At 43.6% G+C, this 72,089-nt stretch overlaps 1 protein-coding gene across 2 annotated transcripts; it reads left to right on the top strand.

Moving 5' to 3' along the window:
* The first annotated feature begins 15,194 nt into the window (after positions 1–15,194).
* Positions 15,195–71,739, top strand: etnk2 (ethanolamine kinase 2). Of its 2 annotated transcripts, none has more exons than XM_052034837.1 (8): positions 15,195–15,569; positions 31,732–31,991; positions 46,724–46,864; positions 47,447–47,589; positions 56,312–56,395; positions 58,485–58,612; positions 67,828–67,901; positions 68,302–71,739. In XM_052034837.1, exons 1-8 carry the CDS (start codon positions 15,423–15,425, stop codon positions 68,372–68,374), a joined length of 1,050 nt encoding a protein of 349 aa, XP_051890797.1. In that variant the 5' UTR covers positions 15,195–15,422; the 3' UTR covers positions 68,375–71,739. The 2 variants fall into 2 exon arrangements, with proteins under 2 accessions (XP_051890797.1, XP_051890796.1); XM_052034836.1 differs by having other exon boundaries at positions 58,452–58,612.
* Positions 71,740–72,089: the final 350 nt, after the last annotated feature.

Below are 72,089 nucleotides of genomic sequence, written 5' to 3'. Positions count from 1 at the left end.
CCGTGAAACTAATTCCATAATGTCCCTTCAGGGAAAGAAATCTGCCCTCCTTACCTCATCTGATCTGTATGTGACTCCAGTCACAGTGGAGAGATTGACCTTTAATAGCCAAGTAAGCAGAAGTAATCAGAGTAGGCAATAAACATCTCATAAATGAATAAATACGAAATTAAAAACCTGATACTGGGTCACTGAGGCCATTATTTCCTCACAGGGGGAATGGAATAACACATTGGTTCCCTGAGCACTGACAGTCAGGAACACTCAGTGACTGATGTCTCCTGGTCTCCTGTCCACTGAGCTCCTTAATTTCCAATTCTACATTCTCTTATCTCTTGCATTGGGCACAGGGCGACTATTCCTAAGGGAGGGTTGTGGAGTCAGCCAGCATGCTGCTGGACACCAGACTGTGCCTTGGGCTTGGAAATTTGGATTTAGCATCCCTGAATATACAGTATTTTGGCTTTTTTCTGACATTGCCTGGAGACATTTTGTTCATTGTTTGATGAATCATATAGAGAAAGAGAAATTATTTCAAGATTTATTGCTGCATGGACATAATTAGGTGGTGTTATGAATCAAACCTTTTGAACAGTCAATGAACAAAAGCCCTGAAACATTATTCTCAGGAACTTTATCGTGGAAAAAAAATGACTGTAAAAAGACAGGATCTACTGAACCAATGCAAATATTCCACAGTCACTGAACTGACCTGTTTGAGCCCATTCAAATCATGGTTTCTCTTCTCTCTTCCTTAATCTTTAATTTCTCTCTCTCTTACTTCCTTTTTTATGTCTGCATCTCTTCTTTGTCCCTCTTTCTACCTCATTCTTACATTATCCCTGTCACTGCCTTTCCCATTTTCTCTGTCTTTCTTTTGCTCTCTCTCTCTCTCTCTCTCTCACTGTCTTGTCCTTTCTCTTTCTCTCTCCCCCTCTCTCTTACTTTCTCCCTCTCTCCCTGCTCTCCCCTCTTTTTCTCACACAACCTCTCTTCCCCTCAATAACTCACTCTCTCTTCATTTCTATCCTTCACTTTCTCTTTCCTGCTCTAAATTTCTATTACTGCGTCCCCATGTCTCTAACACTCTTCCTTTCTCGTTCTGGTGGATCATGTTAGGGTGTTAACCTGGGTTTAGTGGTGGCAATTTCTCCTCAAGGCCAGAAGGAACATAACAGTAAGTGAGAGAGCTGAGCACATAATCCTAAACTAACACTTCACTGCTGTGCTGAGAGGCACCTGCACTGCCAGAGGTGCAGAAAATCTGCTGAGATGTTAAACCAAGACCTGCCTGCCCCCTTGGGATGATGCAGAATTTCCCACGCGCTGATTCGAAGAAAGGCAGGGGAATTCATGTAATATCTGAGCTACGATGCGTCCCTAAACCAACATCACTGAATTGCATTACTAGCCCAAGAAAACGCTGCTGTTTGTGAGATCTTGCTGTGCAAAAAAAATCACTACTGCTTTTCTTTACATTGCAATACTTCAAAATAATTTGTTGACCTTAATGTGTTTTGAGACATTCTGGAGCCTAGTTAAATGATAATTGTTTCCTTCTTTCTGGATTCATTGTCAATAGTTTGGTTGAGCTAAAGTAGAGCTTGGACCTTGAATAAAGCATCTAGTGACATGTGATGAGTTGTCCTTTCTTCGGTCTCTGGGCTATGATTAGCTTGTGTTTTCACACCAGCAGAAGGCTCACGAGTCAGTCATAACCTAAGGCATTAAACAACCAAACAGTTGTTCACAAAAACAAAAGGAGCCCCTTTGTATGACCACTGCCCTTCCTCATTTCTGTATTTGATAGACTGGGTGGGCTCTCCAGCAACTGACTACAGATTTGATCAGTGCTGGTTTTAATCCTGGCTGATTTCCTCCCGTTCACTTTACCCCTTCTCTACAAATTAAATCACCTGTCTTCTTACTTTTCCAGTTCTAATGAAGGGTCCATGACCCAAAGTAGTGACTCTCTTTCACTTCCCAGTGATGCTGCCTGACCTTGCTGAGAACTTCCAGCATTCTCAGCTCATGTTGGATTTCCATCATCTGGAGCTTTTCTGCCCAACATACTGCAGATTTGACTGGTTGACACATCATAAGAACATAAGAAATAGGAGCAGGAGTAGGCCAACTGGCCCATCGAGCCTGCTCTGCCATTCATTGAGATCATGGCTAATCCAGCCGTGGACTCAGCTCCACCCACCTGCCTCTTCCCCATGACCTTTAATTCCTCTACTGCGCAAAACTCTATCTAGCTGTGTCTTAAATATATTTAATGAGGTAGCCTTTACTGCTTCCCTGGGCAGAGAATTCCACAGATTCACTACATAAAACATAGAACAGTACAGGCCCTTCAGCCCACGATGTTGTGCCAACATTTCATCCTGCTCTAAGATCTATCTACCCTTCCCTCCCACGTAGCCCTCCATTTCTCTATCATTCACGTGGCTATCTAAGAATCTCTTAAATGTTCATAATATATCTGCCCCCACAACCTCTGCAGGCAGTGTGTTCCACACACCCACCATTCTCTGTGTAAAAAACTTATCCCTGACATCCTCTTATACCTTCCTCCAATCACCTTAAAATTATGCCCCCTCGTGTGAGCCATTTTTGCCCTGTGGAAAAGTCTCTAACTATCCACTTGATCTATGCCTCTTATCATCTTGTACACCTCTATTAAGTCACCTCTCATCCTCCTTCTCTCCAAAAAGTAAAGGTCAAGCTCATAAGACATGCTCTCCAATCCAGGCAGCATTCTGGTAAATCTCCTCTGCACCCTCTCTAAAGCTTCCACATCCTTCCTGTAATGAGGTGACTAGAATTGAACACAATACTCCAAGTGTGTCTAACCAGAGTTCTATAGAGCTGCAACATTACCTGGCGGCTCTTGAACTCAATACCCTGACTAATGAGGGCCAACACTCCATACGCCTTCTTAACAACCCTATCAACCTGCATGGCAACCTTGAGGGATCTATGGACGTGGATCCCAAGATTCCTCTGTTCCTCCACACTGCTAAGAGTCCTGCCATTAACCTAGTATTCTGCCTTCAAATTCGATCTTCCAAAGTGTATCACTTCACACTTTTCTGGGTTGAACTCCATCTGCCACTTCTCAGCCCAGCTCTGTATCCTATCAATCTACAGCAACCTTCTACACTATCCACAACACCACCAACCTTCGTGTCATCTGCAAAGTTACTAACCCACCCTTCCACATCCTCATCCAAGTCACTTATAAAAATCACAAAGAGCAGGGGTCCCAGAACAGATCCCTGCGGAACACCACTGGTCACCGACCTCCAGGCAGAATACGCTCCATCTACCACCACCCTCTGTCTTCTATGGGTGAGCTAATTCTGAATCCACACAGCCAAGTTTCTCTGGATCCCATGCCTCCTTACCCTCTGGGAAAAGCAGTTTTTCCTCTTCTCCATCCCAAGTCTATTCCCCCAAACCTTGAAGCTATGTCCCCTAGTTCTGGTCTTACCTACCAGTAGAAGCAACTTTCCTGCCTCTATCTTATCTATCCCTCTCATAATTTTATATGTTTCTATAAAATCGTCTCTCATTCTTCTATTGCTTCCTGCCCTGCTCTTTCCCCAACTAATGAAGCACAAGTAGACAATCTATGTAGAACCACTGGGCAGCGAAGGGGGCTACAAGACACTTTTCACAGGAAATAATTCAATGCGTACAAGAGCCAAAAGTCTTAACATTCATCATAGTGTGCTGGCCTGAGGAAATAGATGAGCTTCTACGCGACTGCTTTGAATTGGTAGACTGGTCCACATTCAAAGACTCAGCAGCTAACCTAGATGAGCATGTTACCACTGTCAAGGACTTTATCAGCAAGTGTGTAGCACACTGTGTACCAAAGATGTCAATCCGGGTGTTAGCAAACCAGGAATCGTGGATGAACTGAGAGATCCACTCCCTGTTTGAAATCCAGGACTGCGGCGTTCAAATCGGGTAACACTAATCTAGACAAGAGACCAAGATACGACCTTCATAAAGCTATCAGGGATGCCAAGAGAAAATACCAGTCTAAAATTGAGTCCCAGACCAGCCGTCAGTTGTGGCAGGGCTTACCTGCTATAGTGGGCTACAGAACGAAGTCGGGCAGCATTGCCAACAACAGTGCATCCCTTCCTGATGAGCTTAACGCATTCCATGCATGCTTTCAACAGAAGGGGAGTGGATTGGCATCACGCCCTGATAGCCTCCAATGCATCTGTAACTACAGTCAGCGTTGCAGATCAGTCTTCTGGAGAGTGAAACCGTGGAAAGTATCTGGCCTGGATGGTGTCCCTGGCCATGTCCTTAGATCCTGCACAGATCAGCTGGTGGGGTTATTTTCAGAGATTTTTAACCTCTCCCTGCTTCAATCTGAGGTTCCCACCTGCTTTAAGAAGACCACTATCATCCTGGTACCTAAGAAAAATTTGTCTTAAACAACAACTGCCCGGTGGCTCTGACATCCACCATCATGAAGTGCTTCGAGAGGCTGGTCATGGCACGCATTTAACTCCAGCCTCCCAGACAACCTCGGCCCACTGCAATTTGCCTCCTGCTGAAACAGGTCCCTGGCAGATGCCATCTCCCTGGCCCTACACTCATATCTGGAGCATCTGGACAGTAAAGACACCTATGTAAGGCTATTGTTTATTGACTACAGCTCCTCCTTCAATACTATAATTCCAAGCAAACTCATCTCCAAACACCTAGACTTCAGACTCAACACCTCCCTTTGCAACTAGATCCTTGACTTCCTAACCAACAGGCTGCAACACCTCCGCCATGATTATCCTCAACATTGGTGCCCCACAAGACTGCGTCCTCAGCCCCTTACTCTACTCCCTATACACTCATGACTGCGTGGCTAGGTTCTGCTTTAACTCTATCTATAAGTTTGGACATGACACCACCGTAGTGGGCTGGATCTCAAATAATGATGAGTCAGAGTAATGGAAGGAGATAGAAAGCCTAGTGACAACCCTTCCTACAATGTCAGCAAAACCAGAGAGCTGGTCATTGACTTCAGGAATGGGGGCAGTACACACGCTCCTGTTTACATCAACAGTGCTGAGGTCAAGATGGTTGAGAGCTTCAAGTTCCTAGGAGTGAACATCACCAATAGCCTGTCCTGGCCCAAACATGTAGATGCCATGGCCAAGAAAGTGCACCAGAGCCTCTGCTTTCTCAGGAGGCTAAAGAAATTTGGCGTGTCCCCTTTAACCCTCGGCAATTTTTATAGATGCACCATAGAAAGTGTCCTATCTGGGTGCATCACGGCTTGGTATGGCAACTGCTCTGCCCAGGACCGCAAGAAACTACAGGGAATCGTGGAGACAGCTCAGCGCACCATGGAAACCAGCCTCCCCTCCATGGACTCTGTCTACACTTCTCACTGGTAAAGCAGCCAACATAATCAAAGACCCCACCCACCCCAGACATTCTCTCCTCTCGCCCCTCCCATCAGGTAGAAGATACAAAAGTCTGAAAGCACATACCACCAGGATCAAGGACAGCTTCTATCCCACTGTTATAAGACTATTGAATGGTCCCCTAGTACGATGGGTGGACTCTTGACCTCACAATCTATCTTGTTATGGCCTTGCACCTTACTCTCTGCCTGCACTGCACTTTCTCTGCAAATGTAACACTTTATTCTGCATTTTTTTATTGCTCTACCTGAATACACTGATGTGATGAAATGATCTGTATGGATGGCATGCAAAAACGTTTTTCACTGTACCTCGGTACATGTGACAATAGTAAACCAATTTACCAATTTATAAGTGGATCGGTTTTCTTGTGAATCACATGTTAAAATTATCTTGTTAGATTTTTTGGATGAATTCCCCAACCCTGCATTCACCTCACACAAGTGTGGATCAGAGATAGGTACATCAGCATACTTGCTGAATATTCAATTCCCGGGAACATTATGTGTACCTCATAAACACTTTAAATGTTTGTTTACCATTGTGTTGGGGTTCTGAAATCTGCCCTCCTATTTTCATCTCTCCAGTTTCAGAATTATGATTTTTTCTGGTAGAAGCACTTCTTTAATATATGTGACATTATCAACAAATCCACATGGTCCCATCTGCCATTCACTGCCATGACATTGCTCTGTGGTGATTGTACGTAATATGGGTCCCACCTCTGCAGAGATACTGTTTATTTTTAAGAGGAAAGCAAACATTCACTTGATTATGAGCACTCAGCTCTCTGCATGTGGATTTCAAGCTTGGTATCTCTGGTCTGGTCTTGTTAGGGATTTCTCCACACTTCTGTGGCTTGCTTCTGGACTGAGTTTCAGTAGCAATTTGTACTGACCTTTCCCATGCACCAAAACAAGCTCAACGGATGCTGCATTATGTTGGAGTCCATTAATGCATCAGGTCTTACTCTTTTACATTTCCCTATGCACTAACTTTTTCCACCTTCCCTCCCCAAGCACAGCCTACAGATGTGTTCACTGAACATCAGAGAACAGCAGGGAATGGAGGATATAGACCATGTGCAAGCAAATGGGATTAGTTTGGATTGGCATCAAAGTCGGCACAGATATCGTGGGCCAAATTCGGTACAGATACATTGGGCCAAAGGGCCTGTTCCTGTGCTGTACTATTCTATGTTCAAACTGCCTAGAATCTCAAAAACTATAAATGGAGGCCTATACACGTAGTCTGAAATCTATCACTCCCTATCCTGCTTTATAATTGTTGGCTACAGCTAGCTGGAAGCAAACATTTGAGCAATTTTGCTGACACAGTGACAATGTTAAGGTTGGTCGCCAACACCAGCATAGGTGACATCCTATCAGGTGACATCCTTCTGTCTTTCCAGCACCTGTTTTGAAACAGATGGCATTCAAGACTGAAGAGAAAGAAAGTAACTACATGGCATTTCCTGTCAAAAGTACTTAACAATGTGCACAAGATGATTGTGTGGTGCAACCTTTGAATTCGGTCAGTTATAATAACCACAAGCTATTTCCGAACGCTTTTTAGCATTTCATGTTGGTAACTGAAACTTTGATTATCACATGAAGCAGATAGGGTGAGTGGACGTGATGGGAGGGTATTGAGCATGGAGCAGTTAAATTGAATGGTTTCTTTCTGTGCTGTAAACTCAACCATACATCATGTTGTAAAGTTGTAACACAAGCATAAAGGGAATTGACATGTTTACTTTAACTCTCCAACATTATGTGTTCCAAAATTGAACCAAGAATGCCACAAACACTCAGCAGGTCAGGCAGCATCTATGAAATGAGAAGCAGAGTTGACATTTCAGGTTGAAGACCCTTCATCAGAACTGAGAAAGAGAGAAAGCAAGTCAGTTTTGACTTGTAGAGATGGCGGGAGAGTGGAGAGTAGGACAAAGGGAATATCTCTGACAGAGTGAGATCAATGTAGAGGAGATCACATTGTGAGCACTGAATTCAGTCCATTAGATTGATGGACTATGACCTCACGATCTACCTTGTTGTGACCTTGCACATTATTGCACTGCACTTTCTCTGTAGCTGTGACACTTTACTCTGTACTGTTATTGTTTTTACCTGTACTATATCAATGGACTCTGTACTAACTCAATGTAAATGTACTGTGTAATGAATTGACCTGTACGATTGGTATGCAAGACAAGTTTTTCACTGTACCTCAGTACAAGTCACAATAATAAACCAATATCAATACCAATAAGTGCAAGTAAATCACAACTTCAACTGCAAGGATTGTTTGGGTCCCTGGATGATGCATCTATCGTTTGCTGATTTTCAATATATGTTCCAAATTTGCCAGCCACACATGATCCACTGTTTGTATTGATGACATCGGTCTCTCAACCTTGTTGCATTGATTTATTTCCAGGCATTTCATGTAGTCAGAGAAGATGGAAGATCTTCAGTATTCCAGTGTCCATTTAGGAATTGTGGACATCTGGAGATAGGCTCGGAACATTTTCATTATTGACCATTCGTTTTTTTAAATTGTAATGAAAGACCAGAGTTAATAACATTCTTTTCCATGGTCAATAGTAAGAAACTATTCACCGAATCCTCAACAATGTAGGAAAGTATCAGCTACAGACATACTGAATCACCAGCGATTGAAGCCTATCAGTGGCTGAATTTGTGGCTCTCATTTCTAGCCATACTTTCTGAGAAATTATTGATGGCAGGGGCCAGGATGTGAGTGTCAAATTCAAGACTCACCTTTTCAACCACGTTCAGTTAGCTGCGCCCAATGGATGATCCATCTTGGCTTCCTGCTGAGATTCCCACCATTCTGTTCATTTCAATGGTATCAAGAAACAGCTGGGAGCACTGGATACAACAAAGACCATGGGACTAGACACAACTCAGCTGTAATACTGAAGACTTGTGCTCCAGAACTAGCTGCACCTGTAGCCAAGGGGGTTCAGTGTAGTCACATCACTGTCTGCTACCTGACCGTGGAGGAAATTTTGACTGATATGAAAAATAGCACAAAATCAACCTGACTACTTACTGTCCATTCAGTCCCTGAATCATCATCAAAGTAATGGGCAATACCCTCAGGTAGCACGTTCCCATCAATAATTTTCTTATTGGTGTTTCCCTCCAAAAATGGTCAAAAGAGCAGAATTCCAAAGGAGAGTTCCAAGTGATTGCCCTTGACATAAAGGTAGCACTTGACCAAGTGCAACATTAAGGACCCCTGGTCAATGGCGTCATGGAAAACTCTCCAGTTATTAGAGTCCTATCTCGCATGAAGGAAGATGGTTGTGGTTGTTGGAGGTCAATATTTCCAGGCCCAGGGCTTCACTGCACCTTAGGGCAGTATCCTAGGCCCCATCATTTTCAGTTGTTTCCTCAATGACCTTCCTTCTCTGATAAGATCGGTAGAAGGGATGATTGTTCATGATTACATGACATTCAATTCCTCCTGAGCAAATAACTGGGGTGCAGCGAGACTCAGGCAACATTCAGGAATAGGATGATAAGTATCAAGTAACATGCATGTTACAAAAGTGCCAGGCAATGACTATCTGTAACAGGAGAGAGTCTAACCACCTGTCCTTGACGTTCAATGACATGACCATCGCCAAGTCTTCACAAGTAATATCCTTGGGGTCACCAATTACCAGAAACTCATTTAGGATAGAGTAGAATGATGCAGAAAACAGCAAGAATGTTGTAGTTGGTTTACAATAGTGACATTATACTTTCTACTTAGTTTATCAACACATTTTGATATGTGCAACTAACACTGTTAGAAACCACTGGTGTCGTAGTGGTTAATGTGTTAAACAGGTTAATTAAAGCATGTACGCTACAGCAATTTGTCATGTGGCAGGAAAAACTTGTCACATGACAGGAAGTTATTTGATCATGCGTATAAAATAATGAGCTTTTGTCATTGATAGAGAGAATTTCGATGGGCTGGAATTTTGTTTATTTGCTTTGCCAGGGCCGTGGAACAACAGGAGGGATAGGACTGCTTTGTTTTCTCTTGAGAACTGTTTGTTTCCTCGATTGACTGAGCAGACTTTGCTTCAAACTGTAGTGTTGGCTGAGTGGTATCAAGAACTTTTGTAGACTTGCACACTTGCTTTTTGCCAGGATCAGCAGAATGTAACTGGGGACTGTGTTTAGTTAAAGTGTAAACTGCTTGTTCTTGTTACCAATTGTGCAGTAAAATGATTTTCTTGAACATATTGAATCAGCGCTATATTGTAGGAAACCAGTGTTTTTGCAACAAAAAGCAATGTAAGGACCGTGGATAAAGGAGCAGTTCAGAGGCTGGGCATTCTGCAGTGAGTGACTGATGTCCTGAGACCTCTGTGCCTTTCACAGAACATAGAACATAGAACACTGTAGCACAGTACAGGCCCTTCGTCCCACAATGTTGTTCCGACATTTTATCCTGCTCTAAGATCTATCTAACCCTTTCCTCCCACATAGCTCCGCATTTCTCTGACATCATATGTCTATCTCAGAGTCTCTTAACTGTCCCTGCTGGCAATGCGTTCCAGGCACCCACCACTCTCTGGGTAAAAAACTTACCCCTGACATCCCTCTTATATCTTCCTCCAACCACCTTAAAATTATGTCCCCTTGTGTTAGCCATTTTTGTCCTGGGAAAAAGTCTCTGACTGTCCACTCGATCTATGCCGCTTATCATCCTCTACAACTCTCTCAAGTCACCTCTCATCCTCCTTCTCTCCAAAGAGAAAAGCCCTAGTTCACTCAACCTATCGTCATAAGACATGCTCTCCAATCCAGGCAACGTCCTGGTAAATCTCCTCTGCACCCTCTCTAAAGCTTCCACATCCTTCCTATAATGAGGCGACCAGAACTGAACACAATTCCATCACCTACAAGGCACAAATTAGGAGTGTGATGGACTACTGTACATTTGCTTAGATAAGTGCAGCTTCCTCAATAGTTAAGATCCTTGACACCATCTAGGTCAAAGCAGGCTGCTTGACTGACTACCACGTCCATATTCCAAGCATCTATTCCACCTCCACCATTACCACCCCCATTGCACGGTAGCTGTGGTGTTTTCTATGCACAAAGTGGACTGTAGTTACACACATGGGCTACTCCAACAGCACCTCTCAAACCTACATCAACCAGAAAGATGTCAGGAGGTGCAGGGGAACACCAGGGGAAGGTTCCCTTCCATGTCACACACTATCCTGATTTTGGAAATGCATTATTGTTCCTTTGTCATTGCTGAATCTATATCATGGAAAACTCTCCCTCCAATACTTTCAGCAGAGGACCTTTGAAAGGTGGCTCACCACCACCATCTCAAGGGCAGCCAGGCATGCCAGCAAAGTATATATCTCAAAACCTGAACAAAAAGAGTATAGATATAAACATAGAAGTTTGACCTCTTCGGAAATGACAGGCTAGGAACATGGGGATGGGACTGATTGGATAGGTTATTAGAAACCCAGAATAGGGATTATGGGCCAAATGGCCTTCTTAGCTGTATGATACGAGGGTTTCCACTGCAAGGATAGACTGGAGAAGCTGGGGTTGTTCTCCTTGGAACAAAGAAGGTTGAGAGGAGATTTGATAGAGGTGGATTGGTTTAGATAGGATAGATAAAGAGAAGTTGTTTCCATGAGAGATAGTTTAAGTAACAAGAAATATAAATTTAAACTGATGAGTAAAATTACAGGGCGGCTGTAACATAAAGGTTTCAGTGCAGTGTGTTCTGATCTGGAACCCGCTGCTTGCGAGGCTGGTAAAAATAGTCAATCGGGACCTGTGAAAGGGAATTGAATAAGCACTTGAGAGAAAATAATCTGCAGGAGTGTGGGGAACGGGACTGATGAGACACAAACAACCTGCTGGAGGAACTCACAAGTCGAGCAGCACCTGTGGGAGAAAAGGAATTGTCGACATTTCTGGTCGAAATCCTGCATCAGGGTGCAGGGTTTCTATCTGAAACGTCGACGATTCCTTTCCTCCCACAGATGCTGCTCGACCCACTGAGTTCCTCCAGCAGATTGTTTGTTGCTCCAGATTCCAGCATCTGCAGCCTCTTGTGTCTTTATGGGACTGATGAGATTCCTCTACAATTAACCATCTTTTAATTGTAAATAACCATCTTTTGGACTGTGTTGAGTCTCTGATTCTATTCTAGGATTTTATTAGCAGTTATATAATGGCCTAGCTAACTGTTATGAGTTCATGAAATGATGGGATCTACTGCAATAGATGGAACACGATAACATGGCAACAACTTAAATGGGTGGTATCATCAGAGCAGAGTTGGAAGGTTTGATTGTGGAGCTGCAGCAACAAACTTGGCCCGTGAACAGTGTGAAAGAATGCAAAACGTGTGCAGCATAGTATGAGAATGTCAGAACACATCACCAAAAGTATTAGAGAAACAAAGGACTGCAGATGCTGAAATATCTAGATGGAAAACACACAATGGTGTTGGAGGATCTCAGCAGGCCAGGCAGCATCCGTGGAGAAAAGCAGATGGTCAATGTTTCGGGTCAGGACCCTTCTTCAGGACTGAAGATAGGAGAAGGGAAAGCCCAATACATAGGAGGGAAAAGCAGAGCAGCGATAGGTGGACAAAAGAGAGGAGGCAGGGTGAGCACAAGGTGGTGATAGGTAGATGCAGGTAAGAGATAGTGATAGGGAGGTGCGGGGGAGGAGGGGAGAGCAGATCCACCGGGGATGGGTCAAAGGTAAAGAAGGGTAGAAATAAGAGAGATAGGCTAGGAAAGGAAAGAAGAGGCATGGTGTGTGTGTGTGTGTGTGTGTGTGTGTGTGTGTGTGTGTGTGTGTGTGTGTGTGTGTGTGTGTGTGTGTGTGTGCGCGTGTGCGTGTGTGTGTGTGTGTGGGGGGGGGGGTGGGGGGGTGGGTGCGGTGTTGAGGGGATTACTTAAAGTGGGAGAATTTACTGTTCATCCCATTAGGCTGCCAAGACGGAAAATGAGGTGTTGTTCCTCCAGTTTGTGCTTGGACTTCTCCCGGCAGTGGAGGAGGCCGAGGACTGACATATCAGTGCTGGAGTGGGAGGGGGAGCTGAAGTGACTGGCAACGGGGAGATGCAGATCGCGATTATGGACGGAGCGCAGGTGTTCTGTGAAATGGTCAACTAGTCTGTGTTTGGTGTCGCCAACGTAGAGGAGGCCGCACTTGGAGCATCGAATGCAGTGGATGATATTAAGGGAGGTGCAGGTGAATCTCTGTCTCACCTGAAAGGACTGTTTGGGTCCCTGGATGGAGGTGGTGTAGGGGCAGGTGTTGCACCTATGGCAGGGGTAGTGGAGAGTCCCCAGGATGGGAGTGGGATGAGTGGGCAGAGAGGAGTGAACTAGGGAGTCATGGACAGAGCAGTCCCTGCGAAAGGCAGAAAGGAGTGGGGAGGGGAAGATATGCTTGGTGGTGGACCCTTAACAGTGTTGGTGTACAGAGAGATCTTGGGGTCCCCCGCACCTGCTATCACTACCTCTTACCTGCATCTGCCCATGTGCCCACCCTGCCTCCCCTCTTTTGTTCACCTATCATTGCTCTGCTTTTCCTTCCTATATATTGGGCTTCCCCTTTTCCTATCTTCAGTCCTGAAGAAGGGTCCTGACCGGAAAAGTTGACCGCCTGCTTTTCTCCACAGATGCTGCCTGGCCTGCTGAGTTCCTGCAGCATCATCATGTTTTTCACACCAAAAGCATTGCTGTCTTTAACATAACAAAACCAAACCACTCCAGAAAGTTACAAAACTCAAAGGAGACTATAAGACAGGTGACCAAAAGAGTGGTCAAAGAGCTTGGGTTATGGAATTATCATAAAGGAAGAGAGATGTAAATGGAGAGAATTCCAAAGATTAGACATGGAAAATTAATGCCATGGCTATTACAAGCGTGATGAAGGAAGCTGGGATGTACAAGATTTCACAAACGGAGGAACACTGAGTCCTAACAACCTAATGCAGAACAAATAATGGAATTAGGTTATCAGCTTTGTTCAAACACAATATTATTAACTCTGAAGCAGTGGGTGCACTTTACCACATGAGGTGCTGGACTTCAGATGAAACGTTGAACTTTAGCCCAGTCAGCCCATTCTTGTAGCTCAGATGGAAAGAGAAGGAGGGCAATGAGTTCATCCAATGTTTGGGGAAATCCTTATCACTCAACCATGTACCCGAAACACACTAATTGTTCATTCAAAAGCAAAAAATCTCTGCTTGTTGTGCACAAAATGCATACACTGAAATAATTTCTCTCCAATGCACTATGAAACCCTTCCGATACACACAGCTACATAAATACACCACCTTCCTTTTATACAGTGATGGATTCTTTCAATTCTGATGGGCTGAGTTAAATCAGTAGAAGGAGGTGCAGTTGTGGAACTTTGTACCACCTGTAATTGAGGTTAATAGCGTAGGTTTGTAAAGCGTAGGTCAAAAGGAAAGAAAACGGAAGGATACGGTGATATGGTCAGATGAAGTCGGTGGAAGGTGATTCCAGTGGAATATGAATGGATCGAAGTAAAAACAGAAAAAGCTGGAAATATTCAGCAGAATCTGTGGAGAGAGAATCAGACTATTTTTTGAGAACTTGTCACAACTACTGAAGAAGCATCATTGAATCATTAACTGCTTCTCCTTCCATTGATGCAGCTCCTGTTGAATATTACCAGCACTTTACGCTTTTATTTCAGATTTCCAACAACCATAGTATTTTCTTTTTGCACAGACATGCTGGCTTTTTTTAAATGTGAAATACCTCACTGTGAAATAGGTCAAAAGTCCTTTGCCTGCATCCATCCTGTTAATCACACTTCAGATCTGAATAGTGGCTAAATTTAAACCTCAGGCTTTGAACCCACTCCAACAATATGAGTTCTGTTTTCAGGCAAATATGTGGGGTGCCCCTCAGCTGCCACATTGTGAGGTATGCCTGGCCCAGCAGCAGACACACATCACAATGTGGCTGGGAATTTGTCAGACGACATGCACATTTAAAAAAAATTGTCATTTCTCCAATCTTTTAATTTGCTTTGCAACTTCCTCTCTTCTTCAGGTCATTCTCGCTTCTCTCCTCCCCCATAAGGCAGAAGACACAGGAGCCTGAGGGCACATACCACCAGGCTCAAGGACAGCTTCTATCCCACCGTGATAAGACTATTGAATGGTTCCCTTATACAATGAGATGGACTCTTGACCTCACAATCTACCTTGTTTGACCTTGCACCTCATTGTCTACCTGCAATGCACTTCCCTGTATCTGTCACACTTTACTCTGTATTCTGTAATTGTTTTTACCCTGTAGTACCTCAATGCACACTGTACTAACTCAATGTATCTGCACTGTGCAATGAATTGATCTGTCCGAACAGTATGCAAGACAAATTTTTCACTGTACCTCGGCACAAGTGACAATAATAAACCAATACCAACTTTCCAGATGCAAATTAAAAAAAAGGTTTATTTCTATTGTTAAAGTGTGAGATCACGGATGAGGTCACCTCTGCACCAGAATGGACAAATATATAACACTGCAAAGCTCAGCCCACTCAACGTGGTTGATGTCCACTCCAAAGGGTTGCAGTGGGATGACGATGCTGCTGGGGGTGAGGGGGGGAGAGGCGGAGCGCCTCCCTGCTGCTGCGACCTCCGGCCGGTAGGGGGGAGCAGCGGCCGCGGGCGGGGCGGGCGCCTCCTTCCCTCCGTGTCGGTGCCGAGAGCCGGCCCGCTGTCTCCTCGCCCCGGTGCCGTCGGACCACCTTGCGGAGGCGGAGCCGCCTCCTTCCCCCCCCCCGCCCCGCCCCCTCTCCCTCCTTCCCTCCTTCCCTCCTCCCTTCTCCCCGACCTCCCTCCTCGCACATAAGCGGCGGGCAGTGCCCACACGGTCGGCACACGGCAGCCGGCGCCGCCATGGAGACCGAGGTGCACGTCCCCAGCGGCGCCCCGGCCGTGCCCAAGTTCGCCGTCTACGTGGACGAGAACGACGTGATCCCCGGCGCCCTGCGGCTGGTCGGCAGGCTGCGGCCCCACTGGGACATCGGGCGGGTGAACACCAAGGTAAGCGGCCGGTCCGCCTGCCCGCTCTCACACAGGTGCAGCCCGGGCCGCTTGGCTGACAGGTCCCGGGCTCGCCTCCCCCGGCCTCTGGGTGCTCCTCGGCTCGGTTGTCGTGGGGGGCCTCCCCTCCCCCCCCTTTCCCCTCCCCCCCCGGCTCGGTTGTCGTGGGGGGTGGGGGACCTCCCCTCCCCCCCCTCCCCCCTTTCCCCCCCCCCTCCCCCCTTCCCCCCCCCTCCCCCCTTCCCCCCCCTCCCCCCTTTCCCCCCCCCTCCCCCCTCCCCCCCCATCTTCCCCCAGGTGGGTCTGTCCGGAGGGTGAGGGAAGCATCTCCCTCCCCTGCCCGTCACCTCCACCTCATCCCGGTGGACGTCAAACACCCACTGCCCCAGTTCCTGAACCTACACCCCCCCTCACTGCCCCAGTTCCTGTTCCTCACCCCCTCCCTGCTCCTGTCCCTCGTTTTCCCCCCCCCCCACTACCCTTCTCCCATCCCTCGACCCCCTCCCTGCTGCCCCTGTTCCTGGGTACAACCACATTGCTGTCCCCTAACATCCTTGGACATCAAATGCATTCCTGCCGTGAAACCCCTCCCCCCTTGCCCCATACTAGACATCAACCACATTCTTCTCCCAAAGCTCCTAATGCCCCATTCCTTGGCATCAAACACATTACTGTCCCTTCACCCCCCACTTGTGCATTCTGCTCTTTTGTCCTATTCCTGGTTTTCACCCCCCACCATCCCATTCCTGGACATCACTCCCACTCTTCCCTATCATATTTTTGGCCTTAACCCCCATACCTTGCATCCTGTATCATGATCCCCTTCCTGATCATAGGTCCCATCACTTGTCATAACCCCCACCCCAGTGTTTCATTTTTAATTATCACCCCCTTATGGTCCCATTGCTGATCTTAACCCCCACTGGCTGTGCCGACCATAACATTCATAGTCACCACACACTCAACACTCTGCCCTCAATAGTCCCATTGGTTGTCATCATTCTCCCACTGCCAACACTCTGCACCTCTGTCCCACTTCTGGTCTTATGCCCTCTTGCCACCAACCTCCAATCCTCTTCATGATCTTCAGTTCTCTGCACCCTCCAATTCCTGGTCTTCAATTTCCATCCTACCTCTTGTCCCAGCATCCTGTTCCTGGTCTTCAAACCTGCCTCACCAACCCTTTCCTGTTACCCATTTCTCTCCACCAGCCCATTACTAGTCCTTCACTGCCCCTCTACCTGCCTGCCCCCCTCTTTCCCCTGCCCCCCCACAACTGTTTGTACATTCTTGTCCACAAGCAGCCCGAAGACAGCCTTAAGTTTCCTGAACCAGAGTGTTGCCAGTTTTAAATTTTGAACTGAACTGGTTACAACTTTTTGTTTATTGTTCAATATTTTGTCTCTGTTGCTGCATTTCTTATCTGTTCTATGTTCTGTTTGACTCATGGTTTTTGCCTACATGCTGAGAATTGTTTCTAGGGGATGAATCTAGATTACTGCTTCTTGATGATCATTTTATGTCCAGAACAGATGCTTAAAGCACACATAGTTGTAGCTTCTTTAATTGTCCTCGATGCAAGTTCTTGTTAAGGCTACTCGTGGAGTGCTTGTTGAACAGAGAGATTCCAAGGATTTTGCTACTACATGATCACAAAGGATCTTCCCAAAACTGTATGTGACTGTAATCAGGTTTCTTTTAAACTGTAGGTATCATTCAGTTGTCTCTGTACAGTTATACCATAGAATAGAAACCATAGGAAAAATACAGGCCCTTCAGCCCACCATGTTGTGCTGACCTTTAAACCCTGCCTAAGTCTATCTAACCCCTTCCTCCCACACATCCCCCTATTTTAAATTCCTCCATATGCTTATCTAACAATCTCTTGAACTTGACCATCGTATCTGCCTCCACCACCACCCCAGGCAGCGCATGCCATGCACCAACTACTCTCTGGGTGAAAAACCTTCCTCTGATATCTCCCTTGAACTTCCCACCCACTACTTTAAAGCCATGCCCTCTTGTATCGAGCATTGGTGCCCTGGGAAAGAGGCGCTGGCTGTCTACTCTATCTAATCCTCTTAATATTTTGCATACCTCTATCAAGTCTCCTCTCATCCTCCTCCTCTCCAAAGAGTAAAGTCCTAGCTCCCTTAGTCTCTCCTCATAATCCGTACCCTCCAATCCAGGCAGCATCCTGGTAAATCTCCTCTGCACCCTTTCCAACGCTTCCACATCCTCCTTATAATGAGGCGAACAGAACTGTACACAGTACTCCAAGTGTGGTCTAACCAGAGTTTTGTAGAGTTGCATCATTACCTCACGGCTCTTGAACTCGATCCCATGACTTATGAAAGCCAACATCCCATAAGCTTTCTTAACCACCCTATCCACCTGTGAGGCAACTTTCAGTGATCTGTGGATATGAACCCCCAGATCCCTCTGCTCCACACTACCCAGAATCCTGCCATTAACGTTGTACTCCACCTTGGAGTTTGTCCTTCCAAAGTGTACCACCTCACACTTCTCTGGATTGAACTTCATCTGCCACTTCTCAGCCCAGCTCTGCATCCTATCAATATCCCTCTGTAAGCTTTGACACCCCTCCACACTATCCACAACACCACTGACCTTTGTGTTGTCTGCAGACTTGCTAACCCACCCTTCCACCCCCTCATCCAAGTCATTAATAAATATCACACAGTAGAGGTCCCAGAACCGATACTTGTGGGACACCACTAGTCACAGCCCTCCAATCCAAATGTACTCCCTCCACCACAACCCTCTGCTTTCTACAGGCAAGTCAATTCTGAATCTATGCGGCCAAGCTCCCCTGGGTCCCATGCCCCCTGACCTTCTGAAGAAGCCTACTATGTGGAACCTTGTCAAATGCCTTACTAAAATCCATGTAGACCACATCTACTGCACTACCCTCATCAATCTTCCTGGTCACCTCCTCAAAGAACCCTATCAGGCTTGTGAGACATGATCTTCCCTTCACAAAGCCCTACTGGCTGTCCCTAATCAGTCCATGATTCTCTAAGTGCTCATAGATCCTATCTCTTAGAAACCTTTTCAACAGCTTTCCCACCACAGACGTAAGGCTCACTGGTCTGTAATTCCCTGGACTATCCCTTCTACCTTTTTTGAATAAGGGGACAACATTTGACACCCTCCAATCCTCTGGTACCATTCCTGTGGTCAATGAGGACTCAAAGATCCTAGCCAACGGCTCAGCGATCTCCTCCCTTACCTCACGGAGCAGCCTGGAGAATATTCCATCAAGCCCCGGGGACTTATCTGTCCTAATACTTTCTAACAACTCCAACACATCCTCTCTTTATATCTACATACTCCAGAGCATTAACCTTACCAACACTCTTTGGTGAATACTGAAGAGAAGTATTCATTGAGAACCTCACCCACTTCCACAGCTTCCAGGCACATCTTCCCACCTTTGTCTCTAATTGGTCCTACCTTTACTCTCGTCATCCTTCTGCTCTTCACGTACGTGAAGAGATTTTTCCAATCCAGATTTTCTTTTTAATTAATGGCCCATATATCAGTATTGCTGTAAATGATCCTTGGTAAATGTCTGTTTTCTCAGTCTAACTTTTAGCCTCATTTTTCTCAGTAGTATTTTTAACCTTAATTGCATTTTCATTGCCTCGATTGTTTTGCTTGCTTGGGCACAGGAGCACATTTTCCATAAGTACGGGACTGGTAATTCAAAAATTGGATATCTAGTTTCAAAGTGGACATAGTTTCAGCTCAATTAGTAGTAGCTATGTCCTTGTGTGATGCTTCTGTGAGGTGTCCTTCACAAGATAAGGCTAGTTTTCTCAACATGCAAGTCTAGCAATAAATTTTCTTTCCATAAATCCATATTGCCTTGGTTTGATTACAGCATGCTTCTCTAAATGATCAACTATTTCTCCCCTGATATTTGAGATTAATACCTCTGTTTACAAAATTCTTCCATAGCTTCGTCTCTCTCTATTGTGCTAGTAATGGGAGTAGTTTAGTGGTGTAGTCAGCCTAGCAGGATGTGAAATGCAGTGGAGTAGTTCTCAACAGCAAAGAAATAATCCCAGGTTTTGGCCTTGTTTTAGATGTCTGTCAGGTCATTACAAAGAGCAGCAGAGACTTCCCTAAAGTACTTTGTTCTACTGTTCACAAAAGAGTAGGCATGATTTCAATCTGACATTTCAGTGAAAAGAAAACACCTGTCAGTGATCCTTTGTACAGTTGTGTCAAACTGAAGTTTGTGCTCAGGTCTCTGTACTTTCTAACTTGGGTAACTTCAAAAAAATTTTAGGGAAGGAGTTCCAGAGCTTGGGGACTGGGCAAGTGAAAACATGGCCACACATGGTGGAAGAATTTAATTTGAAGTGGAATGCAGATGTCTTGGAATGGATAGTGTAGGGCTTTTGGAGCTGGAGGTGATGAGCAATAGGGAGGGATGAGGCCATGGAAGAATTTTAGAAACTGGGACTATCAGTCCCAGCTGGTAAACTGGGATATTGGGAAATTGGCAAATGGGACTCACTTGGATGGAGCATCTTTGTTGGCATGGACCAGTTGGGCCGAAAGGCCTGTTTCCGTGCTATGATGTTGATCTGGAAAAGCTTAATGTAATCAAACTGCATCAATGTGGATTCATGGAAGAATAAAATTTATCCTCTGAGAACCAGCACAGTGGGTAGAGGGGGAACCTGTAGATGTAGTGCATTTGGACTTCCAGAAGACCTATTCTAAGGTGTGCATTATAGGCCAGTGCACAAGGTAAGAGCTCACGGTATTTTAACATGGATTGAAGGCCAGTTATCACAAAAAAGAGTGGGAATAAATGAGTATTTTTCAGACTGGGCAGATGTAACTAGTGATATGCCCCTAGGATCACCCCTTGGCACTCAATAGTTGACTAGCTATATTAATAACCTGGAGGAGGGGGCAGAATATGAGGTATTCCAAGTTCACTGGTGGGAGGGCAAGCTACAGTGAGGATATTTGGACTCTGCAATGTGATGTAGACAAAACTTGGCAAACAGAACTTTAATGTAGAAAAATGTGAGGTGATGCACTTCAGTAGGAGGAATCAAAAGGCAGATTTTTATCTAAGTGAAGAGAGTCTCCAAGTAGTTGCACTACAGAGGGATCTAAGTGTTCTTGTGCATGAACACAAATAGTTGGCATGCAGTTAATTAGAGCAAATGGCTTATTGGCTTGGCTTGCTGGGGATTGAGGTTTAAGAACAAGTATTGTTACAGTTGTACAGGGTATTGAGGTCACACCTGGAGTACTATGTACAGTTTTGTCCCAACTATTTAACAAAGCATATACTAACATTGTAGTAAGTCCCTAAGTCTTCACTAGGCTAATTCATAGGATCAGATGAATGAATTATGAAAACTTGGGACTTAAAAAAAATCACACTATTATTCTTCGCAGTTTAGAAGAATAAGCAGTGATTTTACTGGAAAAAATATTAGATCCCTAGGGGGCATGACATTACATGTTCAGATGTTTCCACTGGGGGGGGGGGGTGGAAGAAAGAGTCTCAAACAAGGAAAGGAGGCAGTCATTTAAAACTGAAGTGCCTTCTCATTTCTTCTCGGGTGTTGGTGAATCTCTGGAATTCTCTACAGTAGATGGTTGTGGAGGTTAGATCACCAAAGGTATGAAAGATCAGGGAATTTGGGATCATGGGAAACTGGCACAGAAGAGGAGTTGAGGCCTGAAGAAGGTCAGCCATGATCATGATGAATGCCAAGGAAGGCCTGAGGGGCCAAGTGGCCTACTTGTGCTTAAGATCACAAGTCCATACAAGTCATTGAGCAGAAGGGTGACAGATGAATGAGATGGTATGAGTTAGTTTAGAGTAGCACGTGTTGAGTTTGCAGAATGGTTGAAGAATGACTTGGTCAGTAATGTGTACAGGTAGTCCAGATGTAGTAGTAGTAGTAGCCTACATGAGGATTTCAGCAGAAGAAAACCTAAGCTGGGGCAGAGTTGGGCGATGATACAAGAGTTAAATGGACACTATTAGTGGTGTTGTGCATACAAAGTTGTAAGGCCATCTCTCTTCAAAGATGGTAGAAGTTTGCAAACAATCTGCCCGGTAATGGGGAAGGCAGTGGAGGCTGTCACAAAGTCCATGGGCCACAGAATCAGTGTCAGTATTTTGTTGGAGGAGATTTCTGCTCACCCCTTACTGGATGTCAGTGCAAATAATGGTCAGGGCGGGGGGTTGTTGTGGGATGCACTGGGGAAAATTTAGAAAACAGTCCCATGGCCTACTCTGCATTGGAGAAACCAAACACTGATTAGGTGATCACTTTGTGGAGCACCTGTGCTCTGCAAGAGTCACCCTGAGCTTCTGGTTATCTGCCACTTTAATTCACCATCCCATTTCCACCCTGACCTCTGTCCATGGCCTCCTGCACTGCTACAATGAGGCCCAATGTAAGCTCGAGCAACAGCACCCCATCTTTTTCTGGCCACATTGCAGCCTGCAGAACTCAATATTGAATTGTCTTTCTGTGTGTATCAGGACCAGCCACTTGTGTTCATCATTCCTCTCCCCTTTTATTTTCTTTCATTTGTGTATTCTGGCCTGCTTGGTCTGTCCCAGTAGGCCAGACTATATAATATCGCCCACTCTGCAACATTGGCAACTTGTTACACAGACAAAGGAGCTCAATTATGCATTCATTTGCTGTCTATCATTTCACCCTATTACAGACACTCCCTTTGTTCCACTCATTGCTCTCCTCCACCTTCTCTGCCACTTGAACTAACTTGCTTTCTCTCTTTCTCCATTTTGAAGAAGGGTCTTTGACCTGAAATGTTGACTGGTTTCTCCCTCCACAGATGTAGCTTGACTGGTTGAATTTTTCCAGCATTTCTGTGTTTGCTTTGGATTCCAGGTTCTGCAGTTTTACTTGTTTTCCATGTTTTAAACTTGCAGAGGAGGAGAAGAGGTGGGCAATACAAAAAAAATGCCTGTCATGAAGTGAGTGATGTGGATTGTTGTTGACTAGGAAAGGTTCCTTAAAGACTTGTAAATGGCAATTAATCTTTCTGCAGGAGGCATCTTCTGCACTGGGGAAAAACTAAATGCAGATTGGGTGACCTTTTGCAGAGCTGCTTTCAGTCTGCAATGTTTGACCTGAACTTCCATTTGTCAGTCATTTTAACCCTATCACCATGCCCATTCCAGCCTTCATCTTTAGTCTCTTGTACTTTTCAGTGAAGCTCAACGTAACCTCAAAGCACAGCCAGTTGTGTTCTGACTAGGCATTTTATTGCCCTTGGGGCTCAATATTGAATTCACCAATCTCCACTTTGTCAAAGTAGTGTTTATTGTCATATGTACAAGTACATGCATCTACAAGGGCAGTGGAAAAACTTGTTTGCAGCAACATCACAGGCACATAGCATCAGATAAGCAGCATTCACAAGAAAAACATAAATGTAAATTATACACAATTTTTACAAGAAAAAAATCACAATTAGAGCAAAAACGAAACAAAGTCCATTTTAGTGCAAAGTAATCAGAATGGTCATAGTGTTGCTAAACTGTAGTGGTTAGAGTTTTGCTGGTTGGTTCAAGAACAGAATGGTTGAAGAGAAGTAGTTGTTTTTGAACCTGGTTGTGTGGGACTTCAGGCTTTTGTACCTCCTGCCCAATGGTAGCTGCGCAATGATGGCATGGCCCGGATGGTGGGGATTTTTGATGGATGTTACCTTCATGAGGCAGTGCCTCCTGTAGATACTACTGATGGTGGGGAGGGATGTGCCCGTGATGTATTGGGCAGAGTCCACTATGCAGCTTCTTGTGTTCATGCGCATTTGAATTGCTGTACCAGACTATGATGCAACTGATCAGCAGTACATCTGTAGAAGTTAGTGTTCGGTGATGAGCCAAACCTCCTTAACCTTCTAACAAAGTAAAGGCACTAGTGCGCTATCCTTATGATTGCGTCTACGTGCTGGGCCCAGGACAGTTCATCCAATATGCTAACGCCCGGGAATTTAAAGCTGCTGATTCCCTCCACTGCCAATTATTACCACCACCCCCCCCCCCCCCTGTGTAGATTGGCGCATGTTGGCCTTCCTTTCCCTTCCTGAAGTCAGCAATCAGCTTTTCAGTTTTGCTGACGTTGAGCAAGAGGTTATTGTTGCGGCACCACTCAACCAGGTGTCCTATCTCGCTCCGGTGAGTTGACTCATCGCCATCTGTGATTCATCCAACAACAGTGGTGTCGTCAGTGAATTTGAAGATAACATTGGAGCTGTGCTTAGCCACAAAGTCGTGTGTATAGGGTGGGGGGCTAAGCACACAGCCTTGAGGTACACCTGTGTTGATCAGAGGAGGAGGAGATGTTGTTACCAATCCTCATTAAGGTTTGCTGATGCAAAGGGAGTTACCATGGCTCAGGTCTTGTAGCTTGATGATGAGTTTGGACAGGATGATTGTGGTAAATGCTGGGCTGTAGTCGATGAACAGCAGCCTGACCTATGAGTTCCTGTTGTCCGGAGTGGAGTGAAGAGTCAGAGAAAGTGGATCCAGGTCCTCTGAAGCAACAGCTGATTTGTGCCATAACCAACCTCTTGAAGTGCTTCATTACGGTTGATGTGAGCGCTAGTGGACGGTAGTTATTGAGGCAGGTCACCACGCTCTTCTTTGGCACGAGAACAATAGCTGCCTTTTCGAAGCAGGTGGGAACCTCAGACTGCAGAAGGGAGAGGTTGAATATGTCTGTAAGTGTTCCAGCCAGTTGGTCTGCACAGATCTTTAGTACTTAGCCAGCTACGCCAACTGGACCAGATGCCTTTCGTGGATTCACCCTCTTGAAGGATGCCTGGATGTCAGCCTCAGAGACTGAAATTACAGGGTCATCTGGAGATGTGTGTCATAGTTCTCCCTATCAAAGCATGCATAAAAGACATTGAGCTCACCCAGGAGTGATGAGTCATTGCCACGTGCTACCTGATCTCACCTTGTAGGAATTTAGATTGGGCAAGCCCTGCCACAGCTGTTGAGAGTCCATCTGTGATTCCATTTTGTCCAAAATTGCCTCTTTGCGCTCGCAGTGGCCTTCCGGAGGTTGTACCTGGACTTCTTGTATGACTCTGGATCGCCAACCCTGAATGCCACAGATCTAGCCCTCAGCAGATTACGAATCTCCTGGTTCATCCAGGGCTTCTGATTGGGGAAGACTCGGAATGTGTCTGTGGGTACCCGCTCATCAGAACCAGTCCCTGCTGACAGCAGGAAGAGGAATGCAGAGAGAGCTCAGTGGGTTGGGAGGGGTGGGGAGCAAGGTTGGCTTTTTGGGTCAATAACCTGTCTTGGGGTGTCATTGGCCTGGGCATTTAGCGCTTTCTTTTTGCAGATGCTGCTTGTCTCCAGCATATTCTGGTTTTGTTTTTGGAATTTCAGCAGCTGCATTTTGTTTTATTTCAGTCCTTGGCCAGTTCAGATGTAACTCAGTTTTTCTCTTTCCATAGGTGCTGCCTGACCTGCTTGGTTTTCCCAATATTCTACTTTTTATTGCTGATATCCAGAAACAGCTTCCTAGACCTCTGTTCTAGCAGGTTTTTTTTGTCCCTCCTTTTTCCCCCCCCCCCCTCCTGTTTATTCCTCTGGACAAGGCAGTTGCCATTAACAAGCCTTGAGCACCTCTTAGTCAATACCAATCTGTGTCATCTGTCTTCTTTTGGTTTCTACCCCATCACAGTAGCTCGCTTTGTTTTCTGTCCCTCCCATTTCCCTGCAGGTTTAGAAACCATGTATCTTTAAATATTTCTATTTCTAATGGAAATGTCATCAATCTGAAACGTTAACTGTTTGTCTCTGCACGGGTTCTGCCTGACCTGAATAGCTTCAACATTTTCTATTTTTATTTCGGATTTCCAGTATTTATTAGAATGTTCTCCTAATTACAAGGGACATATGAATGGGTAATGTGTGTTTCTTTGAGAGAGTTTGGAAGAGTTGATGCTGTGATTTGTTGCAAGCTCTGTTTTCGGTTCCTTGGTGGTCAGGAGTTTTTCAAGAGGAAATGACTCCCTTACTGTCAGAATGGAGGTGGTGGTGTCTAGCGTTCATTTGTATTTCTCAGCTGTCGTACAAAAAAATCCTAAATTAGAACCTCTTACCAGCCTCAAATGTTATGTGTGCTCTTGTTTTTCTAATTTCTCACAGTAACTCATTCTGAAGTAAGCTCCCATGTACATGAGAAGAAGCCTCGGTCCAATGTGGAGCCCTACCAATAGCTAGAAATACTTTGAGCCATCATGTATTGAAGAAAAAACAAGACTGTATTTAGTTCCCTGTGCTTCTCATTCATTCAGTAAGTGGAACTCGGACTGGCCCCTAATAATACACTGAGACCCATTCCTGAGAGAGATTTATGTCTAGATTGCTAATTCAGACTTGACTCTACAGAAACTTTTGTAATGAAGCCCATGTGTGAACCTAAATGGCAAATCTCTGAGATGTCCACCACAGTTGAGAATTTTGTATTAAATGTGGCCAGTTTGCAAATGAAGTAGTTCTAAAAGTTTACAAAGGCAGCTCACCATCTTACGTCGTGACTGTCATTTTTTCCCAAGAACAGAAGCCAAGTAGCTGTTAAACTAGAAGCAGTAAATGGTTTTTAATTCAAGTTCTCAGTGTACCTCAGCTGAATATCTTGGCATTGGGCAAAGCCAGATGGACAACTAAACTTTTAACCAGGCACAAATAATTAACAGCAGATCAGTGGGTATACTTTAGACTGGTGCAATACATTATTGCTGCTATTTGCACACCATCTTTTAGCAGACAATACAATAACTTGTCAACTGTAAGATGAACCAAGTGTGGAGTAATGTTTCCTGTGTACTACCTCGACAATGTACCATCTCCTCCTGTAGAAGCTTATTTGCATCCCTTCTTGTTATCTTATGAGTTTTAATCATGGGTCTATTTAGTTGCAATGTTTTAGCTGGCCAGAGTGAAGCTGATCGGGCCCCATCAGTCATATTTGATCACGTCACTGTCAGTGACGGACTGGATTTACGAAGACAATGTGGCTATTCTCCTCACACTGTCTTGGAGAAATTACCCTCCTTTTATCGGCAGAAGTTGCTATAGTTTGCTTCCTCTGCTCTTTAAACATTCCCTGAGTAAGTTAACTTTGCTTGCTACACGTGAACTGCTGTGAGTCGCATGCGATTTTCCCCCACTTGCATTTCACTGGTTGACATGGTTTTGTCAATATCTATTCAATTAAAGTGTTATACTATTGTCGAGTATGCCTGTTGCCTCCCCTGCCAAGGAGGGAGTTGAGGAGGGGTGGGACATGGCAGAGCAAGTGCTGTTAAATTAATGTCATAGTAGTATTTCAGACTAAGCCAGCTAGTTCCTCTGAGACGGGAATCAAAATGAGGTTCTTTTACTTTATTGAAGATGGTTATATTAAACACTTGGATTTCACCCCCTCTTACTGAGATAGGGAAAGCATCCCCTGAGGGGCATTGTAATTAGAGGAGACTTGCTTCATGTACAATTCAGTATTTTAAAGTATTTGTTCCACCACTGATATCTACTTTGCTCAAATTGGCATGATGGTCTTAAGTTTGTATGCTTGTAGATTTATGTGTCAAATGAAAAGGATTGTGCAACTTGGACGTAGAGTTCAAGCCCATAGTGCATTCACGATCATACTTTTCGAATAAGACTAAGGTAGTCCCAATCTTGTCTTTTTAGTTTGCAGGTAGTAACAAAGGAATTGCCTTTAAGTTTTCAGGAAGAGCTGGAGTAACACAGAAATCAATTCTATTATTTAGTGCTCATTTAATGTAGCAAAATGTCCTAAACAATGTCACAAAATTTGATATTAAGCTGTTATTGAAGGACTGTCTTAAGTTTGGAAACAAGAGAGAAGTTTGGGGTGGGAATAATAGAGCTTAATGGGTGAACATGATTACTGCTAGTATTGACTGTCGAGAACAAAGAAGTAAAGTGGAGGAGATAAGAGGATTTTTCTTCTTTGTCCCTTGGCTGTGATCAATGGGCTTTCACTTTACGTTAAAAATATTTCTATTTGGCCTTTTAATATAGCTTGGATTTGTGTACAGAGGAAAAACAGCCACTGATGAATAACAGGAGAGAACATTGGAAGGAGAAAATTATAGTGAAAGTTGGATAAGATATTTAGAGAGGGAGTTTCCTATTGCAAGGGTAATGCAGCTTGATCACTGGAGCAGAATTGGAATCGACATGTGGAGCTTGGGATATGAGCTGGGCTGTAAGTCTGCAGAGGCTTGAAGAACTAGGAGTGTGGAAGGATTTGCCAAACTGTGGTCGACTCTTTGACCCTGAAATTATACAGTTAGCTAATGAGGCAAGCCTGCGAACCCACAGTGAGTATGATTGCTTAGTTAATGCTGACCTTGCCAACACTGGGCACATGCTGAGAATGAACTAGAACGAAGAGCAAAGCAAACTTCTTGCAGGACAGAATGTGGCTGGTGACATTTGGACAAAGTGAGATGTCAGATAGCTGGGTGAGACAGTGGAAGCAGTTTTGATTATGTCAAAAGGAGGTGATGTTCTTTCCAGTTACTGTGAGTGGAAAGGGGTTTCGTTCTTTCTTTTTTTTTGAAAACATAAATACTTTGGTTAATCATGCCCAGTCACGATAGCAACCTTATTGATGGTATGTTGCTATGAGAAGGTATTTGGTTACTAAGTGTGCTGATCTTTATTGTCTCTCTATCTCATTCTAATGCAGCAGGACACTGGTAAGCTGAGTAGCATAGATCCAAGTGCATTTTGCAAATTACTCAGCAGTCAGATCTGTTGTCTGGCTTCAGTTTGAGTTTGGGCAAGCTGTTCCAAATCTTTCTTCCTTGCCCACTTTCATTTGCTGCTTGAAACTCTGACAAGATATGAAGAGTTGGGCATGGTCTCTGGTGGAATTCAAGGAATCATTACAGCCCTGCTCCATTGACTGAGATGTCAAAAGATCCATTTAATTAATTGGATGTTGGGAAAGTTGGAACAGGAGTGGGCCATTCACCCCTCAAGCCTGTTCTGTAATTTAGTTAGATCAAAGCTGATCTGCATCTTCACTCCTCTCTACCACCCTTGGTTCCATAACTCTCAATACAAACAATATAATTTCAGTTTTGAAGTGTTTAGATGACAACTGTCTGAATCTCAATCCGAAACGTTGACTGTCCATTTCCCTCCACAGATGCTGCCTGACCCGCTGAGGTCCCCCAGCTCCTTTGTTTGTTGCTCCAGATTTCCAGCATTTGCAGTCTCTTGTATCTCCAACAGTCTTAATCTTTTTGGAGGAAACAAGTTCAAGAATTTCCACTCCCCTTTGCAAGGTGCTGAATAATGGCTTAGCCCTAATTTTAGTTGTGCCTTCATGTTCTACCCACCCATCCCTCAGCACTTCTCTGCACAAAGAATGTGATTTGTCTATACCTATCCTGTCAAAATCCTTTAATCAGCTTAAGCAATGTTAGGTCACCCTGTAATCCTCTGAATACACCCCTGCCTCATGAATTAACCCTTTGAGCCTTGGTATTATTTGAGTTCATCTATATCTCAATACCTTTCTCTTCCCACTCCTCCAAAACATTTCCAACCTTTTATTTCTAAGCCCGATATTATCCCTGCTTAGCTGCCATGCTCAAAACTGAACATGGTTACTTCAGGTTGCATTCACCTAAAGATGTATATGAAAGGTGCCAGAGGACTAACCAAAAAGCAACAACTATACAAAATAAAACAAAACACAAAATTCTGGATATACCAAGCAGGTCAGGCAGCATCTGTGGAAAGAGAAACAGTTGACATTTTGGTTCATAGACTCATCAAATGCTGGTTGATCTGAAGAGTGTTCCTAGTATTTTCCATGTTTACTTCAAACTTTCAGCATCTGCAGTTAGTAAGAAGTTAATCCTGTCTTGTCATTATTTCTGTCTTTAAGTGCAAACTTTTCTGAGTGAACCTTTGACTGTGTGTAGGTGTAGTTTTATGATTTGGACATCTCCTCACTTTTTTTCTTTGTACCCCGATGTTTACAAGGACCAGGGTTGTGTAAGGGCATTTTCGGATCCCAAGAGGCATCGAGTGCTGCAGGGTTGCAACATAAGGTGTATGACATGCCTGCCTTCATCACTATAGGCATAGAATATAAGAGACAGGAAGTCATGTTGCAGTCGTATAAAACTTTGGTTGGCCACACTTGGAGCATTATGTGCAATTCTGATTCCTCCATAGAGGAAACATGTGGAAGTTTTGGAGAGGGTTCAGAAGAGGTTTACCAGGATGCTGCCTGGATTATAGAGTATTGGCTATAAGGGGAGGTTGGACAAACATGGATTATTTTCTCTGCAGCATAGGAGGTGGAGGGTAGACCCGATTTAAAAAGTTTATAACATTTATGAGAGGCATAGATTAGGGTAGACAGCCAGAATCTTTTTTTCCAGGGCAAAAATGTCGAATACTAGAGGACCTGGCTTTAAGGTGAGACGGGGAAAGTTGAAAGGTATGTGTGGAGCAAAGTTTTTTTTTAACATGGAGAAAAACATGGAGTAATGGAAGCAGATACAATAGTGATGTTAGATAGACACATGAATGTGGCTCATGTGAAGGCAGAAGGGATTAGATTAATTTGGCACCATGCTTAGCACAGACTTTGTGGGCTTAAGGGCCTGTTCCTGTACTGTACTGTTCAATGTTCTATATATTGCTACTATATAACACAATAATTCCTTTGAGTTACAAATATAAGCTCTTAAAACAAAAATCACCAAGCATGAGAGTCCACTGCTGCGATCTGAGTTTCTTTGTAGGTGTCTCACTTCAACTTGATGATGGAGGTCAGTGAAGTCCAGATGGGTGGCATGTAATTAGAATTGATAACTTAGTATGAAGCAGACTATTTATTTACCAGAAGTGGCACCATAATTGTAATAATTCTGTATTTTTAATGTTATAGTGTTCATAGTTTTGCAGACGTTCTGGTAAATGACTCCACCAGGAGCTCGTGTGCTTTAGATGAGTTGTATTTTACTTTTCTGGATCTTGCTGCCTAGATTTGATCAATGATAATATGGTGGAATTTATCACTCACCCCGAGCTGCAGGCTTGGCAAAAGTTCCTGGGAGGTTTCAGCACACTTGCCTTAGACAACTGACTGTTGATCCATTGTGTATTCAAATGAATATTGGCACTCAGTGTTTCTCCCATCTGCAGTATTTTCCGAGTTCACTTGAGATAAATTTTCTTCATTGTCCTGAGTCAGTGACATTCTGGCAATTATTCCAGAAACCTTCAAGTTCCAGGGTAATTCCCGAGGTTTGGTGACTACACTTAATTGCTTTGTAAAGAATAGTTGGTGACTAATCTTATAAAAGGAATCATTTAACAACTGGAGTGGCTTGCTACAGCATATTGAGCATCATCCAGATAGTCTGGGACTGGTCCTGGTATCCCAGACAATTCTTAATAAAGGGTGTTGATGAACTAGATTTTTTGACACTATGGTCCACCAGCTTTCATTGTGCCCTCCGCCCCAGCTTGCATGAGCTGCTTTCAAAGAAACCATATGATCATCAGCTTTGCTGCATGAGGGATTTTTAATACGCTCTGGTTTCATTTTTAAATTATTCAGTCACTATTTCCATCAGGGTGCACTTTCACAGACTGCATAGAATGCCATTTAATGGCAAGTCCAGGCTTTCTCCTGGTCAAGTCTGGACACTCAATTTGGTAAGAGCACTACCCATCCACAGCCAGTGATGATCCATTTTCTGATTTGGGAGTTGAAACACATCAGGTTAGTATCCCCTGCATGATTTTGCTTTTAATGTGTCTTGTTAACATCCAAGGGAAAGGTAAGTTGATGGGTAAGGCTTTATCAAGGAGGAAGTGACTATGAATCAACCCAGTGTTATGTGAATTGCATACTAAAAACAAACAAGAAAAAGTTCAGATGGGGGAAAAAAAACTAAAACATTCTGGTGGTCTGCCGACACTAGGCTGGTCAAGATCTGTCATTAAATTTGGGCACCATTCACCTCACTGATAGGACAGTGTTGCCGCAGTGTTTTACCACATGTGTCTAACAAGGATTGTTTCTTGCAGTTATTTACAGATGGAATCACAAACAAACTAGTTGGCTGCTATGTGGGGAACAGTATGGAAGATGTTGTCCTGGTGAGAGTTTACGGGAACAAGACCGAGCTGTTTGTGGATCGGGACAACGAACTGAAGAGTTTTCAGGTCCTGCATGCCAATGGTTGTGCTCCAAAGCTTTACTGCACATTCCAGAATGGTCTCTGTTATGAGTTCATGCATGGGATAGCACTAGGTCCACAGCATGTGCGAGAACCAGCCCTGTTCAGGTACCAACATTTACTCAACTGTTACCTTAAAGATAAATTGTTATTGCCATGTGAACTGCACAGAGCTTTTGTCCACGTACTTTTTCCATTTTGGTTCTGATCCAGACTAGATAACATGACCAGATCCTTTCCCTTTTGGAGGGAGGAGGGACTGTTTGATAGAAATCCTGAGATGTGTTTGGAGATTTTCAATATTGCATTGCCAAAAAAAAGACCAGACTGCACTTGACTCTAATCAATAACATGGTCTGCTTTTCCCTTCCCCACTACAACTTTGGTAAGTGAACGAGAGGCTTCTCCATTGAAGCCACTAGTGAAGAACATGTACGGGGATAAACCTGAATTGCATTCTCGCCTTCAACTTCAATGCTTAAACTTAAAATGTGGGAATCATTCCCTGGAGATTTTCTCTCGATGGCCATGGACTGCATTGACTGGGGCTAGTTTCTAGGTAGCTACAGTTATTCTTGCATAGAAAAGATGTTTCAGAGCTGATTGAAGTGTTTGGTCATATTATTGATTTGTATCCATCAAATTTAATTGGATTAGAAGATAATTGAATGGCAGTCTTTATTTTACTTAAGTACGAATTTCAGTTTAGAGACCTCTTCCACGAGTACTGCTTCGTAGACATTAAGGTTTGAACTGGAAAAGTGAACCATTCACTTGAATTTCCTGTATGCATTTCTAACATGCCTTCCCTTTGGCAGCAGTCAAATGACTGTTTTGTTTGTTCATATTGCCCCATGTTTTTAGTGGGGGGTGGAGGAACGTCCATTCTATTAGTTTGTGTTCTTGATTCTTGCATCATCAGTGGCAGTTTGTTGCAACTTCCAGTTTAAAATAGTAATGTGTGTGGAGACAAGCCCTTTGGACTACCATGTCCATGTGATCCATTTATACTAATTCCACTTCCAGCACGTGATCAATGCCCTTCGATACTTGTGGTCTTTCAGGCACTCGTCTAAGGACGAAAATGTTTTGAGATTACCTGCCCTCACCACCCCATCAGGCAGTGCATTCTAGATTCTAATCACCTTTCAGGTGGCGGGGGGGGGGAAAAAAAACTCAAATCAAGTCTTCTACCCCTTGCTCTTAAATCTGTGCCTTCTGGATATAGACATCTTTTAAGGGGAAAACCTTTCTCCTTATCTACCCTGTCAATGCCCCTCATAACTTTTTGTATAGCTTATTAGCAAATTTGATATTCAAGTTTTCCTTTTGAGTTGCATCTGCAGAGTTGGGGCCAAGTGTAGTCTTTGAATGGGAGGGTTAAATGTACTAGGGTTCTAAAATATAATTTGATTGGCATTTTGAGTTCATTCATTCTGTCCATTTATAAATTTTGCTTTGGGTTATTTGCTTGCATGATAGGTTGGTAAAGAGCTAGAATGTTGATTATTGCAAAGAGTTGCTTACATAATGGAGCATGGACATAAAGCAGGAACTAGTGTCATCCTGGATGAATGGAGTAACTAGTGTGACAAATTAAATTTCCACCATCAAAATGAATGTTTTCATTTATAAAGAAAAACATTGGGAAGATTGTACAGCCATGTGATTTTTGTTTTTTTTTGTATTTTTAGCCCTGTATGTGTAATAGCAGGCCATGGCATTGAAATCCAGGGGCAGCACATCAGATATTTCCAGCTTGAGAAGCTTGCATTTTCCATGCTCCCTGCTTTTCTGTATCTCTACCACATCACTGCTCGCATGGTATGAGCACAACTCTTGTCTAATTTCCCACTCTGTATTAAAGATTATGCCTGGATTTGTTTTGCATTAGTAATGAATGCATTTGTTGTCCTGATTGTGGAGTCTCCCCCAATGTGCTCTGGAGCTAAAGAGCACTTCTGGGGATTGCCTAGCCAACATGAGACCAGCGAGCCTCTTGCTGCTTGACCAGTGAAGTCCCACATACCCGTTTGGATTGTTGGCTTGCAGGATTAATGGGAGTAAGTTGGGAAGTGTTTCAGTCAACCCATCCAGGTTCCACCAATGAACCAGCATGGCTGGCCAGGTGCCAACGACTTCCTGGAGGCCCGAAGAACTAATTTGTTTGGGATATTAGATTACCAAATATATGACTATTCTCCTAAGCCTCCATTTCTACATGAGGTTTTTGATGGCTATCTGGTTTCACACTGCAGGACTTTACCCTAGATGGTTAATGATGTGTCGGGTGCCCAAGTGCACTGCACCCAAGTACAAAACAATCAATTGCACTTGGTTATCACCAGCTGCTTAGTCCAGTTAGTCATGTTGAGAAATTACCGAATAGCACATGTGACTGATTTCCTGACTTGGTTGCTTATTAACAAACCAAAGCTTTATCGCTACCTGTTCCCATTCTCCCAGAAATTTACATAGTTTGGGTCTAGACTTTGCAATGTTTTGGCTTGCATGAATGAGAGCTTCATTTGTTTGAATGAATATCTTGCATGCTCTATTTGACTTTGTGTGGCTCCTCTTCTGTAGCCAATTTTATTTTTATTCCTACAATGCAAGGCATTTGGCTCAGTGGGTCCAATCCAGTTCTTGGGAGCAATCCCATTTCCCCCTCCCTGTAACCCTGCAACTTGTTCTCTTTCTCACACAGCCATTAACTTCCTATTGATTTTATTTTATGCCATTAACCTAGTAATATGTTTTTGGGATGTGACAGGAAACTGAACCATCAAATGGCCACCATGGAGAGGATATGCACACTCACCACAGACAGCACTTGGAGCTCAGTATCAATGTTTGGTCCCTGGAGCTGTGAGATAGCACTAACTTCTGCACCACCCTGTTGTTAATGGAAGTGCAAGACATCATTAGTTATTAAGAAATATTACGAGTTATCAATTAGGCCCTAGATATTGTGAGTATTTCAATTTGTTTAGCACTGGAAAACTGAGATTGCAAATTGAACTTGAACAAAATCTAGCTTTTTTTTTTGGAGATTTGTTCCAATCATCTTCTGAAAGCATTTCTCAGAAGTAAAATGTTCCTTGTACTTGTCAGCCATTGACTCCTTAAGCAATTAGGCCAAACTTGAGTCCCTGCTTCAAATAAAGCAAGGAAGAGGAGAAATGAAGTTCAGGGAGAGAATTCTTCAAAAGGCAGAACCATCCTTATTACAAGACTACCACTAGTAAAGGCCCTCTCCAGGGCACAGTAACCTGCTAAGAAAATGGCCACATTTTTAGATAAACTGAAGTCTCTAAACTATTGCTCACTCCCTCCTGGGTCATGATGTCGGAACATTCTCCTCTGGGAAGGGAAATGCATTCCTTTAGGTACGCTCAACAGTTCACTGGTCTATCCTGGTGAGGTGGTGTCCTCAAGGGTTTTCATTTCTTCATTTTAGCTGCCTTTCACATTCATTTAGAAGGGTTGCAAGTTCTCATTGGACATGTTCCCAGAGGTTTTGTCACAATCTCCTGCCTCTAATTGCCCTGTTCAATTGGTTTCTTTCCTCATCTCTAATATTTCTATAACTAGGTGCCATGACTTTTAACCTCTAATTGAGTTTCCTTTTAACAGATTGAATTATTGTTTGAGATTTACAGTGGGCCATATCAGCTAAGATCTCTGATCCCTGGAAACAAATAGTAATCCTTGGCTGTATCTCGTGAACACTGTATGTGAATGGGCTGCACGGCAGGGTTTGAAAGCCTGCTTTCCCACAGTGCTTTGTATTGTTGATTGTTGTCATTCTGGCAAGCAATCAAGCAGCAATTCCAATAATGGTTTCAGTTCCGGCCATGTCACTGCACAGTAGGAAGGCTTCACAGCGACTGTCACACACTGAATTAATAAAATTCTGAAGCTGGGGTGGAGTTTTGAGAGGGTGTTGAATCTGTGGGATCTAACATTGTCAAATCACATGTCTTAAAAGTATTGAGATCAAGAAAACTTGGCAATTACATCCCTAAATGCACAATCCTATCTGTAGGAAATTATTTTATAGCATCATTTACCACTTGTCCCTAACACTTTAGTCTTTTTAAGATACTCTTTTCAAAAAAAAATTTACCAGTTTGGGTTATATTTTGACAAATGCTTGGTTGCTCCAGCTGTTTCCATGTGTGAAGACCTTGGGGAGTTTCTGGTGAATTGGTTGTAGTGTTGAAGGCCAAATGGCAATCCCCACTTTGCTGTAAGCTGGCATGATTGGTAAGGTACAAGCAAACATTGAGGTTTTTGCCCCACTCCTTTGCAATTGTAAGGTTCGAAAGCTTTGAAGTCAGCAGCAGACTTGAGTTAAAGTTCAGGGGGAGAAATAAGGTTTTCCTCTGCTTTCTGCAACCTATGAAATTCCAAGTTAATAGGTTTTATTTTTGGAATGGGGGTCTTTTGAACAGCAGGAGTCAATTAACTTATCTGGGAGCAGGATCTGGGGAAGTGTTAATAAAACAATGTATTCCTCCAGGTGTGACAGTGTTGGCAGACCCAATGGCTCTGGCATTAACGTGGGTGGGGTTTCCAAGGTGTGGGTGGATTTCTGATATTTCCAGGTTTCCCAGAATACTGTGCGGCATCACTGTACAGTTTTAATGGCTGTTTGTTCAACAGGTGTCCACAGCATGCGTGTTTATTTATTTTAACAGGTTCCCCGTCCGGAAGCCAGCCTGATTGTGACAGGCTTGGCCCCCTGTCGGGCGGGGAACGCTCCAGCAGAGGCCACAGCCCTTGAAGGTAGGTTTCTTGCTGTTCGGAGTAGAGATTGTGAGGGGGAGAGTGAGTACAATGTGGCTTGGAGGATTTGAAGATGGATTGTAATAGACAGGTGCATGGTCAGAAAGAGTGGGGGTTGAGTGGAGAGTTGGGGGGCATGGCGGTGCGGTTGGTGTCGGTGAATGCTGGGAGATGGGGCTGGGTATGGGGTGGTTGTCAATTCTAAGGGTGTGGAAGGGAAAGAATTCATCTCGTATTGTAGATTTGGAGAGTAAGGGCACAGGAAGAAAAATGGGTTGGTTTGATGCTGTAGTTTGAGACGCATTCCTGTTCCACTCAGACTATGCCCAGTATTAGAAAGAAAATCATCTGTTCAATGCAGTAGACCTTGCTTGTCTTTAACTGCTGGATTCCCCAAGTCCAAAGAAACTCTGACAGCTGAAACTGGCTCCTTAAAATAAATAAGTGACCCATTACCTGGGAGTGTATTGATTTACAGCAAGGAGTGTGAACTTCGGGTTTGAGAATTAAAATATTTGAGCACTCCATTTTAATTTGTCTCTTTTTTTCTGGTATAGTTTTTTCACCTGCTGAGTTTGTAAAGTTGGTTCTGGCATGAATCCTTCAGCTGAACTTCTTCGCTGGATCATATAGTAGTTGGTTCCTTAATTATTGACTGTAGATGTTCCCTTGGCTGGGTTCTTTGCTGCTTCACCCTAGCTTATTACCATGCTCTGGGTTTGTGCAAAATACCTCTATTCATTTCACTTTTTATTTGGAAAAATGAACTTTTTTTTTAACTTTTTGAAATTGTTCTTTAGGTATTTTAAATAATTATTGATTTGATATCTCAAATTTGTTACTGTTAAACAAAAAATGGCAAGGTTCCTTGAGCTTGCTCTGCCTTCTCAGTACAATTATGGCCAACCCCATTGCCTTGGTTCTTTTCCTATCTTATCCCTGAACTCCTTGATTTCCTTGGTGTGTGAAAATAAATAGACAGATTTTCCTCTTAGAATTCCGAGTCTTAGTACTCAAGTGAAAAATTCTTCCAGAACTCAATCCAAAACTAACCCCATCCCATACCATCCTGACCTCCTGGTTACTAGCTCTCCAGGCTGAAGAAGCATATGAACATACAAATTAATTGTGGAAGTAGTTAATAAGATCGTGCTAACCTGATTGTAACCCCCAACTCCACATTACCCGCTTTGCTGAAAGACTGTCAGAAAAAAAGATTTCCAGTAGTAATGTATTTCTTGGGCTTTTGTGTCAATGTTCACCATGCAGATAAAATGAGCAATTTGAAAGGCAAATAACATGTTAGCTTTTCATTGCCAGGAGATTGGAATGCAAAGTTAAAGAAGTTCTGACACAATTTATACAGGTCAATGGTGTGACCAGACTCAGTACTGTGTGAGGTTTTGGTCTGCGTGTGAAATGAATGTATTAGATGGTGCAATGTAGCTTCACTAGATTGATTCTTGGGATGAGAAGATTGAATTGAGAATCAGCCTATCCTCGCCATAATTGAGGTGACTTCATTTGGGTGTACACTCTGAGTAGGATTGACAGGCTAGACTGTCCAGACCGTAGTCACAGCATAAAGGTTTGATCATTATAGGATGCTGTCAAGGGTACCCCAGAAAGACAGGAATTCTTTGGCTAATGCTTGAATGGTGGCTTTCTGTGGATTGGGGCACCTTTATCATTCAAAGTATCCATGTCATTTCTTTGATCTTATATTCACAGGAAGGCATAGTATGGCTAATGATTCTGGGATCCACCTGACTAAAATCTTGTATACTTATCCATTTTTTTTAAACCTTTTCCTACAACCACTTACCTGGGCAGACTGTTTCTTGCATTCCCTGTCCTCTGGTTAGAGCAACTGAACATAAACTGTCAACATACCTTCCTCCTCAAGCTTTTGTATCCTTTGTTTCTGGGGCTTGTCATTGTCCCTTCTGTTTAATTTTGGCTCAGACTAACAAGGAATTTTGGAAGCTTGCAAGAGATCTCCTCTTCAGACTGAGTAATTCCAAGCTCTTGAGCCTTGCTTCAGAGTTCAGCTATCTTCAGACAAACATCTGTTTAGTTTCCCTATTTTGTTGCTAATAATGAATATTCAAATCTGATGGGTTTTAGCTTTCTGGTACTGAGAACAGAATCACTAACACCTATGTTTTTCTTCCTCTTGAATTACTTTCTCTTGCTGTCACTTGCACTGCACTGTCAGCTTCAATAAATTACCAACGGCCTTGGTCCATTCTGTGTATTTAATAGCTGGGAGCCATTTACTTTATAGGATGAAATATTCTATGGCAATGGAGGTTGCTGTTGAGCCCATTTGTGCTTGAGGTGGCTGTCTGAAAGAGCACCATATTGGCTCTCTGTTTTTCTTCATTAACCTTGCAGAATTTTCCCTTTCAAATCTGTCCAGATCCCTTTTGAAGTTATTGTTGAATCACTTTTTTTTCGCAGTAAAACACTTCAAATTACAGCTTACGGTGTTCAAGAAAACCCCTTCACTCTTCCTCACACCCTGTGTGGTTTTTGTTGGTTGTTTTTAATAATTAGACCATAGAGGTGCTTTTATTTTATATTTTGTTCAGCTGTTAATCTTTTGGCTCCCTTGTACTCATTTCAGTTTGACCCAATAGGTAGCAAACTCATCTCTGAAACTAAAGTGCTGACTTTTTGCTGCCACTCAGGGACTTGAGTTCATAATTTAGTCTGACACTTCAGCACAGTGCTAAGGAATATAGTAGAGCTAGAACTGTGCCCTTTAAGTGAGAAGTATTAAATTGAAACCCCATCAGCCTGTTTTTGGTGAACACACTGCATCCATTACATTATTTGAAAAAGACAAATAACAGCCAAAAGATTCCATTTATCCATGAGCCCTCCTCAGCAAAGCAGACTAACAGGCTCTTTGTAGGGCCTGAAATCCTTGCTGGCTTTATCTTCTAAACAACACTTCAGAAGTGATTCATTAGCTGTAAATACACTGGTCCTGAGAATGTGGATGGCACCAATAAATGCAAAGTTTTTCCCAGGCAGAGCATGTGCGGTGCAACAAGCCAGATGCCACTGATCATTATACTTGGTAAATGACAATTAAATAAATTGACGCAGATCTTGTTAGTCTCAGCCATGGTTTATTTGGGCAATCTTGCCACCTCAGAAGTTGCAGGTTTAACTTCTACTCTGGAAATGTGTGGAAATTCTAGTGCATCCATGTAATGGAATGCTGATCCATTATTGCATTGCTGAAGGTCCTACCTTTCCCATGAGACCTTAAATCCCTTCCCATTATTTTGAAAACGGCTGGAGTTACCCTTGATGTTGTGATCCTTCAATCAATGTAATGTAAAACAGATTATCAGGTCAGTATCGCACTGCCTGCTGTCAAATTGCTTTCCTACACAACAACGTGTAGTGCTTTGGGAGTACTAATGGCTGTGAATGGTGCTAGCCTGTCATTCAAATATCTTGCTAACATTAAGATGTATAACAACTGAGTACTTAACTGGGGATGTCTGTTGCTGTTTGTCAACATCTTGAGCACAAAATCCTGCAGCATTCCACATCAGTACCTCCACCACTTGGATGGCAGCAATCCAAGGAGAGAGCCCTTTGTCACTTTCTTCTGGGCAATTGGGGATGTGTGGTTTAGCAGGAAACATTTGCAGTGAATAAACACTTTTCCAAATCTGTTACAACAGAATAAAGGATCATTTGGATGTCAATAAACCTATGGTATGTTAGGTGTCACCTATTTGTTTAAAATACTTTTTCTGATCACTTGATTTTCAATTCGTGCCTTTTGATTTTTGTCTGGAGTTGTGAATGACCAACCCATGATTTGGAAATTGGTTTATTATTGTCACGTGTACCGAGGTGCAGTGGAAAAACTTCTGTTTTGCATGCCTTCCTTACTGATCATTTCATCACATTGGTGCATTGAGGTCGTACAAGGGAAAAGCAATAACAGAATGCAGAATAAATAGTTACAAAGAAAGTAGGCAGATGATGAGGTACATTGTGAGGTCAAGAGTCCATCTTATCATACAAGGGGACGGTGCAATAGTCTTGTACCAGTGGGATAGAAACTGTTCTTGACCCTGGTGGTACATGTTTTCAGGCTCTTGTATCTTCTGCCAGATTGGGGGTGGGGGGGGGAGCAGGGAGAAGAGAGAATAACTGGGGTGGGTGGGGTCTTTGATTATGTGGTTGCTTTACTGAGGCAGTGAGAAGTGTAGACAGAATCTGTGGAGGGGAGGCTGGTTTCCGTAATGTGCTGGGCTGTGTCCACAACTCCCTGCAGTTTCTTACGGTCTTGGGCAGAGCAGTTGCCATAGCAAGCCGTGATGCATCCAGATAGGATGCTTTCTGTGGCACATCTATAAAAATTGGTAAGGGCCAAAGGGGACATGCTGAATTTCTGTAGCCTCCTGAGGAAGTAGAGGTAGTGGTGTGCTTTCATGCCCATGGCATCTATATGGTTGGACCAGGGCAGGCTGTTGGTGATGGTCACTTCTAGGAACTTGAAGCTCTCAAACTCAGTGCTGTTGATGTAAACAGGAGCATGTGTACTGCACCCCCCACCCTTTCTGAACTCAATGCTGCCACTTGATATTTAATCTGTGAAAATATTCAATCATATCCAATTCCATACCACCTCCACAGCACTTGCCATATTGCTCTTCAGTGGCATTTTTGAACAACACCTTCCTGGTGGTGTTGGCTTGTAGTTTTGGAAATGCCTTGACTCTGTTCTCTATGGATTTGCATCTCACTTCCTATCTTTCCAAATAGGTTTAAGTAAATTGCAATGCTATTTTTCCATTTTCATCTCTTATTGCTAATAACAGGAATGTTCTCTTCCATTGAATAACATTTTCATTTGTTTGTGAGCTGGTTATACAATACTCTTCCAGGCTTCATGACATTAAATCATACATGGTCTTATTCCTGCAATGCAATGGCAGGGGTGTGTGCAGAAATTGAAATTTGGCAACTTGAGGAGGGACACAAATACTCCTTGTTTTCCAGCTCTGAGGAGAATGTGAATGCATGTTCATTACAGGAAGGATGTGGCAGCTTTGGAGAGGGTGCAGAAGAGGTTCACCAGGATACTGCTTGGATTAGGGAGTATTCGCTATAAGGAGACATTGAACAAACTTGGATTGTTTTCTCTGGACCATCAGGGGCTGAGCGGAGGTCTGAGAACTTTATAAAATTGAGGTGCATAGATGGGTTAGATGATCTCTCTCTTTCCCGGAATAGAAGTATCAAATGCTAGAGGGCATAGCTTTAAGGTGAGAGAGGGAAAGTTTAAAGGAGATGTGTGGGCAAGTATTTTTTTTAAACAGTGGTAGGTGCTTGGAATGTACTGCCAGGAGTGGTGATGGAAACGGACACAATATATGCATTTGGACAGGCACATGAATATGGAGGCATGTGGATCAAGTGCAGACAGATGGGATTCATTTAATTTGGCATCATGGTCAATGCAGACATTTGTGGAGTGACAGGTCTGTTCCTATAATGTACTGTTCCAGGTTGTATAAATTTTAAGGATTTAGGGTTGTTTGCTGGGCCCTCCTTGCCCTTCATGCTCTCACTTTGGCAATGATGAGCCACTTTTAGGTTTATTTTGCTTCATTTTTGGCAATCACGACTGCCCCCTGTGCTTCCCTCCTCCTTCAGTATGCACCTGTCCATACTGTGTGGAGTACTCTTCATCTTTTGAGTTGTCCAGTCAAAATGCTTCTTGGTCTCTTTTCCCTCATTGTTTTGGGAACTTGCTTACAAATTGTAACACTTCAGACCTACATCATCCACAAAGTGTTTGGGATGTTCTGGGTTTATGAATCCTGCACACAAAATGAAATGGAACATTTTGCTCTGGTTGAAAAGAGGCTCATTCGTCATAATAACAGCTGTCAGAAAGCTGCAAGTGACAAAATAGTAAGAACAAAAGGGAGAATTAAAAAGAAGCAATTAAGAAATTTCAAAAAATCAGTCTTTTTAAAAAGATCCAAAATAATATGGACACCCTGAGAACTGATGGAATTTGCAAATGTATGTAAAGAAATGATGGATATGTTGAATAATTACTTGGCATCACTATTTATAGAGTCATAAGGCAAAGAATCATGCAGCATGGAAATAGGCCATTCAACCCAACCTGTTCAGATGAACCTGTGTGCACCCTTCCATATTCATCCCATCTCCCACACTTGGTCCATTGTCTTCTACGCCTAAATGATTCAAGTGCTCATCTAGACACTTCTTAAATGCTGTCAGTGACCCACTGCAACAATTCTCTCAGACGGTGCTCTCCAGATACTTGCATTCTCTGGGTGAAGAAGGATCCCCTTCCCTGAATCTCCTTTTTTCCACCCCCCCCTTCCCTGAGTCTATAGCCTTTAATTGCATCTACCTCTGATATGGGGAAAAGTTCCTTGCAGTCTAGCCTAACTACACCCCTCGTAACTCTATATACCTCAATCATGTTTCCTCTTAACCTTCTGTGCTCCAGGGAGAACAGACCTAGCTTCTCAAGTCTCTCCTCATAACTAAACTGCTCAATCTCCAGCAACATCCTGATGAATCTTCTCTGCACCCTTTCCAGTGCTATCAAATCCTTCATATAGGCCTGGTCACTAGAACGGCATGCAATACTGAATCTGAGGTCTGACCAAGGTTTTATAAAGTTGGAACGTAATCCTCTTACTTTGGTATTCAGTGCCCAACAAATGAAAGCCAGTATCCCATAAGCCGCCTTCATCACATTATCTACCTGTGTTGCCACCTTCACAGATCTACATGGACTTCTGACTTCAAGGTCCCTCTGTTCCTCAATAGACCAGACCATTCATGGTGTATATCCTAGCCTCCTTTGTACCCCCAAAGTGTGTCCCCTCAGATTTGTCTGATTAAACTCCATCTGACATTTTTCAGCTCATTTCACCAGCACCTCTATCTCTCTGCATCCTAAGACTACCTTCCACACTATCAACAACTCCACCAGTCTTTGCATCATCTGCAGACTTGCTGATCATGCCTCCCACATCCACATGCAAGCCATTCACCTTGTATTACAAACCTCAAGCATCCCAGCACTGATCCTTGCTTGACACCATTAGTCACAGGCATCCAATTGCAAAAACAACCCTCTACTATCACCCTCTGTCTCCTATTGCCAAGTCAATTTTGGATCCAGTTTGCCAATTTGGTCTGTATCCCATGAGCCCTAACCTTTTGGACCAGTCTCCCATGTGGGACCTTGTCAAAAGCCTGGCTAAAGTCCATGTAAATCACATCTACTGCCCCACCCTCACTGATGTACTTCGTTACCTCTTCAAGAATGCGATTAAGTTGATCAGACAGGATCTGCCCTTGACAAAGCCGCATTGGCTGTCTCTGATTAGTCCCTGCCTATGATTCTTTGAGATGAGCAGGAAGATAACTTGCTTGTACTTCAGTAATGCTACATTAGTCATTGACATCAAAATTCATTTAATTGAAGTAACAACAGTGAAGAAAGTACTGGCACTCAAGTGACAAATCAGCAGACTAGTTCATAGCCATGTTGTGGCATAAAAGGTGGCCATTTAGCTCATTGTCTGTTTTATCTCTTTGTAAAGCAATTTGGTTAGTGCAATTAATAAAACAACACTCAGCAGGACTGACAGCGTTTGTGAATTAATAGTTCAAGCAGAAGAGCCTTGGTGTGAGAGTAAACAAGTTAATTTTAAGTTGCAGAGAGGGTGGGGACGAATAATAGGATAAAGATACTATCTCCTGTAAATTGGAGAAACTGAATGCAGATTGGGTGACCTCTTTATGGAACACGTGGGTGACCCTGAGCTACATTTGCTTGCCACTTGAATTCTCCTTTCCACTCCCACACTGACGTATCTGTCTGTGGCCTCCTGCACTGTTGTAATGATGCCTGATACAGACTTTAACAGCATCAAATCTTCATTCTAAGCACCTTGCAATCTTCTGGACTCCATATCAAACTCAGTGACTTCAGGTAATTCACATTCTTTGTTTCTATCAGAACTGGTCAGTTCTGCATTTCTCAGCTTTCAAGTAACCTTTTGTGATCTCTCTTAAATACCCACATTTAACCTATCAACCAGATAAATTCTTCAACAGCTTGTCACCATGGCAGCTCAGGCCTCACTCTGTCAGAGATGTTCCCTTTAACCCATCTATCCACACTCTCTGGAACTTAAAAGGTAACTTTTTTCCCCCCCCCCAGTTCTGACAAAAGGGGTCTTCAGCCTGAAATATTAATTGCAGATGTTGCCTGACCTGCTGAGTTTTTATTTCATATTTCCAGCATCTGCTTTATTTCTTTTTTTTTCATGCTCAGTCCCATTCCCTTTTTCGCTTTCCTGTAGCCATACAAATTATATTCCAATTGTCTTTTGAAAATTAAGATTGGTTGTTTCCATTGCTCTTGGAGCCACTTGCTCTCGCTCTATAGCCATCCCAGAGTTTTAATAAAATAGGTGACAACATTGCGGTGCCCTAAATCATTCAATATCCTTTTGGATTTGGAACCATTCTATTAGATTGGAAAATTGTGCATGTCACTCCATTTAAGAAAAGTGAGGGAAAAAAAGTCAGAATTATAGAGACAAGAGATTCTGCAGATGCTGGAATCTGGAGCAGCAAGCACAAAGTGCTGGAGGAACTCAGCAGGTCAGGCAGCATCTACGGAGGGAAATGAAGAGTCAACGTTTCGGGTTGAGACCCTTCATCGGGACACAAGGGTCTCGACCTGAAACGTCGGCTGTTTATTTCCCTCCATAGATGCTGCCTGACCTCCTGAGTTCCTCCAGCACTTTGTGTGTTGCTCTAGAGAACTATAGACCTGTTAGTTTAACTCCTGTTGTCAGGGACATTACTAGATATTAATGACTGATCAGCTGACAATTTTCAAATTGCTCAAGAGAGGCAGCATGAATTTGAAAAAGAGGGAGGTCATGCCTGGCAAATATTTTATTTTTAAAGAGGTGACTAAAAGTAGTGGATGGGAATTCTTTGCATTTCCTTTTGCGTACTTCGTGAAGGCATTTGATGAAACTATTCGTTAATGTCTTTTTGTCTGAGCTCATGACATTGAGCACAGATTTTTGACCTGGATGGAAATGGGCTGAGCAGCAGGAGATGGGAAGCTTCTCTGATCCAAACAAGTGAGATCTAATTAAAATCCTTGTCAGGGCCTTGTGATTCAATGCATTATTAATGACTCAGATGGGATAAAAAGTAGTATCTTGATGAAGCAAAGAGGGGATGCATCATAAGCAGTGTAGATGGAAGCATAGCATTATAAAGAAATTAAAGTAGAGAATGGCTTTAGTTTGCTAAAGTTATGGCAAATGCAAGACCATCCAATTTGAATATAACGATAGAAGAAAATACAACATGGTGAAAAGCTAGAAACAGTGGAAATCCAAAGAACTTGCGTGGAAAGAGCAAATGGGGAGAGGTTGAAGTGGCGTGGGATGAGGAGAGATGGGTGTGGCAGTGGAAAGGGATTTGTGATTATATCTGCTTTAATGGCTTAATGGAATTCTGGCTTTTATGTCTCGAGCTCTAGAATAGAAGTTATGCAACATTTAATCAGAGCTTTGAATAATTAAGCAAAATATATATGTATATAGATATATATTAAAAAAAATTGCAGATGCTGGAAACATTCAGTAAGTCGGGCAGCATCTGTGAACGTTTCAGCTCACAGACCCTTCATCAGAGCTTAGTTTTTCCTCTTTTTCTCAGTTTAAATCCTTTCTACAGTTTAGGGCAGGGATGTTGTCAGTTTAAATTTGAGATTGATGGATTTCTGTTAACCAAAGGTAGGTATATGGAGTTAGTTCACAGATGATGATGTCATCGAATGGCAGAACGGTTGTGAGGGTCTAAAGGCCTTCTCATGTTTCTAAACCAGATTCACCGACACCTTGATAAATGGGAATGCCTTTCTTAAACTATTTTTGGGATAGATTATTTGAATAACATGTGTGCTTCACACCTCTTTGCAGGCTCATAGCGACAGAACTGGCAAGGATTCATTCTATTCATGCCCACAATGGTTGTATTCCTAAACCCAACCTCTGGGTGAAAATGCGCAAGTACATGGCTCTTGTCTCCACTGAGTTCACACCAGAAGCCAAAAATACCAGGTATGTAGTCAACCATAATAGTTTATCCAAATCAACTGGACTGCTGAAGATCCATTTACTGCATACAATATGAGACCTTTTACCTGGTGATATAATGACTTGTATAATTCCATAGTGGGAACAATTTGTACAGCTGAAAAGGAGTTAAACCAATCTACTTCTTGGTGGTGCTACCACATTCTCGGACTCTGAATTCTACCTCTCGGTTATTCCTTTAGCACTACTTCAGATTGTAGTATAATCTTAGCACCATTCTGCTGTTTTATGCTCGTTGTTGTATTTATTATTGTCATATATAATGTTTACTCTGAGCTTCATGTGAGCAAGGAATTTCATTGCACACCAGTAGTATATGACAATAAGCTAAACTAGTTAACAAGTTAAACAGTGTATAGTTAGAGTGGCAAGCTTTTGCTGTTGTGGGTATAGCCACTTGGTGGCAAGCCTGGACTCTTGATTCTGAGAAACGTGCTTTAATCCCACCAGGCAGCTTTGGCATTTGAATTTGTGATTAAATATCCAGTAATTAAGTATCAAGAAAATACGGAAATGAAACCTAAACTGGATTTTACTTTGCTTCAGGATTCAGAAGGAAGTGCCGCCTTTGCAGACACTAGAGAGGGAAATGGCATGGATGAAACAGTACCTGTCAGAGCTGAACTCTCCCACAGTACTTTGCCATAATGATCTCCTTTGCAAGAATATCATCTACAATGAAAAGGAAGGTGAGACCCATGTTACAAAGCAAAGAAGCAGGCCAGCTGTCTCAAAACATTTGCATTGAGTTTCTGGTAAGCCTTTATGTAAAAACATTCCACCAGCCATGTCAGTTTAGAAGTGTCAGACCTAAAGAAAATTGCTATCAGAAATCCCAGTGATTCTTGAAGATGTGATCAGAGACTGAGTCATTCATCTGTTTCTCTTCTGAATTGGGCAGATATCCAACCACAGGCTTGTGCACAATGGGTAATTTCTTAATTGGGTCAGCTTGTGAATAATGTTAGCTGGATTTGTGTGTCTTTTCTGTGCATTTGACATCAGAGCCTGTGAAGATATTTATAATTCTACTTGTGTGAATTAATAATGAGAGTGCCAAATCGCAGTGAGATCTGACTGGATGTACTCCAGCCTCTCATGTTGTCACTAAATATCTGATTTAATTGTTGACAGCATCACATCATGGATTTATTTGATCCTACTTGCTATATAATGCCCTAAGTTTTTTTTCCCCCCCCCACTTGAACCATTTTTAATCTGATAAATGCCTCATAGGCAGCTGCACCCTAGCACACTATTAGCTTTGTACTGCCTAGGTTTTATTCTTTTAGCACACATTATGTCTTGCACTCCTGGGTTTTATCACCCTCCAGTCATCTGATCTGTTGATGTGTTGTGATTAAATAGCCTTGCATTGAGCAGGCACGTGCTATAAATTTGTTCCCCATCTGAAAATCCTAACATATCACCGGTGAGAACATTGCAGTTGTACAGTGATATTTATTAGATTTTTATGGTTGTGCTGTGATTGATTGGGAATGACCTGCTAAATTAAGTTTGTAGTACAAGAGTAATGCTGGGCATAGCAATATCGTTGGGGTGGACTGAAGGTGAAGCTGTGAATTAAAGGCAGGAGCTGCGTAGGGATATGGGCAGCAAAGGCAAGACCAGCATTTAATAATCATCTGTGTTTGAGAAAGTGATCGTAAGCTGTTGCTTAAAACCATTGCAGTCTGTGTGACAGCTGTGCACTGAGGGAGAGAATTTCAGGATACTGACCTGTTAATGGTCAAGGAGCAGTGATCTATTTCCGTGTTAGAGTTGCGTGTAACTTGGAGAGGAACCTGCGGATGGTGGGGGTCCTCTGTGCCTGTCGCCCTTGTCTGTCTTGGGGGTTGAGTTCACAAAGTGCTGTTGAAGTTTTGGCAAGTTGTTGCACTGCAGTTTGTAGAAAAGTACATACTGCAGCCACAGTGCATTGGTAGTGAAGGGACTAAATAATCTGGGTCAATGGATGGGGCGCCAACAAAATAGCTTGCTTTCTCCTGAATGATGGGCTTCTTGACTTAATGTTTGAGGAAGCCAACAGAGATGGTGGTGGTAAATGTGAAACAATTTTACTCTGGCCATAAACTTCTGAGGCATAAGGGGCAAACAAGCCCACAGAAATAGTAATGGCCATTTTTCTCTGCTCCCGGATCAAGTAGGTGTGCTGAGAAATGATTGAGTCACATGAGGGCAAAAAGTGGAAAGGCTGCAAGTCGTAAGGACAAAAGGCAGGAGACCTCACCAAGATGGTGCACTTCATGGGGGCCACTGTGATGTACTCCTGCAGCAGTGAGCTGGGAATGAGACATTTGGCCATTTATGTGTGATGGCACATAATTGACTGCTACAGGTTGTGACAATTAGGGTAGATTTAAAACAGTCTTCTGAGTTTACCCAATTTGCTTGTGGAAAAGGCTGTTCTCAAACCTCAATGGAAAACTGTTCAGAGGAATTATCATAGTGATACAGCACAGAAACAGGCCTTTTGTGGCCCACTGAGTCTGTGCCGACCATTGCCCAACTATTTACACTAATGCTACATTAATCCCATTTCTATTCTCCCCACATTCTTGTCAACCCCACCCCCCCTCCCCCCACCACCTACGTTAGGGGCAATTTACAGTCGCCAATTAACCTACCAACCTACATGACTTTTGGAAATGGGGGAGGGGGAATCCCATGCAGTCACAAGGAGAATGTGCAAACTCCATGCAAACAGCACCCGAGGTTAGAATTGAACTCTGATCTCTGGCGCTGTGAGGCAGCAGCCCTACCAGCTGCACCACTGCTGCTAATCTATATGCTTAGTCTATAATCAACTTGAACAGCATGGGAAAGTGAGTTTGTAAGTTTTTGGGGACGACAGGGAGAAGCAAAAGATCAAACCCAAAATGCAGTAGTGAACTGGTATGCATAGAATCCAGTATGTACAAGAACTGATGGAGAAGTTCTGGGGGAAAAGCTCTGTTTCCAACACTTATTTGGAATTGCTAAATGGTCTGAATCAAGCACAGACTGTGTTGGATGCTTTGAGAGAACAACGCAGAAGCAGTTCAAAAGCACTGAGGAACACCATGAGGTATTTGACAGCAGGTTTGGATTTAATATTGGCCTGGTACGCAATTGCTGGAGTGTGGCTAGACAGGCTGAAAATAGTCATGGCAGAACTAAGCCTTGGACATTCCAGAAGGAAAAGTCAGTGGAAATGTCTTGGAGAGAGAGCAGGAAAGGAGAAAGGCTGAGTGTCTGCACTATCGATCAGTGGGACTCCTGAAACAAGATGGAGTGGAAGGATGGACGCTAAAATGGAGAGCCTTAAGCAACCAATATACATGTGTAATTGTAACTATGTTAACAGCTACTCCTCTCCCACGAAATGATCCACTGGAATTAGAAATGGAAATGAAGGGTTCAGTGAAGAATGTATATTCACAACTGTTTATTGATGTGAATAGTTACCTACCATTCTATGTAAAAGCTGATGGTTTGCATAGGTTTTTTTTTAACTGTTTTTAAAAAGGGTGGAGAGAGCTGAAACAATGTGGTTACATATGCAGGAATGGAGTATGCTATGTGGCGTGACTTTTGATGTTGTACTGCAGTTGGGAGTTGACCATCTTCGATAAATAGTGTTCTGTTGATAGATCTTCCTCTGCTGCTTGCAAAAGCAAATAACAAAGATGAGCTCTTACCTCTTGAGGTAGGTGGGGAGGGGGGGAAAGAGGAGGGAAGGAGTCCCCACTGAGGCAGCAAAACCTGAAAATGTGACCTTGGCAATTTGAGGAAACCAATTCTTGACTCAAAGGAAGAGAATATCTAAAGTCCACTCTCTTTGGGTAAGAAATCATTTGAAAATGAAAATAGTAAGAAATTGAACTTTGTGAGTTATGGAATTAAGGTGGATGGCTAGAGTTAACTTGCAGATGGGCTGTTATCCAAGTGGTGAAATGGGCTCAGAACTAAGTGTTCTATTCTTTCTTCTCTTTAGTTATTAGTTTTGGCTCAGTACCTTTGCCCATGGCTCAAATGCAATGGACACTTGATCTTGTCATGCTGGATGACACTTCCGTAACACAGTAAAAACTGCTAATCAATAGGCCTGTATCAGACATTTACAATCTTTTTTTGTAAAGGATTCCTTAATATCACCACACCCCACCACCCCACCTCTCCACCACCCCATCAATACTGCTGCAGCATCATGGCCAACATTTATCTCTCCTCCATAGTCACTTAAGCAGGTTTTCTGGTCATCTCATTCAGTAACTCATTGCTGCTTGAGGGGCATTGGCTACAGGCTTTTCCTGTTTCATAACATTTCCAGAAGGAAGTGTTTGGGATGTCCTGTAGATATGAATACAAAGTGTTTTACTTACTGCCTTTTTACCCATTTAAGGTCACCTAACCTGTGAGATGGGTTATTTGAACTGTGGCTTCTCATAATCTGCGTGACTTAATACTGAGTCACTGAGAAGTACAGGAAGGTATTCCAGTCATCGCTAACCATAACGTAGGGGAAATGTATCTTGTGACTGCATTGTTGCTTTTTAGATCCTGTTATAAAGCTCAAGCCTCTGGCAAGTTAATTTTGTGCCATGTAATGTTGGTATTTTTTCAATTAATCTACTCATTTAATGCCTGAAACTCTACATTTTAATTTAGTAACGGAACAAAATGATTTAGCTTGGATGCACCATTTAATGTTGGAATTCAGTATAGATATGATCTGGGAGGAAAGGAAAAGTGTTTATTTGCTTTGCTGAAGAGAGTGAGATCTCTGCAGTTTAATAATTTGGCTGCCTCAATTCCTGCAATACAACAGCAACTATATTGTATTTAAAAAAAAACTTCATTGGGAATAAAGTGCATTGGAAATCCCAAGTTATCAAAAGTGTGATTACAAATACAAGTCTGGTTCTCTGGATTAGTAACTTTCAAAGGGAAAATTGCTGCATGCATGAGGGAAAGTGGGACTGCTCGCTTAGCTCGAATCCAACAGCCTGCTCCTGCATAGTTTAGATTCTAGGTTATTGAACCTCGCAACGTGTTACTATTTTCTATTTCACCTGTTCTTTCACCTTTTGAGGTGCCTTTTCCCTAGTTCAGGAGCACTCTAGTTATCTGCTTTGTTGCTTTTATGGAGATGGATCCCAATATTATCAGGTGTATGCATGGATGCATGTATGCTTTTATTTTAAATTTCGGTTTTGGAATTTGGGGTTCTTTCATTTCATTTGAAACTCCTTAAGTATACCAGCCTTTTGAAATGAATTGGGCACAAAGCTAGCCAACAAAATCATTCAATCAGTGTACATAACAGAAACCTGTACATTCAGTTATTGATCAATCTTGGAAATCCTCAAATTGTTTAAGTGATTTTGTACTTAGGGACTCTTCACCTCGTCCCTCCATGGTCCCGGCCCCAACCACTGGTGAAGTCTGTAATGATATTGTGATGAGCTCCCATGGTCTTTCAATAACTAACAAACTTGGAATTTATGTGGCACGTATTTAAAGAAACAATGACATTAAAATGCAGAGGGAATTGCGTCTGATTTTCTATTAATATTATGATTGCCTCCAGCATTGTTCAACTACGGTACTGGTCTCTAAATCATTTTCCTCATTCCATTGTCTAATTCATTGTGCAAAGCTGTATCTATATCAAAAAGCAGAGCAATTGCTTTATAGTCTGACACACACTTTAAGAAAAGAAAATTCCACTAACTGTACCAATTTAGAAGTGTCGGGGCTGATCATTGACCTGGGTCAGAATGTCAAAAGAAATCCCAGAGATTCTTGACGAGGGGCCAAAACTGTGACCAGAGACTGCGAACCAAGCTATTAGTCTGACTGTCATTAAATTCTCTTATTCTGAGCTGGATTGGGTTGTGTTCTGGCAGATATCTGACCACAGACTGTGGACACAGAGGGTAACTTGTTAATTAAGTCAGCTTTGCTTGCCAGTAACATTGGCTGGATATGTGCCTTTCTGTGCAGGAGATGTCATTTGACATCAGAGTTGGTGAAGATAATTCTAATGTTTTTATTGTGAAATCACTAGATCACAGTGAGATCTCACAGGATTCGCAGATCTCCAGTCATCTGATTCTTCACTGTTACATTAAATAATCTCTCTCTCTGAGCTAACGCATGCTGTAATCAATTTGCTCAGCTGAAAATCCAGAAGCTTCATTGACGTGAGAGCCAGACACTTTGATGTAAGGTATTCATTTATCAGATTTTTGCTGTGATTTGCATGGGTGTCTGACAGCAAAGTTTTTATGATGAGGTGTGGGGTTGACTATGAACCACCTTGCAACCTCCCCCCACACCCCAACTCCACTGTGGTTCCTAACTCCAAATGCATTAAGATTGCACTTGATTTTGACCATCTGTGCAATCCCACAGGAGATTCTTCACTTAATATCAGATATGAACAATTATTGAGTGATATTTTTGAAAGGTTTATCTTTGCTGTCAGCAATCAAAATCTAAACCAAGTCAAAGCCTAATGACATTGGTAGTGCAGTTTTTGTGCGGGTTGCTAAGTAACAAAGCATGCAATTAAATTATTGGTTGTGGCCATAAACTACTGGAATGTGGCGTTTGCTTTGGAATGTAGGTCATTTTCAGTAACTATTATCCCTAGTTTTGAGAGGTATTTGTGGACCTGCATTCTACTCTTGTACTGTATACTTTTTAAATTAGGGCAGCACCTAATACAGGACTGAGAAAAGCAAATAGAGAGGCAGTGTCATATGAGAGCAAAAGACTAAAATTGAGTTGCTGCCCTTCAGGAAGCAACTTAATTGAAACCTAGAAAACTTGTGAAATGATTGTGATTGGTAAAGTACATCGGATCTCAAGTGTCACTATCTCCCTGCTTTTGTACACATGTTGATCCTATTTAAAACACTAGATAGATCAACTTTGCAGCCAATTCTGACGAAGATTCTGGAGAAGTGCAGGATGGATTTACTAGAATGATTCCAGGAAAGAGGGATTTCAGCTACAAGGCTAGACTGAAGAAGCTGGCTAGTTCTTTGCTGCAGGAGAAGGATGAGAGGAGATTTAACGGAGGTGCACAAAATCATGGTGGGTTTAGAATGGGATAAATTCAAGGATTGGGAGACACATACAAAGCAATGGGTTAAAATGAGAAAAACTTTGTAACACGTCTGATCTGGAACTTACTGCCTATGTAAGTAAGGAAGCAAAAGCCAGTCAGAGCTTCCAAAGGAGAATCTCAGACTTTTGAGAGGGTAAGTTGCTGGTATATGGGAAATAAGTTGGGGAATGGAGCTGACTGGTTGTTGTGTAGGCGATTGGCCTAAACTAATAGGCTTAAACTGCTCTGCGATTTGCTTTGGCTGAAATGACCCAATGCAATCTGGGAGATTTGTAATGTTTTCAATTAACGCACTTCAATATTGTAATATGTTAATATTTAATTATTGGTATTATTCGATTGCCAACATGGGCTTTATTATACCCTGACAAAACTGGACAGAGTAGATGTGGCTAAGCTGTTTCCCTTGGTGGGTGAGTCTAGGACTAGAGGGCACAGTCTTAGAATTAGAGGGTACCCACTTAGAACAGAGTTGAGAAGAAATTTCTTTAGCCAGAGGTTGTGGATTTGTGGAATTCGTTGCCACATACAGCTGTGGAGGTCCGATCATTGGGGGTGTTTAAGGAGGAGATTGATAGGTATCTAATTAGTCGAGGTATCAAGTGATATGGGGAAAAGGCTGGAAATTGGGGCTAGATGGGAGAATAGTTTAGCTCATGGTGAGGTAGTGGAGCTGACTCGATGGGCTGAATGGCCTACTTCTGCTCCTTTGTCTTGTGAAAACCACTAATAGCCTACTCTTTAAACTACCATTTATTTTGTTGCTCCTGAAATCCTCTTGTCCTGCCCCATCCACCCTTTATCTTCTGTTATCTCAAGTAGGTTACTTTTATTTTCTGGAGCTGTAACAGACTTAAATCTGACCCCTTGATTTGGTTGAGACTACAGTTGTCCATTGAGTTTAATAGCAGGTCTCCAGAAAGTTTGAATTTCCATCATTGGTATGACCAGTCTGATTCTTCGTGCATTTTAAAGGATCAAAGAGAAATTTAATTCTCCAGTTAGTTAGCTGCTTGTACAGCAGACCTGCAGAAATGCTAATTTAAAGCGCAGCCCTGTAATCACAACTAGACAAGGCAAAGGGTGGAGATGGATAACTAAAAATATCAATGGACGTTGAAAAGGGCAGAAGCTAAAGTCCAGTCTTGTGATGAAGTGACTGATGTAATCTGTTAATATGTTATATGGAAGTAATGCACTATAAGGGGATGTGCTTGCAAATTTGCATATTTTATTCATACACCTTGGTGAGTGTTGGTATTGGCTTTGTGACAACTCTTGCAACTCCAAGCCAGGTGATAGTTTTGACTCCAGAGGCTTGAGAAAATCCAGGCTGAGTCCAGTTTAGCACTAGTTTTAGGGGGTGTAGTCTCTTGATTAGAAGCTGCAGAGTCCTCGTCTGCCTTCCCTTTCACATAACAAAAGAAGTTATTATTGTGAGAAAGGGCAGGGATATTATCCCTGTTTTTAGTATTCAATATTTTGTCTCTGAACTGATACCACTGTGATCACATTGCTGTTTGTGGGACCTTCTTTGTGTAAATTCACTCCTTACAAGAGTGACTTTATAAATTAGCCACTGGCTAAGAAATGCTTTGGGATCCTTTGAAATGTACCATCTAAATCAAATTGCAGACCCCTATAGTTCTGGCCTCTTGATCATCCCGAATCGAGTAGCTTTGTTATTTGCTGCCTTCCGTCATCTTCTGAGCCAGTAAGCTATGGAATTCTTCCCTAAGGCTCTTCCCCCTTTCTTGTCTCTTGATTTTCATGCTCCAAACTTTGACAGAACTTGTTGAAATCCTTTAATGTCAACTTGTACTCTGTCAACTTTTGCTTAAAGTGCCTTGGGACAGCTTGATTTGTTAAAATGTGTCACATAAATGACAGTATCTGTTGCACTTGATGCATGCCTCTTTTCTTCAGCTTAAGTTGTAAAATTCTGAGCTCTTGTCAAAACTAATTTCTCAGTTAGTAATATTTTTGTTGCGCTAATGTCAGTGAAGTGATGCAGGGAGCCATTTTGTCCTCTGTGGGGAAACACATACTGTGGCAGCATATTTTGGCCTGATCATTTTCTGAGATATCCTGGTTGGTTATTTTCATCCTGATTATTATAGTCTGTTTTCAGGAAGGGTCAGCACATAGTTTGTTAAAACAATAACAAGCCATAGGATGTTGGATGATGTAGTCTTGGGCAAGTGGCTTTTATCTTGCATATGCTTATAATTTTGGGAAGGCATTATTAATCCTGGTTAATTTATTTGTAGGTTGGGTGAAGTTTATTGACTACGAATATTCCAGCTATAATTACCAAGCCTTCGATATTGGAAATCACTTCAATGAATTTGCAGGTGAGTATTTTGTAACTGCAGCCTCTCTGAAGAGCCAGGTCATTCAGGGTGATATTGGGAAGCAGTGCGTAATGTTCAGGATGGTGAATATCTGGAAAATACTTTCCCGCCACCTCAAACTAATCCCTGCCTCCCTCCAAAAAAAAAGCTTTTGATTCTGTGGTGAATTTCATTTGAAAATGTCACAACTTGATGATTGTAAGGCTTGACTTGTAAAACTTTGATAGTAAAACTTGATGATTGTATGAGTCATAGAACTAAAGTTAGAAGATGGAATCATTTTCACCCATTATCTGATTGAGGGCTGAATGGCCTGCTTATAGTGTTCTTTTTCCAGAGCACAATATGAATTACAAAAATGCCAGTATTGCCATCATTTTTAATGATGGTTCTGCTTTTTGCATGCTATGTGGTGCCAATCGGTTGCACATTGCATGAGAATAACCATTCAGTCCAACTCGAATATGTTCCAAACAAGCTCCTCTCACCTTTCATTTTGCCCTGATATTTTTCACATTCCCTTTTCTGCTTTGATGATATATTCCACGTATGTGAGGGAGGAAGGATGTGTTGATGGGATTGAAAATGGATATATGTGGAGTATACACCTTTCAAATTTTTGTTTTATTATTCATGCAAGGGATGTGGGCTTCGCAGGCTGAGCCAGCATTTAATTGCTCATCCCTAATTGCCCTTGAGAAGGTGGTGGTGAGCTGCCTTGAACCGCTGCAGTCCTTGGGGTGTGGGTATACCCACAATGCCTTGAGGGAGGGAGTTCCAGGATTTTTGACCCAGCAATGGTGAAGGAACGGCGATACATTTCCAAGTCAGGATGGCCTGTGGCTTGGATGGCAACTTCTGGGAGGTGGTATTCCCCAGCTTTTGTCCTTCTAGTGGGTAGAGTCAAAGTAGAGTTTATTGTGATATGCACAAGTACGTGAATGCACAGGTGCAATGAAAAACTGATGCAGCAGCATCACAGGCACATAGCATCATATAAGCAACGTTCACAAGAAAACATAAATTATACACAATTTTTTGCAAGAAAGAACACAATTAGAACAAGAGAAAATCCATTTTAGTGCAAAGTGGTCATAGTGTTGCTAAACTATAGTGAGTTGTGTAACTGTACAGGTTGTGGGTTTGGAAAGTGCTGTCTCAGGAGTCTTGGTGAGTTCATGCAGTCCATCCTGTCGATGGTCCAAACTGCTGCTGCTATGTGTTTAGTGGTGGAATGAGTGACTTGTGGATGGGGTACCTGTCAACTGGGCTGTTATATCTTGTGTGGTGTCGAGTTTCTTGATCAATTTTACCTTCCAAAACCTCTCCTGGTAGTCTTGAGCTCTGCATTCTTGCTATGCTTTAGGTTACATGGTTCTTCTGTTCCTACTGGATTTATTGGTAACTACTATACATTTTCTATATGTACATTCATGACTTCTCGTGTGGTCACGCCAGCAAATTGAACAGTCCTGTCAAAATTTTTACACACTTTCTTGCTCTGGAAGTAAACCCTACCACCCATTGTCACAATGCTGTCTGTCATGACCTCTGTGCTCAAATCCCATTCTAATGATTTGAACGCAAAAGTCTTGGTTTCGATGCAATGTCACAGGAGTGCTGCACTTCAACAGATGTCATCTTTTGGATGGGATGTTAAATGATGCCTTATCTTCACACTTCGGTGAATGTAAAAATGCTGCGGCATTATTTCAAACGAGTAAATTGGCTCTCATTTCCACCATTATTAGCAGTGACTGACTACATTTCAAAGCGTGCTTACTCGGGGATAGAATGCTTTGGAACATTCTGAAGGAACACCAAAGTTGCTAATAAAACTCAAATCTTGTCAGTGATGACAGCTTTTCATATTGTAATGCACTTCTCTCCCACCTGTGAGTACCTGTGCCTGGGGGTTTGTGCTTCCCAATTGTTTCGCATATCTAAAGCAACATAGGGGAAGAAAATGCAGCTGGCCATTCTGAGCATGGATTATAGTATTTCTGGTATGGGTGTTGAGCAAATATTACTGTAACACTGCCTCTTTCTGTGCTAGGGGTGAGTGAAGTAGACTACTCTTTGTACCCAGACCAATCCTTGCAGATGCAGTGGCTGAGAACCTACTTGGAAGCATGTAAGCGGTTCACCAAGAAGGGAGGCGAGGTAACTGACCATGAAGTGCACACCCTTTATGTTCAAGTCAACAAATTCTCCTTGGTAAGTACATGGTGTGAACCCAAATCAGGAACATCTGCGTCTCGACAACCCTGTTCGCCATTTTCCACCTCCTCGCCCCGCCCTCCCATCCCAACCTGTTTTATGCTGTGTACTGAATCCTAATCTAGTGTTATCTTTTGTCCTGTTTGTAGTCCCTTGGTATTATCTCATTGAGGGAGGAACAAAGTAACTCCATGTTATTGTCTTCACAGACAGAAACTTAATCCTTTCTCTTGTTTCAAATCTGCTGATGGTAGTTTAATGAAAGATACTATCCATTGACTGAGCCATTGTAAGAAAGAACCTCCATCTGCATTGTACCTATTTATGATCACAAAGAATTTTGAGTGCTTCATGTTCCAATGATCCACTATTTGAAGTGTAAATCTTTTCATTACTTTGAAGCATAAATCTTTGTCTTTAGACCAATACAGCAGGCAGTTAACACATCCAGGGATATTACAATTTATTTTGGTGGTGCTAATTGAAGGAGAGAGACAGAAATGTTTGGGCAGGGGATTCCAGAGCTTGGGACCTAGTCAGCAGAACGCATGGGTGCCTGAAATGGAGCATTGAAAGTTGGGGATATGCTAAAGGCCAGAATTGATGGAGTACGAAGATCTTAGAGGATTATAGGGCTGGAGTTACAGAGGTGGAGAGGATTTGAAAATGAGAATTTTAAAATCAGTATCTCAGTACACTGCAAGTTGACGTACACAGATAAGTGAACTGAAACAGGTCCTAAAGTAAGTGGTAAGGGATATCATCGGGTACATCTGTACATCCTAAAGATAAAACATTTAAGGAGTTGGCAATGGGGAAAAAAAAATCCCTCTTCACAGCAGTAATTGCAGCTATGAATGTTTGAAATGCAAATCATTTGCACTTTGATACTTAGATGGAAGCATTTTGGTTTTGGCTTGATTTTGGCATTCTTGTTCCTGATTCGCATCAGAGTGATCTTGGCAGGGTTCAGGGCAGTACTGAGGGAGTGCTGTACTGTGGGAGTTGCTGTATTTCAAATGAGTTACTAAGCTTAAGGCTACTTTCCTCCATCTGCGTGACCCTTCAAGTTGATGTAAAGCACCCATGGCATCAAAAGAAAAGAAACTGTGTTTCTTAAGAATTATTTATCTTTGCAACTAAAACACATGAATTGGCCATTTATCCAATTGCTGTTTGTGGGACCTTGCCATCAGGAAATTGGTTTCTGCAGGTTTATTACAACAGATTACAAATAAAACTTTAGACTCTGCCTTTTTGGAAAATGTTCCTTTATTCATGGTTTGTAAACTTTGACAATGCTGGCATTTGTTCTCATTCTTTAAATGCCCTTGAATGGAGGACATTTAAGAATCAAACACATTGATGGGTCTGGAGTTGCATATATTCTAGACTGGAAAAGCATGGCAGATGGATTTGTGAACCCAGTGGGTTTTTCTGACAATCTGCTGGCTTCATGATTTGCTACTGTGGTTTTCTTTTATTCCAGATTATGTTTAAATTGAAATAATTAAATACTCCAGCTGCCATGTGTGGAATCAAATTTGTGTCTCTCAATGAGTGGTTTGATACTCCAGCTGTGAGCCAGTAACAATATACTTAGCAAGATCCATAAATAACTTTGTGTCAAACTATACTGAACAACTTTCGGATGCAGTGTTTTGTAAAGGGGACAAAATGTACTATAATACAGAAATTATACTAAATATCTAAAGCAACATAGTGGAAACCAATTGAATGGGAGGAATTTAAAAACCACAACCTGCTGGAGGAACTTGGTCGAGCAGCATCTGTGGAGGCAGTTGACGTTTGGGGCCGAGGCCCTGCATCAGGTCTGAGAGTGTAGAAGGGAGAAAGATCAGCCATCCCTCTCCCTCCAAAGATGCTTCCTGACCCAAAGTTCCTTCAGCAGTTTGGTGTGTTTTGCTTTGCTCCAGATTCCGTCTCTGGTCCAGATCTGCCATCTCTGGTATCTCTGCATGGGACAAATATATCTCAGTTGAAGTGACTGAACTTGGCACAATTAGTGGTATTGCCATTGAGTTGAAAGGTTTTGAAATCATGCCCCACTTGGAGACTTGAATCTAGGTAGACACTTTAGTTCAACACAGAGGGTGTACAGCTTTGTTGTAAGTGCCATTATGTTTAACCCATATTGGCTGCCTGTGGGATGTTTTAAAATGCCACCATCTCTAAAATATTAACATGAAAAATCAAGATTTTCCTCATTGTACTTCGAGTGCCATTGTACTGCCACTAAGTAATTCCTTCAAGGTCTAAGGAGATGGGAAGGTGATTATATGATGTGATTATATAAAAATCCTTAATGCAGATATTGAGGAAGGCAACATTCTGATGACACATCAAACCCAGTTGAAGGTTCATTCAAAATCTTTTGTACTTTTCTCCACCAAACTATTTGCCTTTGTCTTTTGATGTGGGGAGTGGGGTGGGAAGTGCCCCAGGGAAATGCACAGCAGTGTAATCAGACAAAGGGAACAGCAAACCAGGACTTTGGGGGTGGGGGGGGGGGGGGTTGGGGTTGGTGGGAAGAAGAGGCAGCTCATAAAGGCTTAGTATGCAAAATGGTTTAGGAGAGCTTATAGCATTTGGGAGGAATTCTGATGCTTAGAGGCTAGATGCTGAAACTCTGGCATCAGGGGTGGGGCAAAGCAAAAGTAAGTTGATGCATGGAGTTGCTGAAGATCAGTTTTGGAGGGAGTGGTGATAGTGTAAATCATGGGGAGGGAACATTCTTTACTTAACCTTCTTTAATACTATTGTAGCGGTTGCTACAGCAAAATAAAACAAGACGCTAGTCGAAGGATTGCCAAACAAGAACTGGTTTATTTTCCCGCCTTGCGTGGGCCTTTTAAGGGAGACAGTTCCAGCCCAATGCAACTGGCAATGACGTATATGCTACGTTATCAAGTCTTTCCCGCGCGCGGGTTCTCCCCGTCGCTCGGGGAAGACGAAGGCCCGCCGCCATCTTGGGCCTCGATGCTCCGATGTCGTGCGACCCGACCGCTGAGCTGGTTCGCTCGCCCGGACGGTGAGTCGCTACACAACCCCCCCCCCCCCCCCCCCCCCCCCCCCAGAACCGGCTATACAGTCCCCAAGGTCCGCGGGCTGTGTCAGCCGCTGCTTAGGTGGTCGGCCTCTGCGTCGCGGCGTTGAAACCTGGACTGGTTGTTGCAGATCTAAATGGGCTGGTTTGAGGCGGTCCGTCGTGAAAACCTGTTCCCTGCCCCCAACGTCCAAACTAAAGGTGGATCCATTATTCCTGATGACTCTGAACGGTCCCTCATATGGTCGTTGCAACGGCGCCCGAGGTGTGCCCCTGTGAACGAAAACAAACTTAGTCTTGTAGTTCTTTGGGCTGACAAGATGGGGCTTGACCGTGCCGTGAGGTGGGGATCGGGGCCAAGTTGCCGAGCTTCTCTCGCAGTCTTTGTAGGACTGCTGGGGGTTGTTCCCCTTGGTCTCGAAGGGCAGGTATGAAATCCCCTGGGACAACTAGGGGCGCCCCGTACACAAGCTCAGCTGACGAAGCGCGGAGGTCTTCTTTGGGGGCAGTGCGTATGCCGAGCAGGACCCAAGGCAGTTCGTCAACCCAGTTAGGACCCTTCAGGCGGGCCATCAAGGCTGATTTCAGATGGCGGTGAAAACGTTCCACTAACCCGTTTGATTGAGGGTGGTAGGCCGTGGTGGTGTGCAGCTGTGTCCCCAGCATGTTCGCTAATGCAAACCAGAGGCTGGAGGTAAATTGTGTGCCTCTGTCTGAAGTGATGTGAGCTGGAACACCAAAACATGAGATCCAAGTTGTGAGCAGCGCCCGGGCACAGGAATCAGTCGTGATGTCAGATAGAGGGGTTGCCTCTGGCCACCTCGTGAACCGGTCCACGATGGTAAGGAGGTACCAAGCCCCTCTTGAAACCGGCAGAGGGCCTACGAGGTCGATGTGGATGTGGTTGAACCTTCTACGGGTAGGCTCGAATTGCTGTGGCGGAACCTTGGTGTGTCGTTGGATTTTCGATGTCTGGCAGTGCTGACAATTCCTGGCCCACTCTCTGACCTGTTTGCACAGGCCATGCCAGATGAACTTGCTGGCGACCAGCCGGACAGTGGATCTGATGGACGGGTGCGCCAACCCATGTATCGAATTGAAAACGCGTTTCTGCCAGGCTGCAGGAACTATAGGGCGGGGTTGACCTGTTGCGATGTTGCGAAGGAGGGTCTGCTGACCAGGACCAACCAAGAAATCTTGGAGCTGCAGGCCCGAGATTGCGGTTTTGTAGCTGGGCAGTTCGTCGTCGGCTTGCTGTGCGGCAGCCAGGGCCTTGTAGTCGATACCCAGGGACAAGCTGTGGATGGTTGGTCTGGAAAGTGCGTCAGCAACGACATCGTCCTTCCCAGAGACATGTTGGACATCCGTTGTGAATTTGGAAATGTAGGACAAATGTCTCTGCTGACGAGCTGACCAGGGATCAGAGGCTTTGGAGAAGGTGAAGGACAAAGGCTTATGGTCAGTGAAGGCGGTGAAAGGCCTGCCTTCCAAAAAGTACCGGAAATGCCGGACCGCCAGGTACAGCGCTAGAAGTTCCCGATCAAAAGCGCTGTATTTCAGTTCGGGTGGTCTAAGGTGCCTGCTGAAAAATGCTAAGGGTTGCCAACTGCCTTCGATTAGTTGTTCCAGTACTTCACCAACCGCAGTGTTGGATGCGTCCACTGTGAGGGCAGTTGGGACGTCTGTCCTAGGGTGTACCAGCATCGCGGCATCTGCCAGGGCGTCCTTGACCTTAACAAAGGCAGCCGCAGCCTCGTCGTTCCAGGCGATGTCCTTGCCCTTACCAGCCATCAGCGCGAACAAAGGGCGCAGGATATGGGCTGCTGCAGGGATGAACCGATGGTAAAAGTTGACCATCCCCAGGAATTCCTGTAGGCCTTTGACCGTGCTGGGGTGAGCAAAATGGTGAATAGCGTCCACCTTGGCAGGTAGGGGTGTTGCTCCGTTGCTGGTGATTCTGCGGCCGAGGAAATCGATATAGTCAAGCCCGAATTGGCACTTGGCTGGGTTGATTGTGAGGCCGAAATCACGGAGACGGGAATACAGCTGGCGGAGGTGGGAAAGGTGTTCTTGGCGGTCACGGCTGGCGATTAGTATGTCATCTAAGTAAATGAACACGAAGTCCAGGTCTTGGCCTACCGCGTCCATCAGCCGCTGGAAGGTCTGCGCGGCGTTCTTAAGGCCGAATGGCATCCGAAGGAATTCGAAAAGGCCGAATGGGGGTGATAATTGCAGTTTTGGGGACGTCATCCGGATGGACCGGGATTTGGTAGTATCCTCGAACGAGGTCCACCTTGGAAAATATGTGGGCCCCATGTAGGTTCTCTGCGATGTCCTGGATGTGAGGAATGGGATAGCAGTCCGGGGTGGTGGCGTCATTCAGCCTGCGGTAGTCGCCGCAGGGCCTCCACCCACCGGTGGCTTTGGGGACCATGTGCAGGGGGGAGACCCAGGGGCTGTCTGACCTGCGAACAATCCCCAGCTCCTCCATGCGACGGAACTCTTCCTTTGCCAGGCGGAGCTTGTCTGGAGGTAGTCGTCGAGCTCGGGCATGGTCGCCCTGTGGTGGTGATGTGGTGTTGGACCCCGTGTTTGGGCATAGAATTCGTAAACTGAGGTGGCAAAACTGACGGGAATTTGGCTAGGAGCTTGGTGAACTCGTTGCCGGACAGGAAAATGGAGTCCAAGCGCGGGGCTGGTAGGCTGGTTTCTCCCGGGGGTAGGTCTGGAAGGTTGTGGAGTGGACTAGCCGTTTCCCTCGCAGGTCGACTAACAGGTTGTGGGCCCGAAGGAAATCGGCTCCTAGGAGTGGTCGGCGACGGTGGCAAGGGTGAAGGTCCAGGTGAAACGGCTGCCGCCGAATTGTAACTGAAGTGTACGGGTACCGGAAGTCCGTATCGTTGTGCCATTTGCGGCATTGAGTACCGGACCTTGTTGCCTGTTACGAGTGTCGCGGCCGGTCGGGGGCAAAATACTGACCTCTGCTCCAGTATCGATGAGGAAACGCCGCCCGGACTGCTTGTCCCGAACGAATAAGAGGCGTTGACAGTGGCCAGCTGCCGTAGCTGTTAGCGGCGGCTGGCGCTGGCGTTTCCCTGACTTGCAGGGTGGCGGCATCGACGGGCCTCCGCGCCCCACCTCTGATGGTAGAAACACAATTGGTTGGTAGTGTTGTCGTCTGTGTTTCTGGGGTGTGGTCGCCTGGTTGCTGGGACTGGTTCAGGCGGGCGTTGGGCTCACGGCCTGGGGATTTGGCCGACGGACGAACCGCGCTTGAGTTTGACCTTCCACAGGACATCTGCCCGGGCAGCCACCTCACCAGGGTTGCTGAAATCGGCATCGGCCAACAGCAGGTGAATGTCATCAGGTAGTCGTTCGAGGAAGGCCTGTTCGAACATTAGGCAGGGCTTGTGCCCCTCGGCCAATGCCAGCATCTCATTCATTAGCGTGGATGGGGATCTGTTCCCCGGGCCATCGAGACGAAGCAGGCGGGTGGCGCGCTCACGACGGGAGAGGCCGAAGGTCCGAATCAGAAGGTCTTTGAAAGCCAGGTACTTGTGTTCCTCTGGAGGGGACTGGATGAAATCACTGACCTGGGCGGCTGTCTCCTGGTCCAGAGAGCTGACCACATGGTAGTTCTTTGTGGAGTCGGAGGTGATCCGCCGAAGGTGGAATTGCACTTCGGCCTGGTGAAACCAGATGCTGGGATGAAGCGTCCAAAAAGTGGGCAGCTTGAGTGCCACTGCGTTGGATGCTGCATTGCCGTCCATTGTGCAGGTCCAAAATCCGTTTGGACTGTCGGGGTTACCAATGTAGTGGTTGCTACCGCAAAATAAAACAAGATGTTAGTCGAAGGATTGCCAAACAAGAACTGGTTTATTTTCCCGCCTTGCACGGGCCTTTTAAGGGAGACAGTTCCCACCCAATGCAACCGGCAATGACGTATATACTACGTCATCAAGTCTTTCCCGTGCGCAGGTTCTTCCCATCGCTCGGGGAAGACTAAGGCCCGCTGCCATCTTGGGCCTCGCCGCTCCGATGCCGTGCGACCCGACTGCCGAGCCGGTTTGCTCGCCCGGATGGTGAGTCGCTACACTATGTATATTATGAATCTATTGCAGCCTGTAAATCAAATTTTTAAAAAAAAAATTTACTGTGGCATTTAAAATGGAATGAAAACTGAAGTCACATTGCAGGACTTGTACTTAAAGGTATCTTTGCTACCTTGGACATAATGTTCCAGAAACAGCTTGGTAGTAACCTCTTGTACTTGTTTCATAGTTCTCATTCTTACCATGTTCAGGGAAGACTATTGTATTGCCAGGCACTGCGATATTTTCCATTGAGGTCAGCAAACTCTCGAGCAGCATCCTGCCCATAAAGAAGGTAGATTAGCAAGGTTCAGCAACGTCTAGAAGTGGACTGTGGTCAAACTAGTGCCATTGCACAAAGCTGAAACAGTTTGATGCAAGAGAAGGTCATTTAGATTCTCCAGTCTGCTCCATTGTTCACTAAAATGGTGTCTGATGTTTTGCCTTTTTAATTTTAAATCCCATTTGTGCCTGAGACTTGGACGAAAGAACCCATTGGAATCTTTTTCCTCTTCTCCCCACCTCCCTCTCACTCCACTTGCAATTGCTCCAAAAACCAGATAAGAGTAACTTCCTGGATCTAGTTTGCTCTTGGTACCACCCAACAGAGGGAACAGCCAGGATAAACAGTCGTAGGTGAGGGACAGATTTTTTTTTTTAAAAAGTTGTTGACTGTTGAGTTGGTAATTTATTACCCCCTGCTCTGACTAGGGGGGCGTGGACTGAAGGATTACCTGGCCAAAGTTGGGAATGACCTCTGTAACATTGGATACACAATTCAGATCATTAGTAATGATACATTCTGGCAAGTGGTGTCAGTAAGTTAGTGTTTGTTTTATTAAACTAAATATGTGACCGTTAAATCTTGAGTTGGAAAATTTTGAAACACTAGGCATGTGCTGGCCTTGGGTGTTGTTCTAGCTTGCTGGAAATAAGAGGGGACTGACAAAGTGCCTACTGAAACTAGAAGTTAAGTGGCTTAAGAGATGGCCAGTCTAATAAATGCATCAAAGCTGGAATGGCATGCTCTTCAGGTCATGTACAAGTGTGGGATATATAGAATCAGAAGTGGGCTATTTAGCCCTCAAGCCTACTCTGCCATTTAATAAAATTGCTGTAATTCCCCTTGTATATTTCCAACTCCCTTGTTAAAAATTAACCTAAATTTCAAACAACTCAAAAATCTGAGCATTTATAACCCAATCAACACTGAAATGTCACTGTATTTCCAGATAGATGACCCACTTTCTGACACTGCCCTCTGTTTCTAAACTAGACATTTGGGGAAAAAAATCTTGTCAATCTATCTCAGAATCTTTTTGTCTTAATCGCATAGCTGCTAATTCTTCTAAACTCCAGTGGGTGTAGACCCACTCTCCTCTGTCCTTAGGACAACTCTCTAATCCCAGAAATCTGCTGAGTTTACACTGTGTCATCTTCATATATCCAAGGATACAGTGACGAAATCTGCAAGCAGAACTCCAAATTCTCACTAAACCTGTACTGTAAAACCAAGGCTTCCTTGCTCTCGTATTCCAACCCCTTACATTAAAAGGTAACACACCATTTGTTTTCCAAAGTGATTGCATGTTAACTTTTAGAGTTGTATAAGTAAGCTATTAACTGCTGAAATCTAACTTCTAAAGTCATTTATTCCCTCAATGTCCAATGTAACCCTGTAGTCTTCCTTGGGTAGAATAGATTGCCCTGGTTTGCTCTGAAGCCAATGTTATAGCAACAATATGGAAATCTTTCTGAGAGTTCATTTAATTGCCTCCTGACATTTTTGGTGCCTGTGACTCAGGTTGCCTATGTAAATTTGATTAAGGGTTATGAATGGTAGAGAATCCAGGTATCTACCCATGGTAACCAGATGTACAAACATGTGCCAATGACCCCAGCACACCAAGAGCACAGTTGACACCATCATACTGAACCACCCTTTACTTTGTGCCACCCAGACCCCTCTGAAAGAAACAGGACTGTGCTAATAACTTAAAGATTCTTGATTGAGCATTAATTTAAAGTAGTCCTTTTGAAATTTTTGCTTTCAGGCATCTCATTTCTTCTGGGGGTTCTGGGCATTGATTCAAGCAAAGTATTCCACAATAGACTTCAATTTCTTAGGGTAAGTACCTAGGGGCTAACACCATTTGAAAATTTTGCTGAAAACTCCCATGAGCAAATCTTTCCTACCCCATTTTTGTTTTTGTTTTGGATTTCATTCCACACATTTTAATTTCTAAGCAAAGAAAAATTCTGATCAACTAACTACAGATAGCATTGTTCCCCAGCCCTAATTACACAGATATTCAGGCCATAAGTAACATTACATAATCACTAATCCCATTCTCAAGAAGAAAATTCTGGTAAACACAGTGGATTCTTTCATTGACGTCAATTTCCATAAACCACCACTTGATCCTTTCCAACAAAATCCAATGGCTTCACTTCTACCCTTGAGTGATAAAGCTACAGCTGTTGTTGTTCCTTTCTCTCTCAATAATGTAATTCTTTTTGTCTTGCAGGTACAGTGTCCTGAGGTTTAACCAGTACTTCAAGATGAAGCCTTGTGTCATTGCTCTTCAGACTCCGGCATGATGTAGGGTGAATGGTGTTCCATCACCCTGGTGCACAATCAACCCTGATGGTCCTATCAGTACACAAACTCCCTTCCTCTTCCGCAACTTGTTGAGCCTAATCCCTTGGGTTTGAGAAGCAAACTAGACCCCCAAATTCTTGACTTCTGCTTGCTTCGAGCATAGCCCTGGGGAATCAGTCAGCAACTCTGTGCCCAGAGCCTTGGCTTCATGTTTTACTCTTAGTTTGAATCCTATTTTGAGCCAGGGGTCTTAGACAAAAGAGGTCCTGAGCCCAATCCCTTTCTTTCCCCATTGCATCCCTGTCATCACGCCCATAAAATTCCTGAATTGAATCACATTCCAGATCTCTCTCGCTCTCGATGGGGACCAAATTGAGGAGCAATCTGAAAATGTGGGTTTGGGGGGGGGGGGGGGTGGTGGGTGGTGGTGGAGGAGGGGAGGTGGTGCTTTTGAACATTTACTGAATATTGCTTATTGAGCCTTTGCCACCCTGATCACAAGGAGGCTTAGACTGACACCAACATCAGCAGCTCCAAGGCTGGCAGTGATCTTTGAACTTTTGCTTGAGGTTGCTAAGGAGTAATGATCTCCTGCCCCTGACAGCAGGCACTAGGGGTCAGTAAAACTATGTTGCAGTTCTATCAATAACCTAAATGTGTGAGAACAAGTGGGTGTGGGGTTCAAAGCTCAGACAGCATGAGTGCCATCCCATCCCCTGGACTTTGCTCCAGCCTACTGGCACTGGGAGGGGTTGACTGGAAGTGAAGGGGCCAGTAAAAGATTGGCATATGACCCATGGATGCAGAATGTGTAAGTAGGGATGGCTAGCTGCTGAAACTGTGCCATATAATGATATGGGCTTCTGCACTGTCCTGAGATGATAACTCTTTAGACTGCTGCCCAGATCACCTGCTTCCTCCTGGAGTGATTTGCTTTGGTTTTTGGCAGAGGTGGGGTCCGGAGGGGCAAAGGTCTGATGAAAGGTTATTGAGCTGAAGCATTCTTTTCCCCCTCTCACCTACATTACACACCAGGGGCAATTTACAGTGGCCAATTAACCTACCTACCCACATGTCTTTGGGTAGTGGGAGGAAACCCACGTAGTCACAGGAAGAATGTGCGAACTCCACACAGACAGCACCCGAGGTCAGGAATGAACCCAGATGCCCGGTGTTGCGAGGCAGCGACTCTAGTAGCTGCGCCTCCCTGCCGCACTAAGGCAGTTGCTGCCTGACTGGCTGAGTACATACAACATCTTCTGCTTCAGCAGTGACGGGTCGCAGAGACATCCTGGTGGTCAGCCTCCTGTGGGTCCACCAACCTACCACCCAAACAGTGAGCGGATCCCTTCATAGTACCCACTGCTTGTGCTCCGAAGACTGTGATGTTTGACAGTTCGGTCTCTCTCATCAACAGCCTTTCACAAAACACAATTAGGGAAAGTGGACAGCCAGCCACTGATGCTGCGTGTTGCCTCCCATTTTGTGCGCTTCTCATCAATCTGAGACTTCCCTTTTTGTAGCAGTGATAGCATTGTATCCAGCTGTAGCCCTTGGCCAGATGATCCTGCTGCCCTGAGTACATAGGAAGCCTGTATTGCTGCCATTTGGATGAATGAGTCCTCCCTGGCCACACTGAGGTTATTGGACAGTGGGAAGAAGTGCTTTCTCAACTTTTCCGGATGATTATAACCTTGGCTTGGCCACAACAACCAGAAGGCATGGCATTTGAGTGATACATTAGAAAGCTTCTCAAACCATACCTTGCAATGGTGATCTATTTTGAAGTGGCGTGATGTGATGTTTACAGGCAAAATTTGCATCCTACCCTTGCACAATATTTGAGATAGCTTGTGTGATTACTTGCCTAACACCAGAATTCCAGTGATTTTATTCATGACAGTATGAAGCCATACCTGCAGACCCATCTGTCAACTCTTGTTTCAAGCTTTTTCCTCCTTCAACAAAGGCAGCTTGTTTTTTTAAAAAAAAGCATCTGAAGAAGAGCTTGGAAGACACTTGTATGCATCAGAGTCCATTTAACAGCCAGGTTCTATCATCATTGGCCAGCCCTGCAGTTTTGTAGTGATGATGCAGTTAGTTTCTAATCTATCTTCACTACTGTGGTTGTAAATGATAGTGGACAAATCTGGTCCCACTTTATAATTCAAAAAAAAAATCCCTTTTTGTTTCTGAAGCTGTGCAGTGGTGAGGGAGCAGTAAACCAGCTGATATTATCTAAAGGCAGCCTGACAGAATAGCACACATTGTTCAGTAAATGAGCCAACTCAGGTTATGCCCTTGTTTTCCTCTCTAGCTCTTGCCTCTTTTCCAAGCACAACAGAGTGATGTTGGATATCACCACAGTGGGATGTCTCTTCTGGGGAGGTCTTGAGGAAGAGCATGAACCATAAATGGGTCTGTCTACATTTAAACCAATCGTGCTTACTGTCACCCTTCCTCCTCTCTTGCCATCGTCTCCCACTGAATGACCCTGCCCCTGATGACATTCAGACATCTGTTATTTTCAACACATCTCTTGATTTGTGTCCAAATTCCTGACCCAGTAGCTGAGTGGAGAGATGTCTTTCAAACTGATTACTGAAATGCAGGTCTGCTGTACATTTTGTAATTATGAAGCTGCAATTTTTTTTGTTGAAATGCCTGTTTATAAACCAGTGAACGATATTTATCGGTGTGTATACTTTGTCTAGTTTTAGACTGAACAGATTTTTTTTTCTTTTAGTGTCTGATTAATGAAGGGTGCACTTAACCTGTGAAGCACTGAAAATAAGATTCCCTTAAAGTGATTTGATTTAATACACGAGTCCAGCTACTGGTTGGTGGTCTGGAGGTTCCTTCATTCGGGAGGGTTGCCTTCTCTTATAGCAAGCAGATTCCAGGGTAGGGAAGATTGGACCAGTAACAGAGAGAACAAGAAATCAGTGATTCCTGTTCTGTTTTGCCTAGCTCCTGAAAAGTTCATAAACTTATGATGGTGAGGAATCTGATAACTAAAAGCATCGACATCTTCAGATCTTAACCTGAGGAACTTAATGGACTGGCTTGTGAATTCTAATCATGCTGTGATCAAAATAATTTCACTAATCTGTGCGCACAAATAATATGTCAATTGAATTTTGTTGGACTAAATCTTTGCTATTGGTTGACCATAACTACCCATGTAGCCACATGATGTTGGAGAAAACAATCTGCTGCCTTGAATACAAGATGACCCTGGATGGATAAAAGTGGTGGCAGAAGAGATCTGGGACTGGATGAATTTGTCTACCTCCTGTGGAACTCCTAAATGTTTTGAGGTTACTGCTAGTAACCTTGTAAATAAATTAATTAATGGAAGGTTTTCTGTGCACTTTGCATGTTGTATTTATGAGTTTAATGTGGTGTGCCTCTTGCACACTAAAGGCTGCAGATGACAAACCAGAAGGAAGTGTTTAAGGGTATTCCACACTGTAAATGGAGAGTAGCTCCAACACTGACAAATGTAGTGGACTGCATGATGACTTGTGTACAGAGCATTTTAGGCAGTGATAAGATCATAAGTCAAAGGAGCAGAAGTCAGCCATTTGGCTCATCGAGTCTGCTCTGCCATTCTATCATGACCTGATCCATTCTCCCATTTAGCCCCCTCCCCTGCCTTCTCACCATAACCTTTGATGCCCTGGCTACTCAGATACCTATTGATCTCTGCCT

This window comes from Pristis pectinata, chromosome 20, assembly GCF_009764475.1.
Source record: "Pristis pectinata isolate sPriPec2 chromosome 20, sPriPec2.1.pri, whole genome shotgun sequence".
Taxonomy (NCBI): domain Eukaryota; kingdom Metazoa; phylum Chordata; class Chondrichthyes; order Rhinopristiformes; family Pristidae; genus Pristis; species Pristis pectinata.
This window is presented reverse-complemented; position numbering and strand designations above follow the sequence as displayed.

Bases quoted from the DNA above. Each gene is read 5' to 3' on its own strand.
- etnk2 (XM_052034836.1), top strand. From the start codon at position 15,423: ATGGAGACCGAGGTGCACGTCCCCAGCGGCGCCCCGGCCGTGCCCAAG. The intron at 46,865-47,446 runs GTATGTAGTCAA...ACTTTGCTTCAG, and splicing joins CCAGAAGCCAAAAATACCAG to GATTCAGAAGGAAGTGCCGC. The intron at 67,902-68,301 runs GTAAGTACCTAG...TTTGTCTTGCAG, and splicing joins ATAGACTTCAATTTCTTAGG to GTACAGTGTCCTGAGGTTTA.